This window comes from Cyrtonyx montezumae, unplaced genomic scaffold (genome assembly GCF_038088225.1).
Source record: "Cyrtonyx montezumae isolate F1298 unplaced genomic scaffold, pur_monq_1.0 scaffold_14, whole genome shotgun sequence".
In the NCBI taxonomy this organism is placed as follows: Eukaryota; Metazoa; Chordata; class Aves; order Galliformes; family Odontophoridae; genus Cyrtonyx; species Cyrtonyx montezumae.
Genome location: NW_027071870.1, coordinates 10,622,777 through 10,694,865, shown reverse-complemented (window position 1 = coordinate 10,694,865; position 72,089 = coordinate 10,622,777). Strand labels below are relative to the sequence as shown.

The 72,089-nt window shown below is 38.9% G+C and overlaps 1 protein-coding gene across 2 annotated transcripts; it reads left to right on the top strand.

The window, feature by feature from the left end:
• The first annotated feature begins 25,569 nt into the window (after positions 1 to 25,569).
• On the top strand, positions 25,570 to 66,128 carry ZNF438 (zinc finger protein 438). Of its 2 annotated transcripts, XM_065731452.1 has the most exons (7): positions 25,570 to 25,599; positions 27,194 to 27,275; positions 27,572 to 27,630; positions 49,397 to 49,453; positions 56,930 to 57,034; positions 61,533 to 63,387; positions 64,955 to 66,128. In XM_065731452.1, the coding sequence occupies exons 4-7, from the start codon at positions 49,426 to 49,428 to the stop codon at positions 65,547 to 65,549; spliced, it is 2,583 nt and encodes an 860-aa protein (XP_065587524.1). In that variant the 5' UTR covers positions 25,570 to 25,599; positions 27,194 to 27,275; positions 27,572 to 27,630; positions 49,397 to 49,425; the 3' UTR covers positions 65,550 to 66,128. The 2 variants fall into 2 exon arrangements, with proteins under 2 accessions (XP_065587524.1, XP_065587523.1); XM_065731451.1 differs by lacking the exons at positions 25,570 to 25,599; positions 27,194 to 27,275; positions 27,572 to 27,630 and adding an exon at positions 36,511 to 36,588.
• The last annotated feature ends 5,961 nt before the right edge of the window (positions 66,129 to 72,089 follow it).

The window sequence follows — 72,089 nt, the reverse complement described above, 5'->3', positions numbered from 1 at the left end:
GGTGAGTACCGTGCTCTCCTCATGTGCTGTCTGGAGGGAATTGCAGTGCTGCAGTACCAACAAGGAAAGCCTGGCACTGGCTGCTCAGGTCTGCAGGAGATGTGCTGCAGAGCTAATTTGGGTGGGCAGGCAGGCTTCCTTCACTCAGCTGAGTACCTGCGAGTGGTACCTACCTGAGATATGCCACATTTCACACATGGGCTCTGAAATTATGTCGAAAAGTGAAAAGTGGTCAAAGCATTTCTCAGGGTTTTACTTCTGAATCCCATCTAATACTGGAAAGGGGCTCCAACCCAGGGCTCTCTCTCCTCTGCTCGATACTCAAGCTGCTGAGCCAGAAATTTCAGGGATTCCTTTTGAAACTCTTCCCCTCTGTACAAAGCGATTAAATATTCATGGCAGCAGAAACTAGAAGCAGGCCGCCTGGATGAGCACCCCCACCCCGAGCCACAGATCCCTTTTCACTCCAATCCTCTGAATATTTAATCAGTTTGGACAAAGCAGAGTGCTTTCAGCAGGGAGGCCTGAGAGAGACCCGGGCTCTGAGACCCACGGACTAAGGAGCGCAGCACAGGGGCCCAATCCCAGGCCCCTGCTCCAAAGCATGCAGAGGAAGGATTTAAGCATTCATCACAGCGTGGCTGCTAGCGTGTTAGCTATTCACAACAGAGGATGTGACACTTCCTTTCTCTTCTCTTCCCCACCCGGTCTTCCATGCCAGCTAGATGTGGTTTAACCACCTTCGAGTCCGGTAGGAAGACAGGATGAGGAATGTTTCGTTTGTGTCCTGAAAACTGTACAAAATGAATGGATGAAAATTTGATGAGTAGCTTTTCAGCTGTTCAAGCACCTCTCTTAATAATTCAGATGTTTGATTTTCTTCTTCAGTACGCAGGAAGGATTAATGCACTTTTGAGATGATACATAAACTTTAGTTTTCAGGAATGAAAAAAACCTCAGATTTTAAAACAAAAATACCACAGAGGAGTACTACTCTGTGAGATGCTATTATCCTGACTCCCTTTACTGCTGACTGTCACTGTTTGCACTTAAATTTCAGCATATAGGGATCTTCTTCAGCCAACCTCTAATAAACAAAGTGCACAGTGGAATTGCTGACAGGCTGTGATCAAAGCAGCACCCTCAGGTGTTGCTGTGATACACTACTTGCTTACTGAAACAGAGCAGTTCAAACAGTCTGCTTGTATTTAATTGGGATATGCAGTATTTCCAGCTTATACAGCTCAGCCCCAAAGAAGGTTTCTGTTAGATCTCTCACTCTGCTATTGTTCCACTATTTGCTCAGAAAAAGGAAAAAGAAAAAAAAAAAGACATTTAGGGCATCAAATTCTGCTGTTTCACCTGGAACAAGGAATTTCAGACAATCCAAAACACAGACTTGAGCTGTACAGGGGGCTGCCCTGTGGGCACTCATCCTCTGTACTCAGAAGATCATCCTTTCCTCTTCACCAGTGTGGTGTGGCTCTTCTCCAGTGATGGCTGAACATTTTCAGTCACATCAGCTGCCTACATAAAAATAGATACAGTGGTAGAAGGACATTACTGGAAGCACTGCTTTCAGAGCAGGCACTCATTCCCAACTTTTACCTGGAGCAGCCACTGCTGGAGCAATGCACGTTCTTTGTCTCTGGACAGAATATGTTCAGTCTGTGGTGAAGATGAATGCATCAGCTTGATCTGAGGCGGGAGCTGTGAGGGGACCGAGCACTTGGCCTAAATGAGACACTCTTCTACAAGGACAGCACTGGCATATCACAACTGAAGAGATCTTTTTGGCTCCCCTCCTGCTTTTTGAGTCACAGCTACACAACCTCAGGAAATCAGACCTTTCTGAAAAGCAGATTGTTACCTTTGTTCTTTTCTTTTTTATGTCGTATGAACAAAACAACACGTTTTCTCAACCTGTGTTCTCAGAATCCAATAAAGACTTTGGCATAAGATTTTTTTCTTTCCAAAAACCAACCATAGGCATAGATCTGGATTACAAAATACCAGCTCTGAAGGTTAAAGTTTGGCGCTGTCTGAAAACGTGCTTTTATAATAGGAAATTTGGGGCAAACTTCATATTATGTGTTATTAACTCCACCTATTAAAAATATTTTCAGTGAGCAAAGAGCTTTGTAGAAACTAGTATTTGCAGGTATAGCCATCACTTCCTAGTGTGCAACAGCTCAGTCATTTTGGCTTTTCAGAATGACCAAGTGCAACAAGACAACATAAATGGAATTGTCCCTTGATGAATTTAATTCTTAAATAAAAGCTTGCCTTGATTTCTTTTGAAGAACAATGTATCTCTAAATCAACTAATTTCCATTTAATTACATGGATATTAGTTAAAAACTGATCTGACTTTCTTATTTTTAATTGTGAAAATTCTCTCCCAGGCTGAGCAGTTCCAATGCCAAGTTTCAGTGCTGAGCACGTTTTTACGGTCTAGTTATAAACCCTAGAAAAACAAAGTTTATAGGAAATGTTGACACAACCTTAACTGAAGTGGTGCTAGCTGACACCTCTATATTTTCAATTTGGGGATTTCTACTGGGAAAATATAAACGCTAATGCAGTAAGGGAAGCCAACTATAATAAAACCCTCATAGTCTTCCTGTTCACCCCACGAAGACCTACTTCAAAAAGCACCAAATCAGACTGGAGATGAGTTGAAGTTACCAGCATTCCTCTGAGGGCACTAAAAATTACCTGCAGGTAGTTCGGCCTTACAGTTGTTTGCAAGACTGCAGTTTGGTCAAAGCCACGTGAATACCCATTTAAAAATGCGGAAAAGAAAATGAGAAAGTGCATAAGCTTTAAAAAAAGGGTGCTAGTCCATTTATATCCCCCCTAGCACAACATAAAAAGAGGAAAATAGACTTTATAGATTCTAGTGAAACAAATTTAAGAACACACGAGGGAAAAATACAAGGAAAGAAACTGAAAAGCAAAGTTAGCTTTCTTACCTGGATCTTTAAAGTCTGGCTCACCTCAAATGATGAATAAAGGAAGGGCTGTGGCCTCTGCTTACTTTCTTCTTAAAGGTGTTTGTGTGGATTCATAAGCCAAGTAAAATCAGGACAGTTTGTCAGGAAATCTGAGATATGAAAGCCTTAGGCAGCTGAACCTGCCTCAGGAATTAAGACCAGCCTTCCTTAGGTACCTGGACAATAAGCCAGAAGGCACGATCAGCATATTCACAGACAACATCAAATGGGGATGACTGGGCAACAGAGGGGAGGGTAGAGCTACCATTCAGGTGGGTCTTGATGAGCCAGAGAAATAGGCTGTAAGGAAACTTACACGCTTCACCAAAGGGAAATGCAAGTTTTGCACCTGAGCTGAAATCGCCCCATGCAGCAAGACAGGCTGCATTCAGCTGGCATGGCCATGGCTGGTCAGGAAAGAACAGGCAGCCCAGCTGCAGGTTTGAGCGCAGCAGGCACGCTCTTGTTCATTGCTGGCAATACTTCATAGCTCATGCTTGCAATTGTGTTGAAAAATAGTGTTTTTTAGCTGAGAATTTGCTTTACCAAGCAGAGTTAATGTGCTCATTGTATCTGTTGTAGTTTCCATGGAAATAAATAGGAGGCATTACTTTCAGAGTGATTTATGTATATGCAGCCCCAGACAGTTCCTCTTTACTCAGTGAGGCCCAGGTGACCCAAAAGGTTGAGAACCCATGCATTATGAAGAGTAAAGTCAGCAGGTTGAAGGAATTGACTATTCCTCTGCACTTGGACCTCAGGGGCCTTGTTGGGAGTAAAGTACCCAGTTTAGCTTGGTGGTACTCTGGTCTGCTGGGCTGCAGATACTATTCAGATTCCTCCTTCAGAAAAAAAACAACTGGTGGTGGAGCTTGAATGCTTCTGAGTCCAACCTTCTCTGTTTTTAAAGAAAGGCAAAAGGAAGGCATGCTGAACCCTAGTAATGTCGTAAAGCATTGGCCTGATTTTTTATTTAGTTGATACCATGCACAATGTTCACTTCTTCAGTGGCAAACACTAACAAGCTGTATGCAAAGACAAAATGAGTCATCCCAGTAAACAAATGCAAAGCAAATGCAAAGCAGATTGACCTCCTCTTAGACCTATCCTTGTCTATCTGTAACCATCTCTGTTTCACACAGTTAACAAACTGGAGTGCTTTGGTTCAGTGATGCACTTGCTGCTTTTACCATTACTTTTGCATTAGGTCTAATTGTCTATTAAGAAGGTGATTGGGTTACACCCCAATTAAAGTCAGACATACCTAACCTTCTGCAGCTCCCAAGAGGCCACTAGCCAAGGTATCTCTATGAGTTTTGGATGATTCTTTTTTAACCTTGCTAATATTTCAGTCTTACGTGCAGCAATTTGGATAGTTTCTGCCCTCTGCCTCTTTCTTCTTTTTTTCCCCTAAAAGTTTAACGAGATACCACAGTAACCTTGGCAAAAATGTGCGGCCTACTTTAAGGTTAATGCTAAACTTCTGTAGTACATTACTTTAAGGTTTAAAAGAAAGATAGTAAGTTTCAGTATGTACCTGTCAGTACTAAATGATTGTTCATTTCCTGTGAATTGGGAATAAAGTAATAACATACATCTGTTGAGCTAAGACACGTTGCTTATTTCTTTTTCTTCTCTGAGCCGTATCCTTTACCAGCTGTGAGACATCACCATGCTGAATTTCCAAATACCTTTGAGGAAAATTCAAACAAAGGAACAGAGGGCTGGAAGGGACCCCCTGTGTCTCTGAGCCCAGGCCCCCACTAGCTCCAGGCCACATCACACAATGCCTTTCATCAGTTGTTCCCAGTCCATCTTGCAGCCGCTTCTGTGCCCCCATACCTGAATTGGAAGTCCTGCCTTGATTGCTCAACTGGCGAGAAAACCATCTTTCAGTTTCCAGTTAAAAAGCATTAATGAGCAGTTTATACCCATTTGTTCTTGTGCCAACAATGTGCTTTATCTTCAAAAGATCTCCTTCCTTGATGCTTAACCTCTTGATGTATTTATAGGGAGCAATGGCATTCCATATCAGCTTTTGTTTTGCTGCACTGAAGAAGCCAAGATCTCCTGGCCTCCTTTCGATGGCGAGATTTCCATTCCCCATTGTACAGTGCCCATTTGCTGCTCTTGTTCCCAGGAAGTCTTTGAAGCAGACAGCTATTGCTGGACATGGTGTTTCAGATGAGGTCTCACCAACTTGTTTTATCAGTTGCCGATCATTTTCTCATGTGAATTACAGCAGAAGACGACATGCAAAAAGGATATACATCAACAAATGTACTAAGTACACTGAGAAAAATCCAGTTATAAACCTCCTTCCCTACTTTAATGTAATGTGAGATGCCTATAGTCTTTGCAAGACAGTGGAGTTCTGGGGATGGACCCTGAAGCACACATTAGAACTTAGAAAAGAAAGCTGAGGCAGCCACGGGAATACAATGACCAAAATGAAATCCAAAGAAGAGGTGAAGTAGGATTTATTACCACACTGTGAGGTATGATGAAGAAGCTGATTAGAAATTAACTGTCAAATTCAATTACTTTTATTCTCTAGGTACAAAAACCACTTGAAACACAACAATATATATTTATATGAATGAAAATCTCAACCTGTGGTATTTTCATAATATTTTCCATTTGAAAGCATAAAAGATGTTAAGTGAAATTTACTTTATATTATAAATTCAGTTTTCTTCCTGTGTGTCTCGAAGTCAGAACAATAGAAAAATGTAACCAGAATGATTAAGTGGAGAAAATAATCTTGAGTGTTTTTCTCCACATGCACTCAGTCTACTCAGCTCTTGTGTAACTTAATGTAAAAGTTTAAATTTTATGTCCTCATTGTTCATTTCTGAGTATGACTTAAATAAAATGCCTGGGAAGAAATAAAACAAAAAGCCAACAAGACCTTATTTAATGAATGCTAATATATGGCCTTTTGCAGAAGAAAATTTAAATGCGTACATTGTTTATTATGATAGTAAAATAACAATTCTCTTCAGTCTTTCACAGCAGTTCCAGAAATTGTCTCTTTCATGCTTCCTGCCAGCACTGAGCTCTACTCCAGCAGAGTAATTCTCTTTAGTATCACACACCACATAAAAATCATGTTGGTTATTTTTTTTTTCAGATGGTAATGAATCTCAGAGGGAAATAGATCTTTTCCATCCCTTTAATATTATATCCATAAAGGTATGAGGGCAGCTTGAATCATTAAACTGAGGATAGCATTCAGGAGAGACCTGAATGGGACCTTCCTCTTGGATTAATATGTCTTGTTGCAGAAAATGGCTAAGTGGGATGCGGGCAGGAGGTTGGCTCAGTGCTCTACCAGTTCTTGGGCCGAAGAAATTGTGGTTTGTGCAGTTTTTCTTTATGTAAGAAGTACAGTCATTGTTCAGATGCAGTGGCATTAGGCAATTTTCCTCCCTTTCTGGCTCTCTAGACACGAGTACTGTCTTACTGCATGTATTCCTCTGTGTGTTCTGAAGGTATTTTTCCTTAGTGACCTGCTTACTGAACTGGCTAAAGCTCAGATTATGGTGGTTTCCAATGGACATAAAGCAAATGTGGTTCTTTTTCAGGCAGGAGTGACCTTTTGAATTCGGAGCTGTAAAGTGCAGCTACTGTGTTTACTCAGTTGAGGGACAAATCATACTCCGCAGGTCTCACACTCTCAGGTTGGTTGTAAACCTTTTCGTTATGTTTACACTACGTTCTGGGACTCAAATTTCTCACTCTCATGTGGTCCCTGCCTGTACGAGGCTCTCTTGACAAATGTGTCTGATTTAGTTCTTGTGCTGTCCTACTTCTGCACCAGCCACACGTCCAATTTGGCGTGAGCTTGACTGTAATGCCTGATAACAGAGATAAGTCAGCTGCACTGAAACGAAGTTGCTACATGGGATCATATTTTTTGTTCTAATGTCTTCAAATGAGGCTATTTCAGGAATTGAGAGTAATTCTCTTGGAGAAACAAAGTTTATATAGCCAACATAAACAATCCCATGCCTGCTTCATGCCAGGGAAGGAAGAAAGGGGTGATATTTCTTTTGCTACCAACATAGGCTCTTTAGCTCGAATAGTATCTCTGGCAGATGCTACCATATTTAACTTCCCACAATGGCACTGTTTACTTAAGGCCAATATAAAACATCCCTGGCCCTTCTCTTAGATTTTTCAGTCCCTCAGTAGACTTTCCCGTATCCTTTTAAGCACATTTTTTGTGGTGCCTTTGGAATCACTACTTGGTGCCGGTAAATGAAGTGCTTCCAAGCAATAAGAACTCCATCTCAGCAGGGCAAGGAAATGTGCTGTACCAGCTGCACTATTGTTCATATATTTCATGACCTTCTGCACACCCCGTTCTCACGAGTAGTTCTGAGGAGCAAAATAACCTCCAGAGGTTACCTAGCCAAGTACCTTGTCACCAACAGAGCTCAGATGTGATTACTTAGAGAAGAGAGCAAAAAAAAGGATGGTGGTGCTCTAATATATACGGGAACCTCTGGCAATCACTTTGGCCAAAGCTATGCTGTTTTGTTTTATCAGGCTGACCTATGAGAAATTTGCTTCTGGATTTTTCTCTCTGCACTATTTTTTGCTATAGAAAATGTATTTGCCTCTACTAATCTTTCCTAGCTTTGCATTTAAAATCAGATATGTGTAGCTGTAAAAATAACTTCCAAATTCTTATAGGAAGTTTACTATGTCCTTCCTGATGATGGCTTATGGTCAGCCAATGCAGCCTCTGCTTTCAACAGAACAGACATTTTTCACCCATGATTTCAGGCTGAAGCTTCCTTCTTTAGGTGAGCACAGTGGTACTGTTTCTGTTCGTTCCCATTGCTGGTCTGGTTTTGCATATGCAGGAGTAGAACTGCACTCCAACCAAAGCCCCTTCCGTACCCACTCAAGCCTCTCTGCAAGTTGCCTCTGCTGCTGCTGAGCCACAAAGGGCTGTTCCAGTGAGCCACTGAGGCCAAAGCCATAGGACCCTATAGGTTTGGGGATGCACAGCTTGGACAGCCAGCACGTTCCCTGTCTTCCACGGACAGCCAAGCAATTCATTTGTTACCCTTCTTGTTTACTGTGCTTGCCTAAACATGCTGGGGATGGCCTACCTCTGTTGTGCCTAATGTTTCTCCCACATGTGCTATTATCTGTTGAACAGAATTAATTGCTGGCATGTAGGTAAAGACTAGCAGCTCTGGCTCTTGACACTCACAGCTTCTGGTCATGTTTTTCTACTGTAACTCTCAGGTAAAAATACCGCCTATTACCTTAGAACCCTCACCACCATCATAACCTTTTTCTGCATTTAACTTTGAAGTACAGTGGGTGCCAAACACAACCCAAACAGACGTCTGCAGAAACAGTGTCTCCTGAAGGCGGTGCAAAATGTGCGCAAACATGTGCTCTATTTTCCCAAGGACACCTGCCAGAATCCTGCTGATGCATCAAGTGTAGGAAAATATTTGGCACCAGTCATGTCTCCAAAGATTTCTCTCCTTGTAGGTAGTGGAAAATGCTGCTTTCAAAGTGTATTCATTTCATTTTTTTGTTCTCTCTATATAAGTGAACCACTCTGACTTTCCCTGCTACAGTGTCCAATAAGCACAGCCACACTGGAAGGACTCCTTACTCAGTCCCGCTCAGCTCCTGCCTCGAGGTGTGAACTTGCATTGCTGCTGTGCTGTACACTCTCTGCTCTCTCAAGCTTCTGAGAATTTCCTTCTTCCCCAGAGATAACCCCTACTTTTTTTTTCAGTTTTTTTAAGTCCTTGGGCTTTCCAACAAATGCATCTTTTTAATGGCACTGGGATGTTTTGAACCTAGTAATGGCTGTTGTTTTCACTGGTGTACTCATGGATTGTGCTGAGCTGGTAGCAAGATGCAATACCAACAAGGAAAGCTTTCACTTGCTCAGGCAAGATTAGAGGGAATGAGACACACTGCCCTGCATTCATGGGTACATGTGTGTGCTGTGAGATACAGAATGTGGACAAGTCACAGTCTGTGAAGATAAAAAAAGTGCTTGAGGGATTTGATTTCAAGAACTGCTAAGCATGAAACAAGGAACATCTGAGGCTTTTTTTGTGCAAAATGCAGAATCAGCCAAAGGACAGGATTTTGTATTAATGAGGGATGTTAACAATCCAGGTATTCATTGGTGAAAGAATGTTGACCATCCAGTGAGTTCCTGGCATCACTGGCGGTGTCTTTATACAAGTGGGGAAGGAATCAGAAAGCAGGCATTTCTGAGTTGATGCTAAGCAGTAAAGAATTACGAGTGTGAAGGTGAAAGACAGCATGTATTGGAGTAACCCTGGAGTCAAAGGTATATGATGTCTGGGAAGCAAATGAAGGGAACAGAAAATGGTAATGGCCTAGAAATGTGAGGACTTCAATGAACTCCAGGATAGCTGGTCGCTAAGTGAACATATGCATTAAAGACAGCTGTAAATTCCTCAAATAAATATTTCTAAGTACAGCAGTGTACATCATTCCATGTCAGAGGAACTACAGAAAATGTGAGATCAAACCGAATAAGCCGTGATCATTCATAATATAAACCCAAAGGAAGTAAAATGAAACCACATCAGATTGCTGAGGACACTGAAGAAAAGTAGCTTGGTCACACTGGGCCAGAATTTATGTTTTATCTTTTCTTACTCTGCTTTTCTCAGATCCAAAATTAGATGCAAAGAACAACAGCAATGAAGCTAACAGCAGCAGTGAGGGTGAATGCAAGGAACGTGACAGTTTCTGCTTAAAAATTGAGGAAAGCTACAAAGTCAAGAAGGCTCAAATGGATCATTTTGCATCAGTTCTCACTCAGATGATGATTACTCCAGCCAGCCCTCTAGCACAGTTTTGGCTAAGGATCATGGGCTGTGACTTCAGCTTAGCACAGAAAATAGCCTAAGGAATTCTTATACAGGTTAGGTGCTTTCAGACCAGTTGCACATGCTTGATAAGTTTCTTGTGTGGTTTCAACTGTAACAGAATGGCACAAAACTTGGTTAGAGAACTGTACCCAAAAGACTGTCACTTGTTCTCTGTTGCAGCGTAGGTATATTTCCAGAGGATTCCACAGGGATCCATTATGGATCACTTTCTGCTCGATCTCTGTCCTGAGGACCTGCATATTTAACGTTTGAGGAGGACATGGAACTGGGGGAACTACAGATGGGCTACGCAACAAGCTCGCAATTCACAGTGTTCTTAAAGGAAAAGATGTAATCTTGGAAGAAATGGTCTGAGAAAAGGCAAAATGAAAAAAAATATAAAACAGGGACAAGGGCAAAGCCCTGTGCTTAGGCAGGTGTGATCACCTGGACAAATACCGGTTGTGGCTGCTGTCATCTCCTCAAAAAGGAGTTTGCAGCAGTAGTGGATCACAAGGTGAACAAGACTCAATACAAGGCAGACAGTACTGAGCTATGTAAACAGGAGTATAGTTTAGTATTGGATGATCTTGTTGTACTCTCCTGAGCACTGGTGGGACATCAGCTGGAGCATCATACCCAGTTTTACCAGTGGCCTTCGAAAAGCACATAAAATAGCTCAGAGCAATCCAGAAGAGACCGACAGAAATGAGATTGGTGGTGTGAAACACAACCTGGGAGGAAAACCTGAGAAAAATGTGCTTGCACAGCCTGAATAAACAACAGAGAGAAGATAGAGTGAAAAGGAACATGATAACTTCTCAAATATGTGAAAGAAGACATTAAAATTTAAATAAATTTAAATACTGGGTAAAACATCCTGCTGGTAAAAATAGAGGCAAGCTAGATTCAATTGGCAGAAGGTGGCGAAAGCACAGTATTTCCATCACTGGATGGTGTTAGGAACAGATAAGACAAAAAAAACCTGTCAAAATTCACCAATAACTAGTTCTTGCTAATTGTGGGTAGAGAGGTGGGCTACATGATCTCTTGGTTGTCTTCTCAGCCACATATTTAATTGTATGGAACCATGCCCCATTTATCATTTCATCTTACAAATTATTCACATGCTCCCTTTGGGTGGAGCTCATTCCTAAGAGGCCCAAAGGGTATCACTTCTTTCTGTCTGTTGTGTTAGAATTCATGGTGGTACTGCTTTGGCTGGTATTCCTCCCTCCCCCTTACAATCTGTGTCTGTTCCATGTGCATTTTATAGTCTGTGCATTTTTGATGACAGCGTTTTCCACTGATCCTCCAAAAAAATCACCTTGACTGGTAATGCTGCTATTGCCCTTTTTATTCCTGCTGTGCACACTTCTGTGACACTTGTGGACTCTCACACAATGATGTAATCTTTTGGTCTTGCACCTTACTCCATGGATCAGCATTAATTTCCTTGTGTTGTCTGCACAGCACACAGCTCCATACACCGTCTTGAGAGACACTACTTAATACCAGTCCTGATTGCATAACTCCTTTTATGGTCAAACCTATTCCAACTGTAGTAAATAAAATTAGAAAGGATCAAGTGGATCACTGTTTCTATTCTTACAAGAGAAATGCTATAGCTCCTAGAGGACCGGCTTAAGACTAGATTAATGGTAAGCACATTCAAATTTTTAAGATGACAGGTGCTTACCCTTCAAAATATAAAGAAAAGAGTGATTAGAAGGATGAGGGGCGGTGGCAGGAACACATAGACTGAAGGTAAATTCACGCTGCGGTGGCAGATTTTGCTCCCTGTAACATTGTCACTGGAGTAAATTTCAAGGTAAGAATGAGAATCAGGGGAACTGGTGGCTGAGGCCAGTTCCTCCTGCTTTCCTTAACCCCACTCTTCTTAGCAATTCATTCTGAGAGACTCAGACTTATGCTCAGTTTCCCCAGCAGCAGTGTTCATATGTACTTGATTACTTACACAGGAGACAATTCAACCATAAAAACCTCATACGTGAGGGATTAGCTGAGGGCAAAGTAGGGCTCTTAAACTCTTAATGTAAGTATAGTCATGACAGCGCAGTTTGATTAAATTGAAACATTTAACTTACTAAAGTATAGATTGAATCCTAATAATTTTAAAGGTGTCAGAAAGGAAGGAGTACTCATTTCACTCTGTGCATGTGGTGTGTATATGTGTCTCCCAGAGGGAAACAATGAACAGACCACGCAGGGAAAAAAAATAAACTATCACGTTTCCTGTACATCATTCATCTTCTGGTACTTACTTACAATTGCTATGGACACATCTGCATGATTCCTACAAATCCTGTTGCACCTCATAGACAGAAATGAGATTAGTGAATCAAAGTTTTATTTGAAAGGCAGAAAGCACTGTTCATTAGCCTTGAGATAAAATACGCTTATAAAAGTGTTACAAGTTCTCTCTTATTTTTCTGCAGATCTAAAAAATAACTTATTTATAATGTCGTGCAAAGGTTTTTTCAAGTTATGACTGCCATCCTCTTCACACTGTCGCAGTTTCTGACTTCATGCTTAATGTTTATATTTGCCATCAGTCATGCAATTCCAGTTGATGTATGATTTGAATTTTCTGTGACATAAACCAATTGTACACCAGTTTTCCAGTAACAGGGGCCACTCACACCGTAAGAAGAGCACCAAGCTCTTATTTGTCTTCGGTTTTCTTTCTTAAAGTTCTGGGCCCAGATTCTCATGTGATTCCATGTGTGCAGTTGATGTTCTGTCATTGCCAAACTCACCCTTTGCCTTTACAAGCCAACGTTTAAATGAGTCATTTGGTATTTCTGTTTTACAGAAATCTTTCCTCTGGATTGAACATTTTGAGGTCTCTTCCTGTTCTCATGGGCACCCACGTGATCTGCTAAGATAATTCATGTGATATTATGAACCTGACTTTGCAGATTGGTGCCTAAAAATAACCACCTCAAAATCAATATCCAGTTTTAAGAAACCTGGTTTGTACATTTTATGTTCTGTGATAAATGACTGTTGTGCTGTATAAAGTTTATACCGAGAGTGACTCAGGTGGACGGTATGAAGTACTTCATTCACCGCTACAAATTTGTTCTCTTCTGCCTTGTAGAGAGGAAAAAAGCAAACATGATTTCTGAGCGGTGCACAACGAACAGCCTCACAGGTGTGTGTGGAGATGGATAAAGTGTGCAACTGTCACCATTGTGCAATTGCTCACAATTTAAAAGTCAGCCGGCAGCAGAAACAGGAAGAGAAAAGGTCATGGGAGGACAGTGTCTGTAGCCAGTGTCAGGTTTCAGAGTAGGGTCCATAAGGGAGAAAATGAAAAACATTTGGACTTAATTAAGGCACTAATCTGGAAAAATGAGGAACAGTTGAAACCTGTAGAGCTGGGACATTGTACAAACTTCTCTCCTTGGTTGCAGAGCAGCCTTGCAGTAGCTTCTGCTACCAAGAATAGGGAAAAAGGAAGGAACAATGGTTCCCAGCTCAAATCTAAGGCTCTGCAATTTGTGGCGCAGTAACATCAATGAAGGCAGAGGAAGGAATGCAACAGGAAAGGAGTCTGGGAGAAAATGGCATGCATTGCTTAGAGGTTTGCTCCTCAGTGGATAGCACTTTCACAACTCTGAAAATGTGTGTTTCTTCTAGAAGCGGCTTTCCAGTTGTCATCTTCAATTTTCTGCTGGAAAGTTTGCTTTGTGCTTATAAGTCGCTTGTAAATAGAAGGTAGGGTTTGAGTTATACAAAATAACACTGGAGAATATGTATATACATTTGCTGATCTTTATCTGCTGCTTCATCTCCTTCCTCCCACCAGAAATAAATAAATAAAAAACAATGGAGGGTGAGGACAGATGAGGCAAAGGGATGAGGACGGACTCTTCTCAGCAGTGTGTGGCGATTGGACAAGGGGAAATGGCCACAAACTGAAACATAGGAAGTTCTGCACAAATATGCATGGGAACTTCTTCACAGTGCAGTGACGGAGCACTGGCACAGCTGCACAGGAAGGTGGTGGAGTCTCCTTCTCTGGAGACGTTCAAGGACTGCCTGGACACCTACCTGTGCAACCTGGGCTAGGGAGCTGCTCTGGCAGGGGGTTGGACTTGATCTTTAGAGGTCCCTTCCAACCCCTACAATTCTGTGATTCTGTGATAACATCTGCACAAAATGAGGCAAAGGAAGACAAGATGCTGGAGTCCCTTCTACCCTTCACCACACCTATTTACAGTACAGCTCCAAGCAGCTAAGGGCATGGGTATCTAGTTTAGTTTCAGTGTTCCATGTTTTGTTAGCAGGATGTATAACAACAGAGTTGAAGAACAAAATTAGGGCACTTTGTTACACTCAGTGGCCTGCCCATGCTTTGGAAAGTGCACTAGAAAAGCCATAGTTCTGGTCATCCCAGACAGGCAGGCGCTGAAGATGGTTGACTTCAAAGGCTATCTTCAACCACTGCAAATTGGCAGAGCAATACCTCTTGAGTAAAGCAGTGCTGCTCTGCATGACAGTGTCATAAATCTTCCTATTACAAGCTGTATGCAGAGGTATGAGGTTATTGAACAAACTGGGATTATAGTTAGATGAGGGTCAAAATGGATGTTGTATATCCTGTTATCTACTAAGAAAAAGAATTAGGTAAAAACTCGATATTATTAAATGATAAAAATGAAATAGAGATTAATATTTGATAGAAATATGTACTATTCATTAAGTAGATGTAAATGTTCATGGGTATCACATGAAAGTTATGTTAAAATTTCATTCTGTGGTAATTCTGTCTAAAAATGGCAGTGGCATGAAGCAAGGACTACAGTTGTTGCTTTGAAGATGTCTGTGTCTGCAGTGGTATGAAAATAAAATCCCACATCAAAGAGTACGGTACGAGTTAGCCCTGACCCACAGACAAGGATATTTATGCAAGGATGTGTGTGTGGCTTTTTCTAAGTTATACTTTACCATTTTGTTTTTCTGACTTACAAATATATTTTTCTGTTCCCGTTTTCCCCTTGCTGTTGATACGGCCATAGCAGAAAACTACACAGGTGCACAAAAAGCCCCAAACTTGCAGTTTAAGGGATCGTCTCATGGTTCACCAGGAGCTGGTAGTGCTTATTCTGGTGTCGTTTGAACCAGATTTATGCTGATGGAACACCTCTGGGTGAAATCCAGGTCTTTTAGAACTCAGTGGCAAAGCTGGACTCCAAGGACTGCCAAATGAAATCAGCTTACAGAGAAAGCCTTGGAAATACCTTTGTTATTTATGCATTTGACTCAAGCCAAGTGATCTAACTGTTGATGAATTCCAGTAACGTAAGTCCCAACTGATGCCATTAAAGTAAACTGAGTTAATCTTGTTTTACATACGTGGGATGGAGATCAGAATTTGTCCTAAATAATTTTTTCATTCGTTTAAGTGGAAGAAGTGGAACTAAAGGTTCTTATTTACAGCTGGATAAGGATGTAAAGGCAAGAGGAGATGCAGGGAGAAAGGAGGAATAACAATAATTTCCCTGAAGTGCTCAGCCTGCCTGGGAGCAGCTGCTGCTGCCACTGATGCCACTAGCCCACACAGTTACAAGGCATCCACATATTTCTTCATAACAGAAACATTACCTTGCTCACCTAGAATATCACAGCAGGTTCTATACTCATTTTTTGGCTCTCGAATGGACTGGTGACATTTTGGTGCTTATAGGTTGTACCAGCATGAGAAGACTATGTGGGAACTCCTTATTTTATCCTCTTCTACTGCCCGAGGCAGGCTGAGCCACAGGCACCGGGCAGCAGCCATCAGTGCTCTGCCACGCACGGGCATGGGCTGCAGCGGAGGTGCTGGGAGGTGCTGGCCTCAGTCCTGTCCTGGGGAAGTGGTGTGTTAGTTCCATCTAACTGTCACAGAACACAGATGTCTAGAAGGCACTGTCAGAGCAAATGAAGCAGAAAAGGTGCTCCCTAAAATCAGTGGAGACAAATATCTCCTCTCTGCTTTCTGAAGAGATGCCAGTTCCTCCTGTGTATGCACCTGGATGAGCAGCAACATTCAAAAGAACATCTCAATCTCCCATGGCACCGAGCCCAGGCGCTGATCTGCCAGCCCCAGCCTGGTTAACTGCTAGCAGGCAGCGGGGCCTCCTGAAGGGCAAGAGCAAATTATTTCAGCCACACTGTGGACAAATCTCACATGGTTGCTTTGAAGCTGCATCCCTCTGACCTCTGAGACAGATTTCTGGGTAAGTGTCCTCTGTCTGACAGCCTGCTGTGAACACCAGGCACCTGCGTTCTGCTTCATGCCTGTCCCAGCAGCCCTGCTAGTGGCCTGATTCCACGGGCAGCTTTCCTATCACGTGCAGCGATTCCAGAAATACAGCCCTGCGGACTTCTTCCTGCCCCTTCCATATTAAACATATTTCCATCTACTCAAAAGCCCTATGAACCTACGCTACCAAATCCACCTGCCTGCAAGCCTGCCTGTACAGGCATTGGCAGGTACACTGATGGATGTGATTGTGGCCCCCAGCAGCATCCCCTGCACTGCCTGTCAGCAGGTCCGCCACAGCACTGGCAGAATTTCTGTGTGCCAGAAGAAACATGGGAGTTGCTGGTTTTAAGTCTGGTCTCTGAAGGACTGCAGTTTCTGGTAGACATCCTAGAATTAACTGTTAGAAAGAAGCACTGCAGAAAAGCTTCATGGAATAGTGAGGGGTTTATTCAAATAGAGAAGCAGATGCTCCACTGTGTGTGCTTAAAAATAAAAGCACCTTGAATCCAGGGGAAAAAAAAAGGTGGTATGGGTGCACTTCCACTTGACAAAGTGAAGTTCTCACACTTTTAATGAATGTATAAACTAGCCCCATGTAGCAACTCCAAGCGGACATTTCCAGGAATTCCCTGTCGATGTTCCCACACTCTTTGCATCTTTCCTGTCTTCCAGTTCTGATTTCCAGTTTTATATACTTTGCTTTCCAGCCCAGTCCAGTGAGGAGCATCCCTACAATAACTTCCTTTTTTTCTCTCTTCCATGGAGAAAAAAGCTTTTATGGTAAAAAGCAAAACAGCCCTTCTGCCTTATTCTGGTTTTGTGCTGTATATGATCCACCATCTCAAATTTTACTGCTGCAAACTCAGAGATGTGATCCCTCTGGATAGAGGAATGGTGCAGTTATCGATACGCACACAGAACTTGCTTTGTTGTTCGTTCCTATGTAAATATATAAAACCAGACAACTACCAACCCAACAGCATCTCCTGAAAATTAATATTCCCATTTCAGTGATGTTCTTTCCTGATGATGCTCATGGAAATCAATATATTTTACAAATAAATACCACTGTGACCAGTTACAGCTAAAAAAAACAACAAACACATTTCAAAGGCTTGAAAATCTTGCACTGAATGTCAGTATCAATTAATTAGTTTAAATTAACATTTAAACAACCTTTCTCCATGACAGTTGGGAAAATAACTGAGGGAGCAAAGCTCCTCCTTGTTCCAAATGTGAGTCCAGCCCTGCCTCTCTTGCACTCAGCCCGTTCCCACTGTGTAACTTCTCCACCCATTACATTTCATCCCTAGATGAAACCAGGTGAACTGCTGAGTGTGCCTGAAAGTGTCACCAGTGTAAGAGCCAAACAAACTGGCAGCCCATGTAATGCCACCGGGGAGACTGCTTTCCATGTCAATTGCAGTGCTCACCTGAATGTACTTCCCTAAGCTTTCTTTTCATGCTAGCCCAAAGGAGGCCCTTCTGTAAAGCTCTCTGTTGAAATGTAGACTGCTAACACCGAAATGCATCAACTTTAAGATCTGCTCATGATTTCACTTCTGTTCATTTTTCTTACTCCTTATTATTCTACTGGGAAATTTATCTATAGTTAACAGCTTTTTTGAAATACATGTTATTTGCCATTGGGTTTAGACTGACATCTGTCTTTAGCCTTACTCCATGAGCTGAACTTCTGGCTAGATGATCTGTAGCAAACAAAAGCCCTGCTCAGCCAGTTCCCTGCCTTGCTATGTGCCCACCACACTGCTGCCCTGAGCCCATGAGGTGGGGCATGGGAAGTTTCCAGGTCTCATTAAGGCCTCAGTGCTCAAGTGATGCCAGTGGCCTGCAAACAGAATGGGTCCTGCCAGCAGCTCTGGTGCACCTCTTGTCCAGGGTTTGCTGTACTCCTCTGATGCTCTTTGTACCAGAGATACCACAAAGTTCTCAGGACCAGGCATCTCCTTCCTTCTCTCCTACATCTGGTAAGTAATTCAGTCAGAATATTAAATCTCCCTTCATTTGTGCTCTTGTTATCACACAAGTTGTAACTGGTAGGAATTCCCTAGGATATCCTGCATCCTTCTGGTGACATATTTTGCCCTTAACCCAGGAGACAAATTACCACAGTGGTTTCATTTCTTTTCTTTCAGGACACAGATGTCTTGGCACAGGATTCTCACTGAAGAATCCCAGTTCAGAATTGCTGTCTTTTCCTTCCTCTCATTGCTGCACTACTCATGGTCAAGAGCTGGGCAGTCACAGGCCTTATTGGCTTCCTTCCTTAACCTGGTTGCACAAGGAAATGAGACATTTGCAACAACACTTTTATTTTTTTTATATTTTGAGTGAGTTTTTTAACAATTATTTATTATTTTGATTATTATTATTTTTTTCTCTTGTCTGTCAGTGCCCTGATAGTAACACAGAAATCCACCAAGAAACTCCATCTACATCTGAGAAAGGCAGAACCTCAAAGAAAATCACATTTGTACTGTGGAAATAAACAGATAGGGGAAGAAAGAAGAGTTAATATCGAGTTAAATGCCATCGTGGAGCATTATTGGACATAAATGCTAACACATTTTAGGTGGCAGCAAGTTCATGCAGGCTAGCCCAGCACCTTACCATCCTAGCCCTGGCACTGGCGTTCCTTGAAAAAGTGGTAGTGCCAGAATGGTCTTGAGTATATGGAGCTGGGAAAACGTACAGGAAATCAAGATCCGTGGATTTTACTCCTGCTGGAACCTCTTTTCCTGCCTTACGGTATCTTTTTAGGAGCATACTATTGCTGGTTTTAAGACTAGAATCAGGTTTTGTCTTTGCATAGTTTCTGTATTTGGGATCAATCTACTAAATGAGTACTAGAGTATTTTTACATGTCCCTTCTGAAATGTGGCAATTGCCTAATTAGTAACTAAACCATGTAAACTGGCTTCGCTCAATAAGTACAGCTCAATTTTTTTTCTTGATTGACCCTATTGTTGTAGTTTGAGATCTTTTGATCCCTATTTGAGATCTTTTTAATATATGTATATTAATATAAAATACTTACAAAAATAAAATAATAGTAAATGTGCTAACTACATAAAATGTCCAGATAATGAACTATGAAAATAATTAGGCTCCTTCATCATTTTTTTTTAAATTAAAGCAGTTGGTTTCACATGCATGTACAACATTAACCTTGAAAAGAGCTACTATAAAGAATAAAATAAATTTTGAATGCTTTCAAACTACAGACTTCAGGAGGATTCAGAAGACAGACTTCTGTTTAATTGTATTTCTGGGCTGCTGCCAGGCTGTCACTATTCCCTAGAGCTGAATCTGAGGACATCAGAGGTTCTCCCTTAGAGCTGCATCTTTAGACATTAAAGATTTGAAGTCCTTACATACCTTAAGCTAGGAGAGACAGGGGACTAGCTTCTAATTACAGCTTGTACCCATTTAAGGTTATTTAAGCTTAATGCACAAGCCTTGATGTAGATGAAAATCAGTTTCTCAGTCAGTTCAAATGTACTCACAAAAAGGGTCACAATTCAGTTTAACTTCCTCTTCTTACTAAAATCTTGGAAAAAAAGTCTTTTCATAGCTACCAAGGTTCTGTGTGTTTTATCTGAAGCCTGCTGTATAACAAAGGTGATGGATTTTTTCACATTAAGGCCAAAATAGCAGGAGGTCTGTGACTCACTGTTAAACGCATACCTGCCCACAACAGAGATGTTCACTATTCAAATGAGATTTCTGCGTTTTAACTGTAGGACTTGCAGAGCTCAATTAGTTTGGATTTGTATTAAATTAAAAGTCTGAAATTATTTTCCCATTAATCTTAAAGTTAGATTTTTTTTCAAGGCCGTGGGTCACTTGACTGCACCCAGAAGTTTACTCCAAACTTTGCTGGTGATGCCCGACATGATGATGTTTCAGTGCACAACACTTCATTATGACCAAAACTGGTTCCCGTGATATCTTTCCCAGACTTTACTCCATGTTATTGTTTTCCAGAAACACAACATTTTATGATGACCTTTGATTTCTGACTTCTATTTGTAGGCCGTAGATGTACTCATGGAAACCAAGAAAAAGACTGCCATGTAACTGATGAGAAAAATGGTTACTAATTAAATGTGGAGTGACGTATGTGACTATAATAAAAGCTCTTGGTAATATATCTGGCTACTGTGAGACAACAGGTCATGCTCCACGTGCCAGGAACAACAGTGTGATGCCATATGCACTTGAGAATCAATGGTGAGTCAGTTCTCTAGTTCAGAGACCTCACTTCAGTGGGAACTGTACAAATGCAGGAAGCAACCGAGTAAACTGAGAGGTATTTCTAACTCTCTTGTGTAGTAAGGTACGCCGAACCAAGGGATGTAGAAATTAAAAATTGCCAGTAATAGTAAAAAAAAAAAAAGAAATAATAGAAAAATAGTAAAAGAAAAAAGAAAAAGTAGTAGTAAAAGAAAACAATAAACAACTATACATATAAGTAGATGATGTTAAAAGTAATGCCTCCTGCTTACTTCTGTGGAAACCACAACAGATATGAAGAGCACAGTAACACTATTTGATAGAGCAAATTCTCAGCTTTAAAGTATTATTTTCCAGTGCAGTCACCACCATTGCAATGCATTTCTGCCAGCAGTGGACAAAAGCCTGCATATTATCCTGGTAAATGTCTGCACCAGTGGAGGTGACCACTGTTTCACAACTGCTATGACAGTGTTGTTGCTAGGAAAATGTTGCCCATGTAGTCCAGCCTTCATTGACCCAAACAGACCGAAGTCAGAAGGTGCCAAATCTGGACTATATGTTGGCTGTGGTAGAACAGTCCAGTCAAGACTGGCGATGTGTTCCCTGGTCTTTGGGGCCTGGCGTGATTGTATTGCAAGAGAAAAGTTGTCTTCTCCAGCCTGACTCTACATGTTCACGCCTTCAGCTTAGTCAGAGTTGCAACGTAGTGGTCAGAACTGATGGTTTGTCTGGGATCCAGGAAATCCAGAAGGATCTCTCCTTTCTTGTCTCAAAAAACAGTGTACATCCCTTTACCTGATGAGGGCTGTGTCTTGAACCTCTTCTTTGATGGGGAATTCACATGCGCCCGCTCAATGGACCAGTTTTGACTCTGGCTCCGAGCCAACCCAGAAAAGGAAAATAGCTTTCTTGCTCTGTGGGTTTGATATAGAGAAAGCATTTGAATGATTTCTTTAAAATGAAGTAAATTATATGTAAGAACTGCTTTAAGAGGTATTAAAGAAGTATTTTAAATTTCTTGATGTTAAACTGAAAAAAATCCTGAGTGCAAGAACCCTGCTCTAGCCACTGCATCTATCCCTGAGCTGTGTTCCTCATCCCAAGTACTTAATTTGTATATCTTGATGAGGTTTCTCTTCATCATCAATGTGATGGTTTTATGAACTAACCCAGAATTATAAGCAAAAATAATTCAATGCTTCCCTAATGACAGTATTATCTATTGGTATACTGCATTTCTAGAAAAAGATATATGACGTATTATTTCTTGGATTGCAGTTACAAGGGACAATCCAAATTTTCTTTGGAAAAAGAGGCCACAGTTGAGGGTTTTCAGTCTTCCAGTTTTTGCCTCTCCTTTCAGGCTTCATAAACAAGTGCTGCAGGAAATTGTTTACAATATACTGCTTGTCCCCTAAGATGCATGGCAGCTGGGCTGGCTAACTGGGTTACACATTTTGCAAATGTTTTTTTAACTGCTTTTTAGGAACAACAAGTTTTATAAGCCTTTTGTTCATTGTAATTTGTTCAATCCTTATGGAAGTTGTTCTCCAAATGAACACAAAACATCGCTACTGCTGAATCATTCATTTCTATCCTTTCCATTTATCTCGTGTCTATTTGCAGTTTCCATTTTTCTCCTCTTCATTCTGCTTGCAAGAGCCTATTTTCCCCACCTGTGTATTATTTCATTTTTTCTATCCTACCATTTTTTATGTTTTTATTTGCTCTACATACTTATATGTGACTCGTAGTTTTCTATTTCCAAAAGTTCTGCTTTTTTTCCCCTTCCCATTGCTATAGTTCCTTTCAGAGCCTTTTTATTCTGCAGCTTTTCATTCTGTAGCAAAAAACAACAATGAAAAACCCAAACCTAAAACAAACCAACAACGTGATGCTGAGAGAAGTGAGTTTAGTTCTTTCTGCTTGCAAGCTTGCAGGTTTCCTCTCAGTCGTGCAGGTTTCCTTGGCTTCTCATTAAGAAAAACAGGAAAAAAGAGACAAGAACTGTGTGTTCTTGGCTTGTCACAGTATTTTATTACCTTGAATGATAGAGATGAACTTGTTGGGCATAAAACAAATGCCTCAGAGCAAGCAGTTTGTGGTGATTTAAAAAAAAAACATTTTATTTGGCATCATCAGTCAAACCTTTCATGTTGCTGAAATGTATTGCTGCCTTTGAAAAATCAGTCATTCTAAGCTGGTACAAAATCAGTTTAAAGACAGATTTGTCTTATTTTATGATTTCTTAGAAGCTCTTGAAAGTGCCACCTCAAAAGAATAATAATAAATACTTAAAATACGTTCTTACTCTCTTCTATGAAGCAATAACAATGGATATAAATTCTGGCCTTCCTCGTATTACAACATAAAAACTATGCTGAAAGAATATTAGAGGTTGAGAAATCACATCCTGAGAAGTTAGGAAATGTCAACATGACATTTCAAGTACTGACACATGCATTATGATACAGTTCTCAGTTATGTTCTGAACATATTTTTTTTAAATAAGTAACTAAGAAAAGGTTCACTAAGTCGGTAATAGCCATGCACTTGCTTTCTTTTTATTGCTGGAACTGTGTGCAAGACTGTTATGCTTACTGTCCCTACATTTGACACGTTCTACTTTTACTTGCTCCTGCAAATCCATCTGATTCCACTTAAGCAGGCTGAAGTCCATCCTCTGCTTAATGCCTGGATCTTTGTTCAGTTCACTCTCACTGTGCCATCAGTTGTAAAGTTAGATCAAAATGACCATTTGAATACCTCCATTCAACCATCCCATTACATTGGAGGTATCTGACTGCTGAAGAGGTGGAATTTGTCAATTTGAGCTGGTAGCCTTAGGCTCCTCATATAGGCAGAGAGAAACAGAAACTTACAGGGCACCATTGATCCACTTGAGGCTTCAGGAGAAGAAATTGCAGTCCATTGTATTGGTGTTTCTAATTGTGTTGATATATGGCCAAAGTATTACAATGCAAAGATGGATCTCGATTTAATTCTGAAAACACACTACATTGTTAAAAACGAGAAAAGAATGTGAGACTTTGCGCACCAATTTTTAATCAATTTGATTATTCTAAACTACTAATGCTCTTCTAAGTAGTGCAAGTTTATACTGCACATTAGTTTCTCATGTGATCACAATTCTTAATTACGTACGTAGACTTTCCATTTTATTCTACATGATAGTCCATTGCCATTCTTATGATTTAAACAAAGGATGGAGGAAGAAATACTAGACATAATATTTACTCTAAACAATTGCCAGTGTAATCTTTAAAACAGTTATTATCTCTGTCTGTTGTAGTTTGTAAGAAGAGAAAGTAGTATCCTCATCAGGTACCACTACTTTAATTTTCCTCTGCTATTACTGATAGCAGATTCTTAAGCTCTACTTACTTTCAATACTAAGAGCAAAATTCTACTACTTTCCTTCTAAGAAAAACTAATTCCCAAAAAAAACCCCACAAGATGGGATTGAGATCACTGACACAGCTTTCCCTAAAATATTCAAAGAGCAGTACGTCAGAATATCATAACCTATGATGTCAAGGGGCCATTCCACACAAAATATCATCTTCAGCAAGACTTGCAAGGAAGTCTTTTTCCCAGTATTCTGTTTCCAAACTTGACATTCCAGATAAAAATTAATTACCACTGCTACAAAGTTTCTATAGCTTATTGTGAAGTGTGGTTTTAGGAAAATTAATATACTCTATTAGAAGGAACTGATCTTTTCTGTGAATAGTGAATGATCTACAGTGGAAGTTCATATTGTCTCACTATTCTCATCAGTTATCAAACTGATAAACAAACACATTTGGACACCAGAACAAATATTTGGTGTCTCTCCAGATGGCAGGTAATATATCAACAACCATTGTATGGTAATTATGTCTCATTTGTAGTTCAAAAAGTCATAGCATAGTATAGCAACTTTTTCCTCACATTAAGTTAGACTTAACGGCTTCGAAAGGAATTACAATTATTTAAGACCACTTACTATTTTATAAGCTCAGTAATTGCCAAACACTTTGGATTTAGTAAGCACAAGAAGGTGAAGAATAGATTTTTTTTTTAAATAAAATTTTAAATTTCAGTTCCTGCTACAACTGTAAATGATTTTATGTGATGTATTCTGATGCACAGGAACAGTTCAGATACATAGATTCCAAGTAGAACACCTGACCAAAGGAAGTATCATATTATAAATGGATCTTGATTCTCAAATGATTTTGAGTTGATTTGTCTGTCTTGTCACCTGATATTTCATATTTCACTTCCCAGGAGCTGTGCCAATGCAGCTTTACAAATCCACTGCTCCAGGAGTGCCTGAGGTGACCCTTCAGTGATGGTGACAAGAGCACTGGAACAGGATGCCCAGAGTGCTGTGGGGTCTCCTTCTCTGGAGATGTTCAAAGCCTGTCTGGGCTCGCCCCTGGGTGAACTAATCTAAGGTGCTGATTGCTGTGCCTGGCAGCGGGGTTGGGCTGGAGTCCCTTCCAACCCCTGACATTATGTGATTCTGTGACTCTGTCAGCCCCTTTTTCAGCAGATGGCTGTGACACAGTGGAATAGCTGCAGTAAATGTGGGCTCAGGGTGTCGTGGCACAAGAGAAGGGATCGTGTTGATGTGTTGATGGAGACAGCAGAAGACACCAAGCTGAGTGGTGCAACTGGTATGACAGAAGCAGACAGATGCCCCATCCCTGTGTGCTCAAGGCCAAGTTGGATGGGGTCCTGGGCAGCCTGAGCAGCAGCACCACGCATGGCGGGCAGCACCACGCATGGCAGTGGGTTAGGACTGGTGGTCTTTAAGGTCCCTTCCATCCCAAGCTGTTCTGTGAGCCAACAAAGATGAAGGAAATGAAGGATCAGGAGGACCAGGCGAGGCGGGTGGCTCAGGGCGAGCACAGCCACCCGCTACAAAGCACAGACAACAGCCAGGCGGCGCACGGGCAGCCGAGCACATCCCCTCGCGGCGGGGCCAACCACCGCAGTCCGCAGCCACCCCTCAGCGGCCGCCGCTTTCCCGCCAACCCCGTCACCCGGCAGCGCCAGCACTACGCCTGCGCCGGGGCAGCGCCGTGCCCGCGGGCAGTGACGCCACACCGCGGCCGTGACGTCGCGGCGGCGTGACGCGGGCACGCAGAGGGGCGCGCGTGTAAGTTCCCTTCCCCTGCGGTGGTGGGAGCCGAGGAACGGGGTGGGGGCGGGCACGGCGGCGGCTCCCGGTCTGTGCTCCCTCCCGCGGCCTCAGGAAGCCGGCGCCGGTGCCGGTGCCGGTGCCGAGCAGGCTGCTGGTGGCTGCAGGGTTCGGCAGTAGGAGGAGCAGGGGATGTGCGGAGGGCTGCTGTGGGGCCGGGCCGGGCGCTGCGCTGGGTGAATCCTGTGGGCGCCGTGCTCGGCTCCAGGCCCGGGTGTTGTCAGCAAACTTTGGTGCCTCCTCAGGGCAGAGCTGCCATCCCGTAACGCTGCCGGGCTCTGGCTTTTGGTTCTGTGGAAATAGGTGAGAGCGGGGCTGAGGCCTGCCGCCTCCCCAGCTCCTCAGGGCTTCGTGTTAACGAGGTATGACCGTATCCCGAGCACTGAATGATCCTACGTGGCTGGCGGTGGGAAAGCAAAGAAGGAAGCGGCTGAAGGCTTCCCAGGAGCCTCGTGGGAGGGCCGCAGTCGTGTCCTCGGTGAGGCAGATGGGAAAGAAAGACGGGAGAGGCTTGTTGCAGTTTGTCTTATCCCAGAGTCACGCTTTGCTGGAAGGCTGCCCAGTTCTGTGCCTGAGCTGGAACCTTACCTTTAATTGGCAGCATTCTCCCCTTCCAGTCAGGAGCCAAGCAGAAAGTAGCAGCTCTTTTTGTGCTGTGTCGCCTCGGAGCTGCATAAGGAGTCAGTCAGCAGTCCCATAACTGTGGTACAGTCCACCTGGCTCGGTAGAAGTTACAGTCATAGATTTGCTTACACCGATACACCAATTCGTAATATGATATGAGCAAAAGTATAATTACTATGTAATAAAATCACAGAGAGATGGCTCAAATAAGGAAAACGTACAACTCCCCTGGATCATGGGATTTGCAAGTGCAGCTTGGCTTTTTTTTTTTTTTTTTTCAGTGCCACTCAGCAGCCAAGATACTTAATTGCTTTTTTTTTTCCCACCTAATCTTATCATAGCCACTTATTTTTAGTAGCACTTCTGGTGAAGTTAATTCCTGTTGTTTATTTTCTTTTTTTTTTTGGAAGTTATTTTTGTGCAAAGCAAAATGTATGTTTCAGCATGAGGACGTGTCTTTTTCTGCTTCAGCTGTTAAAAGAATTGGACTTTGTCCAAGTTCCATTAAGATCAGAAAAGAAAGAAAGAAAGGAAAAATCTCATGGCAGTTATGACGCCAGTTTAAAACTTTTTTTTTTTTTAATGATCTGGTGTAACGTGCTTAGTGTTGGTTCAGTGAAAAAAAAAATTGCATAATAATAGCTAGAGGGTCAGGATAAAAACAATGCAGAGTCAAAGGTTTTTAACATTTGCACAAGCTGCTCAAATAATAGATTTTTTTTAAAGTGGCCAGAAACTCTGTAGCTAGTGTTTGTCCAAACATTCATGAAGGAAATACTAATTTCTTAAATTTATCTTCTGAGTCTTAATTTTTGAGAACACTGGATCCTAGCAGCAGAAGTGACAAGGTGCGATGAAATGTTTGACATTCATGTATATAACTTCAGGTATCATTAGCTGTTATATATATGTGTCTTTTAATGTGCAGGTTCTGTGATTGTGCTGCATTAGACCATCAGAACTTTCTTCATCAGTAACTTCATGTGTTTTGAGGAGTTTTATGTGAAGAGGTAATATTTATTGATGTGACTTAGTGTTTAAGTGTTTGTATTAAAATGATGATGGTTTTGTGTATGTATTTCCACCTTATGAGATGGATTTTGTCAGGTCACAGGGAAATGGTCAAATAGTGAAAGTATAAGTTGGGTAGGAGATTTGCTGGCAACATTATTACACTTACAGAAACTTTGTTTATTTACTGCTTATTAAAACATGCCTTTCTTTAGAATTTAATATGATGTCCTGACCTTTGCTAAATACATTTTGTAAGATACTTGGTCTTTTTTTTTTCTTTTTCCTTCTTTAGAACAGGAATTAAGATGAATGAAATACTTTATTGGCCATAGCAGGATCAGGATGTGCAAGGTGGGTACTTCTGAAAGAATACAATAAACATTCCTGTAGACTATTCAAATGTTTGATTCAACAGTTAAGTAAAAACACATTCTGTATTATGAGGTAGAATTTGAATTTTATTCAGGTCTTTCGTAAGTAGTACCTTTTTCCAATGATAGATTTATTTGGCTTACCTCTTTTCAACTCTAGTAAGCTGCTGTATAGTTACCTTAGGTTAAATGAGTATGGGGGCTTTTTTGCTTGTTTGTTTTTGAATGTATCCTTTTCCTGTGTTTTGTTTTCTCTTTTCTTTTTTTTATTAGAACTGGATTGAGGAGAATAACATAACACAGCATGTTTCAGAACACTGTTTTCTTTGTTCTGCTCAACTGGGATCAAAGAAGAAAAAGATTTACTCTATAATATGTCTCATTTCCTTCTTACATATACAGTTTTTGTTTTCATATTTGACTTGATTGTTTGTTTAGGTTTTTAGAAGTCATTTCTCTTAATCTCATCAAGGTGTACTCATTTTTTTGTGAAGTGTATTTGTGTGTCATTAACAAAGTTGAATGAAGTGCAAACTTCTGCACAATGTAAATATTAAATCAATGCCTATATTGTGTATCTTTAATGATTGCAGAAAATTTTGAACATAAAAACTTACAATCATTTCTTGCTTCCCTGATTTCTCTTGCTGACTTGCTGAAGCAGTTCTTACTGCTTAAAGCAGCATTTGGAGAATTATGTCATCCCTTATTTGGTCTGTATTACCATTGGTCTTTGTGAAAGCACATGAATAACAGGGTAGAATCCATATTGCTTCATATCCGGTGTTTGCTAATTTGAGTGCATCTTTGACTTATCGTAGTACAGTACTTGCAGGTATTGGTTTGTCTTTAAGAAGCTGATTGACTGAGTGGGAGAAGTGTTCAAAAATCTGTTTCAAGGGACTGTTTTCCTGGTAATTTATAGCATAATTAAACATTGTAGGAAATGTCATCGCAGTTTGTGGAGCTGGACAGCAATCTCAGTGTTTGATTCAACTAGATGCAAGAGGTGTGGGAGGGAAGAAGACCATGCCTGACAGGCTTACCTGCCTGTATCAATGGACTTGGTTTGGGTTACTTGGTAGCTTTGGAGTTCATGGAGAATTTTACCTGTTTGGTTGAATTTGGCAGGTTAGTCAGAGAAACACTGCTGTGCTGTCTCCTGGGTAAAGTCAGACATTTCTACAGGTATTTCAATCTTCAGTTACCAATAATTATTTTACTTGCCCTCGTAAAGAAACAAAACAACAACAACAAAACACTCAGAGACCAAAGTGAGCTTTGCATTCTCTGGATGATTTTTATTTGTCAATCTGAGAATAACCAAACATCCAGAATTCAAGTAAAGGAGTTCAGTTTGTCTCTAGCTTGGTTACAGGAGAAAAGGTGGTTGCATCTCACTGATCTGTGTCTCTATCTCTACACTAACATCTCATTGAGATCCCCCTCAGGTGCTATGGCTTGCTGTCTGGGGAGATTCCGCTTATTGCTTTGATTTTTCGCATCAGTGGGGACATCAAGGGAGAACTTCTAGGCTGTAATGTTGGGTCTTTGTCAATTTGAACCACATCAAGAGAAGTCCAAGAAGCTGTGTTTGCTTTCATTTTCTATCAAACTCAAATACAAACCCCTATGTACAGAAGTATCAAAAGCAGCATTCAGCATGGGAAGATGACAGAATCAGCTCCTCCTCATTCTCACTGAACTGTTCATTTCATTCCATTTAATGGGGCTGTAGTTTTTACTTTTTGGTGTAGTTTGCAACGGGCTGACTGAAATTTATTTCATTTGGCTCTAGAACAGCAAAGGACAAATGTCAAGGAGGTGCTGTGACAGGAATAAAAAGGTTCAGAAAGCATGCAGGAATTTGGTGGGAAGGTGATGGGAAAATTTTCCTCCTAATTTTTTCCCTACTAGAATCTGAATTGTAACATTTAGAGTTGGTATTCAGTTCAAAACTTAATGTGTTGCAAGGGTTGGTGTGTTGACATGAACATTCTTTCCCACAGCTCACATAGTGGGGAGTTTATTTATAAAGCAAAATATGCCTCTCAAATTATAATTGATACTGTAATTATGGAGAACTTGCCTTAAAGTGGAGGCTTAGTGGCCTGTAGGATGTTTTCCTGGCTTAGAGTAGTCAAGATATATACTGCAGCATTTTCTCTGTATGAGTCTTAAATGGGAAATTCCCCCATCAAGACAGAAAAACATCAGTAATTAAGAGGTATTCTTGTTGAGAATGGTTAACCTAAAATAATGGTAAACTTTAAATATTATGTGTGATTGGGACATCTAAATGCTAAGCTTTGCTTCTCTTCTCAGAGATCATCACTTTTTCTGAAATATGCCTTCAGAAGCCACCACTGCATGGTGCCAATCTTTCCTTAAACCAGTGTGTGCCAGATGTGTGTGGGATCCCAGGGAAGGTGGTTGCATTGCTTTCTCTATTTCAGTTTGGTAACGAGCAGAATGCTTCAAAAGTTGCTGCCTTTTTTTTCTTCTTTGAAAGACTGGGAGTATTGTACCTCAGTCTTGGTAAGGAGGCTAGTTCTGAATGTGCTTTCTGTTAATTTGTTAGCTAGTGGGAAGATTGCTTGTTTATCTCACTTTTTTTTTCCCCCCCCACTCATTGTCTGTCTGCACTTCAGGAACACCTATTGCTGCTGTGCAGTTTATGGTTTATAAGAACACAAATACAGGCTAATTTTCAGTTATTTTGATCACAGGTTGCTATGTTTGAGAGCTGTGCCAACTCACTCTTGACATGCATGCATAATGATGTACTTAATGCTTAGTGGAGCCTGAGGGATTTGTTCTCCTGTAGTGAAAAAACTGTTATTTATTTGTACAGTAATCTGGAGAGGAGGATAGCAATAAATCTTCTGATTTTTCTTGAGATGGTGCTCCTTTATCTTGTGCTTTATAAAACCATGCTGCCTCCTGCTTTGGGTGTTTGTGGTCTAATGGTGATTGTAGCAGCCCTTATCATTTTCCGGAGAGATGGGATTTGAAGTAGAGGAATGTATCCTACTTATTGCATGCTTAATCAGAATGTACTGGAAAAGTCTGCCTTTTTTTTTTTTTAAGCAATTAGTGTAGCAGAATGAGTTGCTGGAAGCATTGTATTTGTAAGGTATGTAGTATACGTAGTATACTTGCTCTGTTTTCCTCAGGGCTTATAGGATCATGGTTAGAGTATGCTATTCAGATTAGGAACAAGTCTTGCTATAGTTTGTGCTGACAAGCAATGTAGATGTACTGTGGTAAGAAAACAGGGTGAGCCAGCTTGCTTTTTAGCTGCTGCACTTTGAATGGAGACTAGGTACAGTTGAAGAAGTAAGTTTGACTTCAGCAGTGACTTTTTGGCCTTAATTTAGTCCTTTGCTGCACCACACCTGCCACATTCACATGCTCATTCTTAGACATTCTCATGTGTTTCTTTTGTATTTTGCATATTTTATGTTCCATAAGCTTTATTTCCTTAGAGGCTCTACTGAGTAACTCCAAATGAGTATTGTTCTTGCAGGATTTCATTCTGCATGCAGAGCTAGTGATGACAGAGGATTATCTGAGATGTGAAAGCAAGGAAACAAAATGAGAATAATGTAGAATAGTTGAGGGTAAAAAAGATTTTGGTAATGAGTGAGTCATATGCAAGGTGTGATGACTGTGGTAGTGCTGTTCTGATTTGTGACTGTAATGGTAACTAAGGAAGCATGGTGTTTAAGTGATTTATTGTTTTTTTTTCTTAAATCAGGAAGCTACTTTTAAATTCTGTTTTTGGGGAGATCACTTGTACACATACTATAGTGGAACTTATTTTTGTATAACGTGATGAGGAAACAACCACTATAGTTTCTAATAAGCATATTTGTAAAAGCATTGATACTTGGTTGCTTTATCGCGTCTCTTGTCAGGGATATTTTCTAATACTTTAAATTATCATCTAACAATATATCTATTAGTTATAGATATATTGATAATAACAAGGTATTGCAATTTTCCTTAGTGCGAGCTTAAAAAAAAGCCTCTCAATGTGGAATTTTTTGAATCTCATTTGAAGGGTATGTATGTATGATTATATTCACTTGGTAACACGGCACTTGGAGGCCTTGTAACTGGATTGAGCTATAGCCTGACTACTCAAATTCTCCGTGCATCTCTAGAGAATAAAAATCTCTTTATCATCAAACACATAGGGTAGCTTGGAGCCATCCCATTGAGCTATGGCGTTTATTTTGGATTCTGGGGGACTCGTTTTTGTAAAGTAGATAATTGAGCAGGTTAGTATTCTTGCTTGGATAATGTGCTGTTTGTTTTGGAAGGAAGTTTCCTATGACTAAATAAGAACAAGATGTGTGACCACCTTCCAGGGAGGAGACTGTTTGGTCAGCGTCAAATTAAAAGGAAAAATTTAGAAGAGGCAATTGCCCATTTTTACATAGTGTTTGAAATGTTTTCATTTTTCTTCTGAGCTTTAATTATATGGTATGCGAATGGCAACAAGAAAGGCCAGAGGTTTTCTTCTTTTCTTGGAAGTATAGCTTTATCACATCGTTGGGAATTTATAGCCTAGTAATATGGCGTGTTTTTTCCATTCCTGTGTTTTACAGTTGGTTTGTAGAGCCTCATAGTTTGGCAGCAGAGTGTTCAGTTTTTCATGATTTTTTTTTTTTTTGGCATGAAAGGGTTACTATTCACATTTCCTGTGCAATTCCTTCTGATCTTGCTGGGCTGTAATTACTTACTTGATGTTAAACATTCCCAGGCTCCTATAACCTTCTAGCCTGCTTGCACTGGCCAAGTTTGTCCCAGGTGATCGTGTGGGCGAACCTCCTGTTTTTAAGGATAAAATCTCTGCTTCCTGTGTAAGATAGGCCACATACTCATTCCTTTGCTGTGCAAACCCAGGAGAAATCTTTTTTTTAATAATAAAGTAACACATCAGCCTTTCAGAGTCAGATTTAGCAGCTAAATTCATGACAAATGAAGTGTGTGGGTTTAGAACTTGCTGAATCTTGGTTAAATGATTTCTAGTTCACATTAAAGATTCTTTTAATTCATTTGGAAAATAGGTCATCACTTCTGGACATATAATTGCCAAATGGTTTTGAGGATGTTTAAATATAGAAGTACTTAGTTGAGCTTCCAGGGTTTTTTTGTTTTTGTTTTTTCCCTTTGAATTGAAATGGGAGGGTGCTACTGGATTTTCTCCTTGATGGATAGTTCAATTATCACATATTTCTTTTAATTTTCAATTTGTAGTATGTGAGCAGCAAACAAAGTATTATTTTCCTTTTTAATATGAGTATCTGCATACAGCTGAAAAACGTTGGCTTTGGAGGTGTGGGAACTGCGGTGCTCTGTTCTGCTGAGGCATTGAAAGCTTCTGTGTGCTTCGTTTAAGCTGTTCCTCAGCTCTCCTTTGAGGGAGCCACCTGTAAGAATGCCAGTTGAGTTTGCTTTGTGACCTTTATGCTGCTTTCTCACAGCACCCAGAAAGATGTGGGGTGGTGATAGTAACCGAGTGACTGTCTCATGAGTGCGTAACTGTCTGCTCAGTGGGGCACAAATAAATAAAGGTAATAAATAGCAACTGTTCTTAGCTTGATTCTTGTACATTCCAGGTGCTGTTCCTTTTAACTGGTGATTTGCTAACGAAGAATGGGATTAATGTGTTTTAATGAAAACATCATTTTATCAGGAGGTGTTGAAGTTGATGGTTTAGCTGTAGCTGGGATGCAGTAGGTCTTCTGCCTAGTTCTTAACTGAGTTCTTTGTCGTGTAGCTGGTAACATGACTGTCAGATGTGTGTATTTGTTGTTAAACTTACTGGTGTGTTACTCAAACACACAGGAAGCAGAGCCTGGAATAAAATAGGAGCGCTAGATAAGGAAACCCACAAGAGCAAAAATAATAACCAATTCAGATGAATACAGTGAGGAATTGCATGTTGTATTGTAATTAAAAGTAGTTTGTCTTGAATTTACTTTGTGAAGTGCTTAGGATATAACAAACATAACTTTCTGTTATAAACTTTACCTTTGCACTAAATTCCCTCTAGTTTTGTTCTTTAAATTACGTGGCTTCAGAGTTCTATGCAAAGTATGTTTTGTCTTTTGTGCAGAAGACTCATTAAAGGATATAAGCTAGTGTTGTTATCTTGTGCCATCTTTCTCTGCATGCTCACAGAGTACAGAGAAAAATTGAGTGGTTTTAGCAAGCTAACATAAAATTAGGGAATAATTGGCATTAGATGGGTTTCTTAAGCTTTCAGACAATGTACTCAACTGTGTTTTTATATTCAGAGTTCTACAAGTTCTCTCCTTGAGGAGACATGTAAATTACTGTTGTGACAAAGTGTATAAATATGCCTAGGATTTGATAGTAATTAATTCATTTAACTTATCTAATGCACAATTAAGTGCCTCAGTTTGAATCAGGCTATAAAAAGTAACATAAACAAATGTAACACACATCAGGTGTAATGGCATGCATTTTTGTAGAACTGTTTTTTGTAGGCAGTGTTTCCCCACTTTCCAGGTTCACAAACTGGAGTCCAGTTGTGGAGTGCTGCTTGACTAGATCTTTGAGGGTGGTTTTTATATTGCTTATTGGAGTGACTTAATACTTCATCATGTATACTTCAAGTATTGCTAAAATATTAATTAGCATTCTGATAGTTATTTACCACTGGTGCATAAAACAATTAATAGAATTTTCCAGTTTATTTGGATTTGCCCTAGTTCAGAAGTGGCTATGTATCCACCAATGGGAAAATCTCAGAATGCATGCTTCTTGTGATGAAAAAATGAAAATCAGAACAAAACTATCTTTCAGGATCTCTTTTATAGATACTGTTTTTCCTTGGCTACTTACATGAGATGTACATCTATTACACATTTTCTGCATTCTAGGTTTCATCTTTGGTTCTCTGTATTTGTGCACATACGTTTATGTATTAACACTGGTTATTGTTATGTGAGTTGGCTATAGTCTAAGTTCTTAAATATAAGCATGCATGAGGTCTTTTTGCAAAGCTCTGCCATAACGTGTTATTTACATACCACATTTTAATTCCACCTGTCTGCTCGCTGTGCGTGTTTAGTAATGCTTCCTGACATGCTGCAGGTATTTTTTTTTTGTTCTTTATTTTAATGTACCCCTACTGAAATAATCACTGTATTTTCTTTCAAAGCACTCAAGCCTTATTATGTAATACTTACCATAAAATATTGGCAATGTAATATAGGTTGGAATGTTACAAAATTGGGCAGTGCAATTAAAGCTCATTCAAGCTCGTTGTGATATGTCTTGCCCTATATCTCTTCCTAGTAGAAGAGTTTTATGAGCCAAGATTTAGAAGAATTAAATACTCTGATTCTGTTACCTGAAAGTGAAAATGTTTGACCTAAAAAGCTTGAAACAAATTTAAGTTTGTCAGAGTGTATGCGAGGAAGAAGAGAGGAACAGACCAGCTTGTCAGACTGCAGTTATTTGTAGAGCTTTTTGTCTCAAGAATTATATTACCCATTTGGTAGCACTGATTTTAAGGAGAGGAAAAACAACAAAACAAAAAAAAAACCCAAGACCTACCAGCTGCCATCTTTCATTTAATATAAATTGCATGGGCATGATTTTTGTGTAAAATCTTTAAAATGAGATAATACACTGACAAAACAAAGTGTGCTTTAAAGAGCTGGCACTGAAAATGGTAAATTTTCAAGCAGATGAGAATCTTTGTTACTGTCATGAGTTGCTTAGAGGAGTATTGTCAGACTCAGCCACGAAGTCCTGTGTGTTGTTTTCTTTTGAAGTAGTTGAAAATATGCATGGCTACTGGTGATATGCTTCACACTTCTAATATTTAACAGTTCTTATTTCTGGACAGTTATTTTTGGAAGTCTCTCTTTTCAAAGTTTGCAAGGCATGCACTCAACTTGTATTGTCATGTCAACTGCTAAGCGAAAAATGTGGAGGGAGTGATTTTTGGAGGCAGTATAAACCTGTTTGCAATAGTGTGACAAACAAGATCCCAGGTGTTTCTGTTATTTCTGACCACGTAAAGGAACATCAGAAATTCATTGTTAGCTTATTTGCAGTTGTTGTTGACTGGTGAAAATACTTTGTTCCTGGTAGATATTTATAGAAATAAAAATGGCTGATAGGCTTAGGTAATGCTGTTTTACTGCAAAGCTGACCACAGCCAAAAAGGAAAAGTACTTTAAGCATACCTGTAGGTATTTTTTTCTGTTCCAAGAGAAAACAAACAATCATAACATTTTAACGTTTAAGATGAAATAACCACAGAAGTGCTGTCCCTATTTTATGACTTTCTAATTGTATGCTTTTAGATGAGCAGTTTTAAAGATAAAACTATTTTACAATTTGAAAGGGATTTTGAAACAGAAATATATTATTCTGTGTAGAAAGGCTTCTGTTTTTGTCGTCTGGTCTGATGCTTTAAGTAGTTTTATGCTTTCTGTGTTATCTATCAAAAGTATACATATTCTCTAGATTTCTTACTTAATGATGGCTTCTTTCAAAAAAATCCTGTCCAAAGCTTTGTGTTTCAGAAACTAAGTTCATTCTTCCATCTGTATAAAATGAATTTCTTTTTTATTCTGTGGTTTTCATTATTTTTTACATCCAGCAGGTGTTACAGCTACTGCAGTGAACAGTTGTACAAATACTTATAAATTTCATGTTAATGAAGCCTGAAATACTGGGGAAATGAGTTACCTATCCATCTGTAGTCAATGGTAATGTGTATTTTTTGATTAATCAAAGGAATGTGGTTTTTAGTGGGACACTTTATCAGTGCTATTGCACATCTTTCTTTATTTTTTTTCTTAAGTTTAAGTCCAGGCTTATGGCATGATCACTGACATTCACATGCTATGGATCATGAGGCCTGCATACAATAAAGCATGCAGTGAGTAAATTGCCATATCCAAAATACTTGTAGAAGAGAAGTAGAAAAGGTCTTTCGTAATTCAACCATTAACTTTCACAGTTAGTGCCATTAATATTTTTTCTATCTCCTATTCCTTCTAGAACTCTTCAAAAAAAAAAAAAGCCATTTTGTAGAATCATTGAGTGGCTTTGGTTGGAAGGGACCTTTAAAGGCTGTCAGTTTTGCTCCCTGCTGTGGGCAAGGTTGCCACCCAACAGATCAGGCTGTCAAGGGTCTATCCAACCTGGCCTTGAACATGTCCAGGGTTGGAATGTCACAAGTGCTTTAGGCAACCTACCTCACCACCCTCTGAGTAAAAAATTTATTCCTGACACCTAATTTAAATTTCTCCTCTCTTAGCTTAAAGCCATTCCCCCTTGTCCTGTTGCTTCCAGACCATCTAAAAAGTCAGTCTTCATATTGTTTGTAAGCTCCTTTTAAGTACTGAGAGGTTGCCATGGAGCCTCCTCCAAGCTGAGCAAGTCCAACTCCCTAAGCCTTTCTTTGTAGGAGAGTGCTCCAGCCCTCTGAGCATCTTACTAGCCCTCCTCTGGGTTCTACAACTCTGCATATTTGAAATGGATGAATGAATTATGGAAAAAAAAAGTTGTCTTGTTTAAAAAAGAAATACCAAGTGTTGAGCACAGATTAAGTTATTTCACTGTCAGTGAGAGGTTAATGAACTTGGTAGAAAGTGAAATTGATATGTAGGATTTTCTGCATTGCCTCAAGGGAGACTGTTTATTTAGTCTTTTTTAGAGAAATATATTCTGTAATGTTCTTTCCATATTAAAAATCCCTTCTAAATGTTTGAGATACTATATTCTTTGTCCAGACTTATGTACTTCTGGTACTTAGTGGAAGTTAAACAAAATGATAAATTACACCAAATTGTAGTTTTCTAATGAAAATGGTGTGGACCCAAGTAATTTGTATTTTAAAACATTTTAGAGGAGCGTATACTTGAACTTCTGTGGAGCCAGAGATGTCACTACAAAACCTTCTGCATTTTCCCATGGTTTTGTGTATTAAATGTTTTTTGGCCTATCTAAACACTTGTGATAATTCAGAAGACATATGAACTGGTGCTGTGCTAGTGTTTTAGTTGACAATGTACAATAGAAGCTCTTAACAAATTTAGCTGAGGTGCTAGAAACATAAGTAGTTCCTTAAAACTCATGTTAAACAAAGGATAACTAGGGAAATTCAACCAACTGTATGTACAGGGAGTTTGTGCTGGTAAATCAAGTTGCTACTGGTCAATTTCTGAATCTTCTGAAGTACTTGTTTGTGCATGTATGTATACACGTGCATATATACAGGTGCATATATCTGTATGTAGCAAATAACAGCCATGTTCTGATTATTCCATATAGATTTTTCTTTTTGATTTGTGTTGGATCAAATAGAATACATGTATTAGGAACTGATACAGTTTTGCACGTTATCTATATAGTAGTTATTCTTGGCTCTCATCTCCTACTTTAACCTTTCAAACAAGTGCAGAGTTTGAGGAATATGTGAACTTATGAATCTGAACAACTGGAGAGTTGCTTGTTAACTTATATACTGCAAGACCAATTCTTGTATGAAATGTGATTTGTTTGTGTAAAGTAAGGTAAGAACGGGGGTTAATTGGAAGCTGATGATGGAAAGTGCTATGTGGCTGGGAGACAGGTTGACTGAATGATAAAGATATAAAATCTGTGGGTAGTAGAGTACGATGTAGATCTTTAATTGCGTAGAGTTTTCTTTCTAAGATATAAAAGCTTAATAATGATAAAAATCTAATAACAGGCATAGATGGTAAATTTCTAATGTACAGAGACACAAATATTCAATAAATTCTGTTCTCTATTCAGAAAGACTAGATAGTGCATTTCATATCTCACCTCCTCTGCCATTAGCAATGGGAAAAAGTATTATTGTACTAGCAGTTGTTAACATAAAATGCTTTTATGTCTATTTCATTGACACCTACAGTTACTAAAAAAGAAGCTTTGAAACAAGGTGAATTGTTAATATTAAGTTATAACAAATCACAAAACAGTGGAGAGATTCTAGAAGACTGGATGGGAGAACTAATGTGGGGTTAGTCAGCCCCCAGCTTGTGTTGCTTTATGGGGTTATTCATATGAAGGCACTTGGATTTGTATTTAACTTCATGGAGTTTCATAGATTATGACCACCCTTTGTTCCAGCCTGTCTAGGTCTTTCTGTATAGAAGCCTTGCATCAGCTCATGTTGGTTCCAGAAATTTCAGTGTTAACTTGTTTCCACTTTATCATCTTCCTAATACATTTCTTACTGATTTGGCTGTGAGGATACCATGGAGAACCATATCAAAGGCATTCCTAAATGTATTCACCCTAAAAGGGTGAAAAATGCCCACTGTTCTCAGTTATTTCTATGACGGGGTGATTTACCCTTGATAAATCTCTCTTGACTGTTCCCAGCCTCCTTGTCCCTCACATGGCTGAAAATGGCTCTGAGGAGTGTTTGCTTTGTAAGCTTGCTGAGGGGCAAGGTTAGTCTGACTGGCCTGTAGTTCCCCAGCTCTTTCTTGACTGTCTTGAAGATAAATGTGCTGTGTGCCATTTTTCAGTCTTTGAGAATCTCTCTTAGTGCTATGCTGTTGTCTTTAAAAGATGTTAGAGAGCATCCTTACATTGATATTTGCCTGCTTCCCCAGTGCTTGTGGATACATCCCTAGTGTTCCAATGGATCTGTACAAGTCCAGTTGTCTGTAGGATTCTCATAGTGAATCTGTTGTTGGTAAAGTTATGTTAGTATCAGTTTTCTCCTATATCTTCTGTCACTAGGTCCCCTTTTCACTTACACATTAGCTGTGTTATGTGTCAGAGTCTTTCTTCTGTTGCTGGAGTTGTTGTACAAGCTGTTTTTTCATCCCTTCATGATACCATGGCAGGTGAGCGTTGCCTTTCCTAACTCTATTTGAGCATCTTAAGCAGTGTCTGAAATGATTTAAACTCTACTGAAATGTAGAGATGCTGACTATGACTACTGAAGTTTGGTTTTGGCAATGAAACAGGAGCTAGTCCCACTTGCCTAACTAGTCCCACTATCCCTAACTTAGGGATTTGATTTAGTAGTTGGGTAGGGATAGTGATAGGAGGATGGTTGGACTAGATGATCTTGTAGGTCCTTTCCAACCTTATGAACCTATGAACCAAAATACATATATTCTTTCTGCTAAGCAGATTGAACTTCAGTTTCAGAATTTGAAGGATTGAAATAATAAGCACTATAGGTATCCCAAAAATAGTATTGTTTTTCTGGGAATGGTTGAAAATGTACTATTTGTCAGACCACAGAAGCCTGGTTGCTATAAAGACAGCATGCTTAATTGTTTTTTTCTCTTGAAGTACTAATTCAGTTTTGTCTTGCTTAGATTGAGATTAAACTAGTAAATTAGGAATACAAATATGTTTAGGAACAGAAGGCAAAGCTGGCGACCCAGAGAGAAAGAAGAATGTTCCCAGGGTTAGCGTAGTCTGAGCACCACAGCTGGTTGCTGGACATTAGCCAGGAATAATTATGACTTGTTTATTTCACATATTTTTCTCCATGAACATGTTTGGGGGACACTTCATTAAGTATATCTAATAGCCTTTGAAGCTCTGTACCTTTAACCTTTTCTTTTTTCAAACAACTAACAGGGTGGTGGATACAAAAATGAAAAAATAACATTAGCAAGGATTAACTGCACAGTAAGGAGAATGCAGTATAAGTGAAGGAAGGCAGTGTAGTACGATAGGTTAGAATTCAATTTATTCTTTGCCTGTTTATCTGCATGCAGGTTTTCTGTAATAAGGTATGTTTTATTGGTAACATTGTGCAGACATGCAGTAATAAATCCTACAAAATATATCATTTAAGTAGATCATAGAATTTGGATATACATGTTATCTGCAGATCTTGTCCTGTATGCTACGTGGCAAATGGTTTTCCAGTATGAACAACAGGCACTATTTTGTGTTGCTTCTGGTCGCTGGTCGATCAAGCAGGATCTCCAGATGATGTAGTTAAGCCTGTGGAATACTTTGTCTAAATTTTCTGATTTGTATTAGGAAGTGTACTTATACCAAGTTGACTAAAACCCACAAAACAAACAGTTCCATGATCTGCTTGTTCATAAAAGAAATAATGTCTTGGTCCCTTTGGCCCACCAGTTGATGTGAGTTGCATCAGACTGCTGGGAGCTTGCAACCAGGGAATCAGGGCATTCCGAGTAGGAGAGCTCAAAGCAACGTGTCCTTTCCTGAAAGAGGAGATGAGTATGACTGTAAAAGCAAAGAATGCAGACTGAACAGCTGAACGTCTCTGCTAGGACTGAATATAACAGTTCGGGTATGCAGCAGCAGGAAGGGAGGATGGTGCTGCCTCTGTGTTCGTAGCACACAGCTGGGCAGTTGCTTCTCTTGGTGCAGTCTTCACAGGGGTTCTGTGGCTGAAGTCTGATGATTCAGCTGTGGAAGCTGAACTGACTTCAATTGTGCAAGAAAATGTTGAATGCATTGGTTGTATGTTTAGAGTTTTTATCTAAATGGAAAAACAAAACAAACCCAAAACAAAACCTGCAGTGTTTATTAGCACTTAAGGTGCTGTACTAGGGGTGGTTTTGAGGGAGCTAAGTTTCTTCTTACAGCCTTTATGGTACTGTTTTAAATTTGTGACCAAAACTGCTGATAACAGAGCCATGTTTTTTTTTATATTGTAATTCCTAATTAAATAGTGTTTTAAACATAATAGTTACACTTTCTTAATTATGCTGAATATTTACATATCTTGTTTTGAAAGTATGTGTTCCTGAAGTGAAGTAGGCTCTTAGCTATGCAGGAAAAACAGGTCCCTAGCAGTGAAACACTGACAGACTAGGCAGCAGTGCTGTAGTTGCAGTTTGGGGGCAGGATCAGCATAGCACAAAAGCTGTCAGAGCAATCCTTAATATAACATGTGGCAGGGTTTAGTTTTTGCTGAGGGTAAGGTAGGCCTTAGAATTTGTTGTACTTTGATAGGTCACAGTCATAAAAGTTTGTGTTAGAGGTCTGTCCTTTTTGGAATCTTGCACAGACAAACACCTTAAAAGTGATTAGTCAGGAGGCAATTTGGATTTTAACATACTGGGAGTATATATTACCTTGGCCTAGCTAATCTGTTGCTTGATCAGCTAGTTCCAAGTTTGCCATCTCTTTTTCATTTTTGCTGTGTACTGGTATGTTCCTTTTATTTATTTTTTTCCAGCTCTTGAATGCTTATTTTGTTTAAGCCTGCAAATAAGACTCTTTGAAGTTACTTAAAAAAAAAAAAGTACCGAAATTACTTTTAAAAATATATATGTATGATGGGTATAGCTGCACTAACACAGGTGTTTTTATCAGGTAGAGACTGTGTCTTTCTGTAGCTATCTAGTTTCCTTTCTAAGGAACTCCATAGCAGGAATTCTTACATAAACAACTGTACATGATGCTCACTTTACATGACGTAGGAATAGTTAGTACTATTCAACTTTTAAGCTGTAAAGTCAAAACCAGTACCATTATTTGGGTCAGAATTGCAAAGAAAATTCACCTTGCAAAATTTGGACTGTTTTTTTGATTGCTGAATTTTTGTCAGCTGTTGGTTATCTGTTTTCTAATGTGTTAATGATATCTCCAGACTTTATTAAAATAGGAAAGATTCTGTACAGAATCTTTCCTGAGTGGCACTTGAGACTGTTTGTTTTTTCACTCTCCCCTGAGGGAATCGGTGTCCAGGTAACCTAAAATACTATAATCCAAATAGAAGTAGTTATTAGGGATTGATTGTTTCTCATTTAGTTTTCATGTAATTTCAAGCAGGCTGTGATTCTGTAAGACTTCAGTGCCATGTTTCAGGTTTCAGTTGGTGAGCTTGTGCAGGTGAATTTATGTTCTTGCCATAATCATTAAACTTTAAAATTGAATTTTATGGTGGTGTTATCTTAGATACACTCAGTGCTTCAGAACTTATTTGAATACATTTTGACTATGTGTATCTAAAATATGTTAGGACTTCTAAAACTTCTAAATTAAGAAAATAGAGCACTTGCTCTTCTATCAGCATTGCAATCCTGGTTGGTTATTTCTGTGGTCTAAACTGATAAGATCCTGAAATTGATTTTTTTTGCTGGAAAAATGTCACTAAACTACCAGTAATAGCTTATTCCTCAGCTGTTCGTGCTGAAGAAGATGGAGAAAAGGAAGTAATATGCAAGTAGTGTTTTCTTGATCTTTCCTTTAGTAATCTTTAATTGTTAGTCACTTTATCAAATGTGTAAGCCTCCATCTGCTATTTGAAATTGCTTGTTTATTTTTAATGAAAGAATAAATTGGGGGAGGAAGAAAGTTATGTGGTACTCTGTTAAGAAGTGTCTTTTCTCACTGCCAGTCATAAAGTCAAATTCTTTTTAATGCTTTTGTGGAGCATGAAATATGGGGATACCTTTACAGGTAATTCTGAAAGCGTGGTGAAAGTCCTGGAAGAATTTGTCATCTGTACACAGGCTCAACGTTACTGTAACTTTCAGATTATCTATTTGGCCAAGTAGTAAATGTAATCTGATTTTAAAGGGTATTTGTTGAGTTGGAGGTTTTCAAAACTCACCTGGACGAAGCCTTAAACTCAAGGCAGGATGACCCTGTCTTGAGCAGGGAAGTTGGGCTGGAAGCCCTGCCAGGATCCCTGCCAGCCATAGTGTCTGTGTGAGTACTGTGTATGTAATTATGGTTGTTGCTCTAATGTTAAGTTGTGCTATAAGTGCAGTGCAGCTGCTGTCTAGTATTTGTGATATTTTTTACCTGAAAGGAGAGCTAGTATACTGCAATGAATACATAGTGCAAGACTAAATTATATATTCTGTGCTTATTTGGCCAAAGCAATTATTAATTATGAATGTCAATAAAGTTAAAAAAAAAGTCTCAATTTAGTCATTACAAACTCAATTTTAGCTTAAAAACTTAAGGATGTACTGCAGTTCCACCAAGAGTGATATTTCATATTGCTAACAGTAAGATCTACAGGTTCTGTCTCACGGACCTGCAGCACTGAGAACTGCAGCAGATCATGTTAGTGACTTGGACCAAAACAATAAATTAGTGTGTATTTTGGGGCTAGGATAGCACAGGAGAGAGCAGAACAAGAAGGAATTGTGTAGTTTGAATTTAAAAATCAGTTCAGAAGTACTCATTGCCAAGTAAGAGTACTAGGTGTTTGTCTCATGATTTCAAAAATATCAGAGGTCTTTGGGGACAGGACAAGGGGAAACGATTATAAAATGAAGCATAGGAAGTTCCACACGTGTGTGGAAACTTCTTCACAGTGCAGTGACGGAGCACTGGCACAGCTGCACAGAGAGGTGGTGGAGTCTCCTTCTCTGGAGACATTCAAGACCCACCTGGACACCTACCTGTGCAACCTGGGCTAGGGAGCTGCTCTGGCAGGAGGTTGGACTCCGTGATCTGTAGAGGTGCCTTCCAACCCCTACAACTCTGTGATTCTGTGAATTTACAGAAACGTGGAAAAATGTGTTTAAATGGTCTAATGATAGTCATAATAACAGCTTTTCTGTTCTTTACTCCTTTTAGTTTCTCAGAATGGTGTTCTTACATCAGAAAATAGATTTTACAGTCATAAATATTCAGCTGCAATTTACTGTGTACACTTAAATTTTATAAAATGTTGAATCAATATTTCTCCATTCAGTTCATATTGCTGTCGTGCACACTTCTATGTAATTCTTCTCAGATCCTTGAGCTTACTCTCTTGGAGATATTTACAATTGTGAAATAAAAATTACTGTGACTTCTTAAGCTGTCTTCATCAGTAGAAAGGTTTTGAGATGTCCTCATTTGTGGTTGTGTTATTCTTTATTAGTGCAATTGAAGAAGTTGGTTTCAAGAGATGAGTCTCCTGAAGAAAAGCAGTTACCTTCACTGTTCTTTTTTTTTCTTTTAAACCAAAATATGCAGTCAAAAGCTGAACTTACACTATGTTGTTTCCTAAGTAAGCTTTTATCAACATGCTATTACTGGAAGTAGCATAGAACCCTGTTATGTAGGCACTGTTCCACTCTTGACAGATGGGTGTAATGCAACCATGCCAGAGAGCCATTATATAGATCACATCGAAGGGTGTGAGGTGAAGAATTTTTGTCCAGGACTGCCACTGAATTGTGGCATTCAATCAGCTTGAAGTTCAGGAAATGTGCTTTGGCTGGCCCATCACATAGGATGACCAAACATGTAAAAATAGCCTGAATTTTAAGTTCTGATTGTTTTTACTGGGCAGGGGTGGGGGGGGGGGGGGTGGGAGGGGAGACCAATTGCAGTGAGGTTTCTGTTTTTTTGGCTTCTGCTGAAGTCACCTAGTGGGCTCAGCCAAAAGAATTCTGCTACAGACACACATTTCTCCCTGATTAATTACCTAGCTATGGGAACATTAGCAGTATGTAATCTGCCTTGTTAGAATGCTGTTGTTTTACTGTACTTATATCTCTTTGGATACATAGTTGTAGGATAAGAAGCTACCGATGTAGGGTGAAATTTTGGGATGAAAATAGGATTAAAGTTTGAATTTGTGAGAAACAAAAATAAAGCTTCTAACTGAAAATTTGCGTTGTGAAAGCACTTCAGGCTTTTGGCCAGTACAGTTACTTGAACAAATGCTTTCATGTGTTGCAGTAGTCAGTCTTCATGTATGTCATTGTCATTTCCTCAGGATTTTTGTTATACTGTGTAGCTTCAGTGTTCTAATCTTTTATTTCAAGTCTAACTCAGCCTTTAAATACTTAGATTGTGCTGGCTTTCCCGGAAGTTATTGTTAGTGTACTTTTTGGGGAGCTTGGTTTCTAAAAAGTTTCTATGTTGGGAAACAGTGATTGCATAGAATCATTTAAAAGATGACACAGTATGTGAAAGAACAGGTGTGAAAAAGGAGGTGAATGAAATAGCTTTTTAAATATTAATCAACATTTAATGGACTTCCGTTAGGAGGATGTATTTTCTAAACTGTGCCTAATACTTCTTTTATGGCTAAATATTATTTCTTTTTAAATTAACTTATGTAATACTGTTTAAGTAATGCTTCATTACATGCCTTGTTTTAATTAGAATTGTAATTAAGCTTAAAATGAAATTATAAAATTTGATGTAATGCTTTTTTTCCAGTACCTGAACTAATATTCACAACATTAGATTGTACTGTCATCAATAAGCAATGTTCTTCTAACAAATGTACCAAAAATAAATTCAGTTAGGGTTATAGTGGTTTAGTTTAATACTGTTAAGACAGTAAGTACTGTAATTACTTCCAGATAGATTTCCCTTTCCAGAGGATAAGATTTTTAGTTTCGATGCCTGCTTAAAGCATGAGAATAACAGTAAAATTAATGTCATAACCTTTACAGCCTGTTTATCATTTTCTGTGTAGTATCCTGAAGGATTTTGTGTAACATCTAAAATAAACATCCTGGTATGGACAAGCATCAAATTAGGCTAATTGAGTTCACCTAATATTCAGAGCCACTGTGTCTGTCAGGACACCAATTTCCTATAAAGACCTATGAGTGTTTTTCTGTGAAGACTACTTTTGAATTATTACAAGTATATGCTTTGGTTGTTGAATACCAATTTACAGTGTAGTTTTAAAGACTACTTTTCTCTTTTTTTTTTCCTTCTGGTATTTGTCCTTTCATTCTGTGGTAACATATGGACTAGTATAAACATAAGAGCTTTTTGTGGCATTAAGATGAATTAGACTTCTTAATTCTATCCATCTTGAACTCCACTTATTTGAAATTCTCTGATCCACAACAGGAGATTTCAAGGGACTGTTCTGTGGTCTGGAGTACTGCTTTTTGAATGCCTATTTGTAACTGTCCTATCTTAGTGTTACAGGCTGAACAGAATAGATTAGTTTAAGATTCTATAGGAATGTACAAGTTTTGTCATTTGGTTGAATGATGTAAAATGATTATATTGGTCCATACTCAGTGCTGTCTTTTGTATTTGGAAAGGAGTGGTACTGGGAGCGTAGGAGTGCTACAAAGTCCATTAGTAAGAAGAAAGTCTGCAAGAATGATTTCCACTTCAGTATTCATTAAAAATTAAGACCAGTGGGACATCCTAAAGTCATGGCCAACGTAACATCTGTTCTGGACATAGGAGTGTGAAATATGTACAAACTGCAGTTAATAATTTTATTTCTGAGATTTTTTTTTTTTTTTTGGAATATGATGTTTTTAGGAGGGAGTAAACGTGACAAGTTAGACTTCCCAGCAAATAAAAGGAAAAAGAATGTGGGAAGGTACAGGTAGTCATATAGATGTTCTATCCTCGAATCCTGTGCATTCAGTCAGAATTTCAGAACTTTCTGAGCAGACAGCAGTGTACGTTTTAGGGCACCCATCAAATGTGAGTAGCTATTGAGTAGCTGTTAACCATGTTACAGCCTGGCTGAAAAATGTCTCAAATTTTCAGTGAGCAAGGACCATTAATCATCGTGTTTATAGAAAAATGTCAGCGAGGCCAGTTTCCAGAGTAGCACCAGGCAGTAGTCAAGAGGCAGCATTGATGTTGATGGGGAAAATGTGAATACAGTAAGCGTGTAAAATCCCCACGTCCCTGGAAGTTTCCTGTTCCCAGGCTGAGCCCGGCGGCCCATTCCACCCATCGTGGTGGGCCCCGGGGCGGAGCGATGCCCCACGAGCCCGCAGAAGTGTGAGCGCGCTGGGCCGTTGCTTAAGCACCACGGACAGAGCCCTGGCGCCCGCCCTCTGCTGCTGCTTGTCCGTTGGAGCTCCGTGTCAGTCAGTTGCTGGTACCTTTCCAAAGCCTCCAAAATGAGAATCAGAAGGACAGGAATTATATACAGCGTGACTAGTGTCTCATTCTATAACGTGCTGGTTTTGTTCAGCCAAACCGAACTATGATGCAGCCATTCCAAAAGCTGTACCATTTTGTGGCAAAGAAAATCTAAGCAGATACCAGCATAATTTTATGTTGTAATTATATTATGTTTTTCATACTTGACTGTTAAATCACTCTGGAAAGAAATTGCCAGCTCTTAACAAGTAGCTGCTTAGTGATTTATGTCAAACACTGTGTGTCAAATAGAGTTGTAAGAACCAGTGTCAAGATTGGTAGAGGTGACAGTGTAATGATTGCTTCACTAATGTATGCTAGTGTTCCTCATTGTAACATCCTTGGAAGATTCTGCTCATCAGTCAGTTATAGAGGATCCATGCAGTCAGATATTTGAAAGAAAACAGATGCTTAAGCCTACATTGTCTGTGTATCTTCAGAATACATTGTCCTGTTGGAAATCATGACATATTCTCTTTCTTGCAGTTTAACTGGGACTTTGAATTACAAGAAACCCATGTTGTGACAAAACTGAAATACAAATGTGTGTAAGCAGTTCACTCAAACATATGGTTTAAAACTCAGTTATGGTTTGCATGAGGTACAAGCATACTGGGAACTATATTGAAATAATAATATAACTGTTGCCATTTTTGTATTTTTAATAGATCCAGTCTTTTTCAACAGGTGAAAATGATATTTACTTTATCAGGGCTTTTTTGGTTATGCTTTTAGAGCACTGTTTGAACAAAACAGAAGGTTAAAATTTGAAAATGTATTATTACTGTTAGTGCGTAGCAGTAGTGAGCAATTTAGTTTTTCAGAGTGAAGAACTGTTGGGAGAAAAAGAGTATTAATGGGCTCACAAATGTAATCTCAGTTCATGAATTGACTGAAGCGTGCTTTGAAAATAAAAATGAAGGCTGAATAGATACAGAACTGCTGAATACACTGGTTCTAAGTTTACTTTTGTTTGCTTAGATAAATTAAAAGATTAGTGTGAAGAAGGTGGTCATTGTTTGCGACCTCTGTACTTCAGCAAAAGCTGCTCATACCCAGAAATAACCACCATTTGAATAAAGTTTCAGTGTTGACTCTGCAAGGTGAACATGTCACACAATAGTGCTTGAAAAAACGTGAAAAAATTGTGTTTTACAGAATGTGAACAGAAACTAAACGTTTGTCAAGGGATCTTCATGGAAAAAAGGACAGTAGCAAGAAAACATCTGCGGAGTTAACATCATTGAATTACTTTTCAGAGTTGTGCAATTTATTTGTTTTTCTTCGCTGTTTTCTTTCATTGTGCTATGTAAGTCTTGAATGTAGTGCAACACTGGTATGATGTCGAGCATTTCAATGGATGAGTCAGTGATTAAGTCACTTAAATTATCACTGCAAAGATTAGCATTTGAGGCCAAGTTCAAAATATATTTGCTAGTGCATTTAAGGAGATTTCTGGTTTTGTATTGAGCCCAGATTGTACATTGTGTCTCAGAATTAGAGTTACTGACTCAATCTGTGAGGACTAAATTGGGTTATCAGTATGTTAAGAAAAAGTATGATGGCATAAAAAGATAGTTGTGTTATTCTTCATAAAAAGTTTTGCTTAGTAGCAACTTTTTTTCTTTAAATGGTGCTTAAAAATGATTTGAAACCTCAGTGTGTACACGTTTTCTTCAATTTGTACATTTATAACTATATAGTAAAGCACATTAAATAACATTTTGAGAAACAAATGTATAAGACAGCTCCTTACATGACCTGCAAAATGTGGGAGTCTTATTGCGAGTCGGTTCACACAGCTATAGACTACTAGTAACTTCCTTTTTTTTTTTTTTTTATAAAAAGCATCACAACTTCTAAGCATGTGTATTTCTTCTTTCCAGGAACATTGTCTTATCTATTAGTGGGCATAATGCAGAGTCCTTTAACTCTTTCTGCAGGTACAGTATACTTTCTATACCTTTTCTTTGAACGATTAGCTATTTGTGATTCAAAATATGGGAGAAATAGTATCCTCCTTAATAAAAGCTTAAATAGTAGGCATAATTCATGCTCTAATTAAAAATTCATTTATAAAAACTATTTATTCTTAAATAATACTTAGGTTAAACAATTATAGAAGATAAGGTTGTTTTCTTTTTAGGACATGGCTAATTAATGTTACTAGAACATTAGCATGTATATAACTCTGCCTGTTTGAATTAGTGGAGTTAAATATTCAGTACAGTTTTTATCCTTATATGTTTGAAAATCATTGTTATATTTGATTCCTATGTAATTGGAGCTCAGATCTATGTGCAAGTTACTCTATAAGACTAATGCAAACAATAAAACACATATCTTCTAAATATAAACTTATTTTTGATTCTTCTTTTCTCCAGCATTTCTGTTCTTACTAATACTTGTCTTCCAACTACATTTCTGCTGTTTTGTCTCTTCAAAAGTCATCTTTTCATGTAGTTTTTCAGTGGAGTGTCTTGAATTTTTTTCTTTGCTATTAGTGAGATTATTTGCACTGCTGCTGTATATCTCCAAGTCTCTAAATGTTCAGCCATAACTTTTATTTCCTTTCCTTGTTATGTGTTGTAATACTGGTGTTTAAGTATGATTTTTAACTTATGCTGTTTTTAGTGGTAGTTCATAAGCGTAAGTGAATGTTTGACGAGTATGACATAAAGCCTAATGGACCCTGCTGAATCATTTTAGACTGTCAGTTAAGTTCCCATTGTTAGTACTTATGTAATTAAGAAAAGCACTGTATATTACTTGTCTGGAAACGCTGAGATTTTGCTGTCATTTAAGTTTATACTTTTATCTGTTCTGTCAAGTCTCTGATAGTTCTGAGGAAGCTATTCCAAGAGGACATCATGTGAATTGATCTTTGTTGATGTAGTTATGTCTAATGGGAGTGTTCTTTCAAGGCAGGTAGTATGTACCACTGAGTAAAGATATCCACCATGCACTGTGCTTTGCATCAATATACTTGTGAGTGAAATACCTGCAATTCCTGCAGTTTAAAGGAGAAAATGAATTAAGGGTATTTGACCATCATGTAGTCAAACTGCTACCTTTAACAGAATATATAGTGCAAAGCTGAAAAAAGAAAATAGAAGTTGATCGTTTTCTTTTTTTGTTTGAGAAAAGTCCATTGCAGTCTGTGTCTGTGAAAAGTCCACCGCCAGCTGTCATGCCGAGTGAGCTCTAAGAGCCGTGTTCTAAATTTTGGAGGTGTTGCTCCTATGGAGCTCATAACCAGATCCTGACCGAGAGCTGTATCATCATGAAATCACAATGCTCTACAAATGTACTGGGCTCACTGTATTTTTGGTGTTCCGTGGCTATTGCTTTTTTTTGTCCTTGTATCATGCATGACCTTTGATTCTTTAAATGTTATGGCCCTTTGAAAATATCAAAGTTATTAACAATTTATTATGATTTATGTGCAGCTCCGCAATTGTACGTCTTACAAATAAAAGGTTTGAAAATGAAAGGCATTGGAAATGGAACCTATCCATCAGCTATACTCGGTATAGCATTTTTGTCAGCCTTTCTGTACTGTCAACAGGCTTGTTATTTTTCAGCTGAGTATGGAAGTAATGGTGATTGCAAGTTCTTTGAGTGACAGTGTAAACTCTTCACTGCTACCATTTGTAATGTAGTAGCAGAAGTCCTCTAGTTTGAAACATGCTCCTTCTGCATATTATTTTCTTAATATTAAAATACAATATAAGAAAGGTGATTTTTACATATACAGTGACCAATGATGTACATTTAAAATAGGTGTGTTTTTTCTGAGTAATGAGAAACAGTTCTGAGATTTCATAATCCAAGGAAAATGATAAAATAAATGAAATATCATATTCTGTCATTCAGATCCATGTAGATATTTACATTTCAACAAGTGCTGGGCTTTTTTATAGTGCTCTGTAGTGACACAGGAACTTTGAACCTTAGAGAGTTAAAATCCCCTTGGATGAGTGGCACTATCAGATTTATAAAATTTTTGCTAAATGTCTCTTGTGAAATAACTGTATATTGTACAACTGTTATGTAAAATATAAGACTATCGTGCTTTTGCTAGGAACTTCTTTAATACTTCCTTGCTTTTTTGAAGTATGAACTAGGGAAGTATACTCACAGGCTGATATAGTTTCACTCCTTGGTTTATTTATTTTAATAAGAAATCATAATGTAACTTTTAAAAAAGTAACTGTATGATTTAGTAGAATTGCTTGATTTTGATGTTAGTATAGTCATTTGATGCTAGGAGATCTCAAACTTCAGTTAACCATGTCAGTGTGTTCCTTAGCATCAGCCCTCGCTTTGCTGGAACCCCTGCTGCCTTTATATCATTAACATAAATGCAGGTGCAAATAGCATTTATGCACTTTGATAGGAAGCAGTTGGAGACATTTCACTGTGGGACATGACACTTTCAGATTGTGTACATCTGTTCAAATAATGTATCCAAGCCAGCGACATGAATGCAAGGATAAAAACATCTGCCCCTGAGACCATTTGCCATACGGCAGATGCTTACATCTTTATTTATGCAGATGGTTTGTGTGATGAGCTGAGAAATGATGAAAGCAGGAAAGTTTGACAAAGATTTCAGGGTATTGCTTGGGATGGGGAAGTATGTTGGTAACAGAACTTAATGTAACTGATTTTTTTTATTGACATCTGAAAAATTACTGATGTTTTTAGTAACATGGGCATATTTGAGATATTAACAACATCTAAAAAATAGTTTAGTGATTTTCTTAAGTTCTGTGCAAAAACTGTACAGCCATTATAGAAGATAGTAGCTTAATGGGAAGGCTGTACAGCTAATAACTTGTTTAATTGCTTTCAGTGGGAAGGCTCAACAGCTTTGCTTCAAGATTTTAACGTTTTCAAGTTTATTCAAAATACTGAGTTGAGTGAAAGGTTTGCACTAAGTAGAATGCTTTGCAGTACTAATGTAACCTTGGGAAGTGTGTAAAGGTTGTATGTTAGGACTTATAAGATTTTTCAGCAGAAGCTATATTTACTGTTACAAAAACTAGATTTTTAGGCTAACTTTTTTCCTGTTTGAAAATTACTGTAGATTAATTGGCTTGAGTCACATATCTAAGCTGAGTTGGCACTGACTAAATGAAAAACAAAACAACAATGGCTTAGACCTCAATGCTTTGGCTGGAGGAGCCCAACGCGGGTGTGGATGGATGAGGCTTTGTGCTACACCCGACTCCCTCTGCTGGACTTGTGTGACCAGGACTTGCTTTGTCTACAGAAGCCGTTGCTACTCAACACAGCAAGCGCTCCAGCTAAACATAATTTGAAGGTGAAATGTAATTATATTTTTACATGTAGCAAGTGAAGGATGTCATCTCTGGCCTACATTCTAGCTGTATTCCTGTTTTGTACGTTGATGCTCTATACAAGTGTTGTCTAATACGTTATCACTTATCAGCAGTGTATTCAATCAGTTCCTTTGCAGTACATCCAGTACAGTCTTTTGAAAATCGGTGCTGCTTTAGGTAACACATGCTAGCATGTAGCTAGCATGGGCAAGTATAGTGATGTCAGAAAGCATTGAAGATGATGGGAATTAAGCATGAAGTGGGGGAAAGCATTCAGATGCTATAATTTTAATTTTCTGCTACATCCTGCACTGGAAGGGCTAGCTATGTTCAGCTGTACCAGAAAGTGATAACTTTCTGTTCTGAAACCAAGCATTTTTAGCCGGGCTCTTCCTGTACAGCAAATGAAAGTGGACATCTACAGGGCTGTGTTTCCTTTGAAAAATATCTGAACTATTTGGAGTATTGTGGAGATCCTTTAATCTTCGTTTTTGTTTTAAACCTTACTGGAATTGAATATAGGTAGCAATGTTTTGGATATCTCAGGCAAAGCCATATAATTGTCTTCTGAAGTATACTTTCTTATGATAAAAGAAGATGGGAGGGAATAGCTTAAAAAGCATTCCCAAACAGTAGCTATAGAGATTCCTCATTCAAAAGATAATTGGGTTGGATCATAGTGAAAATAAATGAATTATTTACAAAATCTGCCTGAAAATACTCTCCAGAAATCATCTAAGTTTAACACTGTGTTCTGTGTTCTGGTCTTTTCTTTGAAGAAGAGAACAATAAAAGCTGTTCATATGAGAAGACTCAGAACAAGTCAGACCATGTCTAACCATCTTCTGATCCTTTGCTCATCTTTAGTGAGGGAACACTTTTTGAGGTTTGTAGAGCAGAAATCATCAGACAGATGCTTATAATTTCTGATGTTATACAGATTTGCTCTGTGGGGAGCCTGTAAGACAAAGGAGTGAATTAATCATTTGTTTTCTCTTACACTGGGCTCTGTTCTTACAGAAATACTCTGACTTTAATCATTTTATAGAGTATCAATTTTACATTAACAGTCTGACTCTTTTTGGTGCTTTGTTTGCACATTGGCATTTGCAAAAAAAAGTTTGGGATGTTATCTTAATTTCCTTACTGCAACAATAGTAAACAAAAACAGTAGTAAATGTTTTCCATCCTGAGAGGGGTGGAAGGAAAGTTAAATTCCCAGTGAGATGAAGATTGATTCTGTTCACAGCTTATTTGAAAGGTGAGCAAGAGTCTAGTTGGAAAATATTTCATGACTTATTCATAAAATAGTTCTATTTGACCTTTTGTGCTGCTCAGTTTCTGAGGAATTCTGCCTTCATTTTTGTAGCAGACTATCATTATTGTCTCCTGCACTTAACAAAAGAAAAAAATCTATTACCCCTTACATTAGGTGTATCAGGATTTTTGTCCAGTTTGTGATCTTGATTGTCCTGTTAAAAACTTTTTAACACTGACATCACTTTTACAATGAATGAATTATTGTTTAGTCTTTATGTTTCTTGAAGCTCAATTAAAGAAATTTCAGCTGGCAAGTCTCCCAGGAAATAACTTGAAAAAATCCTCTTGGTCCTTTCTTTTGAAACTGTTTGTTCCCACCTCCTAGAGAACCTAATTCATATTCACAATGCCATTGAAGGTTTATGAATTTATAACCAGTGCTTGCATTACCTCCCTTTATCTTTTATGAACAGTTAGTTCCTCCAGGTCGTTGCAGGGCTAAAGCCTTGCTTTTCAAATCTCTGGGGTGATATCCTCTGTTGAGTGGAATGACTGGGCAGAAAGAACCAAGATAAAATGCTGGAATGGTGTCGCTATTGAAATCATTATTTTTTTTAATCAATGGAGCTGTGTCAGAGCAGCATGGTTTCTAGAAATAGCACACTTTAGTTTTGACGTGGTTGATGATTGAATCTTGAAAAGTATTGAGATGTATAGCAGCTGGAATGCACTCTTTTATCATATATGTATGTAACAGCATCTCTCAGACAGAAGTTCTCTTCTTAAACAGGGAAGAACTAGTTATCTCATCTCTGTAAAGATAAAAAGTGGTTGCAGAGGCCAGGCTACCTTTGAATTTATTTGTATAAACATTGTTCCTAAATTCTCTCTGTGTTAGAGAGGAAAATGTGATTTTTTTCAGTTGTGAATAAAATTATTAATAAATTATAGATGCTTTATGTTTAGCTCTTCTTGTGACAGTTCTTGTTTCTTGATATGAAAACATTTTAGTCTGTTTAAAGTCTATTATATAGGCTTCAAATGAAATATAAATGAATCTTAAACTATAAACTACTCACTTAATATTAAGAGTGCTTTCAAGGGAAAAAAAAAACCAAAAAACCCACCTGTTTTAAAGTTCTCAAACACCACTGTAAGAAGCTAAGAAGAGTCTTTTGGAAAGTATTTAAGGAATACAGGAAGTGTCCTGCTGCTCAATGAATTTCTTGAAATGTGCTTTAATCTTGATCCCATAAAATAGTACGTTTGCACAGAGTTTATTGAGAAGAAGGTCTCTAAATGGTAAAATGCTTTGTGCACAACTGTCAAATTATATTGATGCTAAAATCACTATTAATTAAATATAGCTTTAAAGAGATCTAATTTCCCTTCTTATAAGTTTAACAAGCTGTTTTGATCTTCTTCCTCCAATGCTGTGTCAGAACACATTTCTAGATGTGTTTGTACGTTCTGTATCTTAGTCTTTCTGCAAATGTTGTACTGTGGCTTTCTAATCTTGCAGTAGAGTACTTTGTTATAATGTTTGATTTCCCAATCTATTTTAAATTGCACAAAAGGATTCCTATGTAAACATAATTATGTTATCAGACTTTGAAAGGTAAGAAGTGCAAGATAGGAGATTATCCTTGCAGTTTAAATGTCTATATTTCAAATTATATGTAACAGTTTTGTTCCTTTCCCATCTTAAGAGTACTCATAGTTCCTTTATCCGTGTCTGACTCTGTCCTTGGCACTTTCCATGTCTCATTTGTAACTTTCGTGTCCTTTTTCAACTTGCCCTCTGTATATCCTAGTTTCTCTTTCATGCTCTATGAGCCCAGCAGTTAATAACTAAGAGGAGAGAGTCTGTTTCCTTGTTTTAGACGTTGGTGCTTGGAACTAAAACTGTACTTTCTGGAAAAACCCATCTCAGCTGGAAGCATGAGCACGTTCAGTAGAACGTAGGGAGAAGTTAGTTTCTTAAAATATGTGTTGAATGTATGCCAAGAGCTTACAACTTTGGCCAAATTGGGGCAGCTTTTCTGGAAAACAAAAAATGGCTGTATCAAATGTCAAGGTCTTCCTCAAGCAATTTACTAAATTTTTATTGAAAATAGAAAATAAAAATGTGCACACACCTGAGGACCGCTGACATTTTCTATTTTAAAAATTATAAAATTTTTAAAGTTTAAAAAAAATTGAATTAAAAAAAAGTTTTAAAAATGATCTGAGGCAAGTAGCTAGAATGGAACGTTCTACCCAAACCATTTGTATCTGGCAAAGAGAAGGGACTGAACATTGTTTCCAACAGCGTGTCGTGTTGGACACTCCTGACTTGTGCACTTTATTACCAACTTCACATCTTACAGGTGTGCAACAAAAGTGCTTTTGAACTACATTTCCTTTTAGGGTAAATTCTGTTTTCTAGAATGGCTGCCATTCTGTTAATTTGTATAAGATTATGGGAAGTGTCGTAGAACTTAACCTGCTGTAATAAAAAAAATCTCCATAAAGTTATGCAAACTTCATTTTTCTGAGCTTTTGGTTTTGGTACTGATGTCTCTCTACCATGATCCTCAAGCTAAAGTACCACATCTCTTTACCATGTTAACCTTTATTAAATTGTTGCCTTGTTTTTGCATGTAATATATTAAATTTTAAAACATTTGTGAAGATTAAAAAAAAAAAAAACAGGCAAAGGCCAAGAAATAGTAGCTTTCTTAATGCACTAACAGGAAGATAATGTTTTATGTACTTTATTTTTATTTTTGTGCTGGGATCTATTTGTAACTGACTGTAGCGCTTTTGCAGGTGGTGTTTTTTTGCATGCTAATCCTGCAGAGAAACAAAGTGTTCAACACAGTATGCTGGGTCAGCAAAAACAAGAAACTTGTGCTGGAAAGACAGTATCCTCAGGTATTTAGTGTGTATGGGGATTTGGCTAAATTAGTGATATTCCATATAGCGTTGACTGAAATAAGTCTAGAATTGTGTGTTAGAAAGTTGTTACACGTTTTCTTTCCCAAAGAAATCAGTAGTCATCTTTATGAAATTTGCAAAAGACTGCAGCATAATTGCACATGAATATATCATTAATCTTTTTTTGGTCAATACTTTGCCTTTTCTCTCAAAACTGACTGTTCCTTCTTCTGTGTTATATTCTTCTGATTGTCCAGTCATACACAAATTAAGCATATGACTGCACAAGTAAGAAAGGCTTACAAGAGTTATTTAAAAAAGAACGACATTAATTAGCACAGTGACTACTGGAATTCTGAGTTGTTTTTTGTTGATATTTTGCTCAAAGTTTGAAGCAGATTAGGTGGGAAATAGAATTTCTTCTGGTGCTTTCAGTGATGCCTGAGTTCACCAGTGTTGTATGCTATATATTTATAGTGAGAACAAACAGAAAGGCATACAGAAAGAAGGCAGAAAATACTGAGATAAAATAAACTTGAATGGCTTGTGAAGGAATGAGTGTCAGCCCAGTGGAAACTATTCAATCTTCCAGAGGACTCTTCTCAGCATGACTCTTATCAGAGGCTTTAATGCATCATTGATTTTTATTGATGTATCATTGGCCAGTCCTATACAATTTTAAGGTAATTTAGAAGTAAGGAAAGCTCATGACATCCTGCAAGTATCAGAGTGATTTGATACTCGTATGTATGAGTGTGGTAACCATTAATCTTTCAACAGAGACTTTTAAAGCAAATGGATTGAATTGCATTTGACTTAACCTTGTACTTAATTATTTACCAGTGTCTTAACTATTGCTCCAACTGCGCGCCTCTTTGAAAGCCTGAAAACACGTTAGTTAAAAACGAGCTGCACATCAGTCAGATATTGCATCCAGTGTGTTCATTTGTTTCCTTCATTTCTAAGGAAATTGTTTTGGAGAAAGTGTAAAAATGACTATGACTTAGGAAAGGCATGCATTCTAAAAACAAGGACTGTCCTTAAGAATACCATCATGAGGCCTCCTGTAACTGCCAGTTCCCCTTCTCATATGCCAGACTGGCTGTGCTCAGCTCACAACTGGCAAGTCCTTGTCAAATAGTCCTGGCAAAGATATGAATGACTGCACCAGTGTGTACGTCCACGGGATATTGTTGAAAATTCTAGCGAAGTATGAATGAAAAAAAATAGTTTTGATCATTGATAATACTTGGATGTTCTAGTGAACCTCCAGATTGTGGGTCGACAGTTTGCCGATCCAAGACACTAGGTCATCTTCCACCAGGTCTTCCAATTAGCGTTCCCAGTCCACAACACAATTTTAGCTGAGCCTGAAAGATCATCAGAGAGACTCTACATCTAGGCCGTCTCTATATTTAGTCACTGGCTAAGCTGCTTAACTGCAGCTGAGCTGTGTGGGATGAGAAGGAAATACAGAGCTGAGTATCTTTTGCATTCTAGAGCCATGACAATGAATGTTTCTGCACTAAAAGGTCTAATGTAAACTTGGCAAAGCCAAATAAAAACAGCTTGCACTCAAGGTTGCTACCAAACATGATTTGCCTGGAAAAAGTGTTCCTGATAAAATTAGATTAGTTGGAAAAGGAGCAATTGTATAAAGATCTCTTCTGACGCAGTTATTTCAATACTTAGCATTATATTAACTGGAGAAGAAGAGCGTTGATCTAAATGGACCTTGTTTCAAACAGCATTTTGTGGTTAATTTTTATGAAAGTCTTGGCCTCTTGAATCGTGCTTTCTTGTGGAATGCTGTGAAAACAACGGATGTGGTATTTCTTTAAGTGAAAGTGATTTTACATCTTGGGTTGCAATAGGCAAACCAGTGGGTTTGAGAGGCATGTACTCATTTTTAAACTCAGTGTAATGTCTTATTACTGCAAGTATTTGCTTCTAACCGTGAATTAAACATGCTTGATGCTTCAGCTGCCATCCCTGCATCCTTGTAGGAACACATTCCTGGCAAAATCTATTTCCTGAGTGCATGGCATTTACTGCCATTACTTGTGGCATAAAGCAGCTCAGATAACAGTCCTGTGAAACTGTGATGTTCCTCAAAAGTTTATGCAGATCAGCGAATGAAATTCTGAAAGAAAAAGGGAGAGACACAAAGTGGACAGGAAGAGCAAATGGGAAGCTATTCATCTTGATTTCTGTGGCAAGCTGAATAGTTGCTGGTTTAGAAAGAGCACTTAATGTGTGTAAGTGGCAGAAGTAAGCTCGCACTCTTGCCCCCCAGAAGAAAAATGCACTTGCTCTATAATCTGATGCATTCAGATTGCACGGTTTGACCTGTAACTGGCTTTGACGTTCAGTCTAGTTTGGTTCGTATTTATAATACTTCTCAGAAGCTATTAAAAAAATTGCCTTAACATCAACAAGAAGATACCATGGAGGGCACAAACAAACAAGGTTTCTCAGTGCTATTAGCAATCCTAGTGGTTGAAAAGTTCAGGATTTAGCTATGTATAGTGATTGGAGGAGGGGCAAAAAAAAAGTGCTTAGTGAAAAACAGTGCATGCTTCTAGCTTTCGGAGCATAAGAAGATAATTGTAAAATTTCTGCTTTTTTTGTGCACAAACTTCCTAGGCCTGGCTTTATCGCTCTGTGTAGGAATCTCTTGGTATTTGTGCAGGATTTGCATGTATGCAGTAGTCCAGTCTACACTGAATATCTAGGAATTGTGAACATCTCTACAGGTATCAAGCAAAAAAAAAGTAGTACAGTTGGTGCCCAGTAGATTGACTGAACTGGGGGAGGGGTATACAAGGAGATGTATGACAGGCTTGGGTTATGATGCTTTAGATAGCAGTAAAGGATCAAAGGACTATGCTCTGTATAGTGGCTCTATAAACATGCTGTAGGTCGAAGGCTTTGAAGAAGCATCAGCACTACTGTGTGTGATCTGTACGGTTTCTGTGGGATTGAGTGGTGAATCTAGCGTGTCCTGAAGGCAGTGGATTTATTGCACACGTGCCTACCATGTGTGTGTACATGCATCTGTCCAGGAGTCTTGGTCATGAAATGGGATAGCTCTGTAACTTACAGTGCATGTTGCAAAGTGTGTGAAGTCTGGAAAGAACATCCAGTATTAAAATAAACTTACTGGAGTTTCCAGTGTTGGTAGTCACTCACAGTTACCTCTTCGGGTCTGTAACAATGTATACACACATCCGTAATAGGCGGTTTAAAAAGGAATAGATACTTCTCTATGGAATTACCTCATTGTCATTGCAATATTTTGCTATTCCAGCACTTATTTTAACATATTTTATTCACATGTTATTCTTTTCTTAAATTTATTTTTTCTTACATACATTGTTGCCATTCTGAAATAGTTTTTATGTCTGGAATCTTTGCAATTGAATTTTCAATGATTGAGATTGATGTATTATTGTTAGCTTTGCTGTTAGAGGAAACCTATTACTGTTCCTGTGAACTGGAAGCATCATTAATTGAATTTACTTGAGAGTGGTTAATGAGACTTTAATATAAAATGGTAGCAGTGCAATTTAGCTTTATATCAAGTCTTATTTTTTATGGAGCAGGTGAAGGATCAGTGCATATCTCTGCAGCTGATTTTGGTTTGTGTTATACATTGTACATTGTACCTTTTTTCTTTTTTTCCCTTTTTTTTCATTTTCCTTAATTATCCTCCAGTTCTCCCCTAAAAATGTTTATGACATTTGCCGGCAGAAGTAGAAAATGGGAAGAACTAAAATACAACTCAAGCAAATTGTATATTTAAGAAAATAATCAAGTAACTTCAACAATACAGTTCTATTGTGCAGTAATAATGAACGATGAGTGTGATTGGGTTTTTAGCAATGGTTCATCTTAAGTCCTCTTTAATTTTTTTTTACACATTTGCTTGTTTTATTGCAGTTGGTTTTTTGACAACTTCATCAGGTAAGCTTTAGTCTGTATCTAATAAAGCCCACCAATTCTAAATGTTATAAGAATTTTGTAAGATAGCATGATACCTAATAAAAGGTATGATCAAGCAAGTGCTCAGTAAGCTTCTACAGTGTGAAACATTTAAATATAATCCGTGTTCTGTCAGTTCTTCCAGATAATACTGAAACCATGCTCGTGTAGGTTTTTAGGGCAGAAGAGGCTTATGCGCATATATATGTCCTGAAATATCACATAGCCTGTAATCTAGAATGAAACATATGTTTAAAAAGAAAAAAATGTTCTTATTCTCATGTTCTTTGTTTTTGTTTTCCATATGTATGTTTGTATTGTTTCAGAGGGTAATTTTGTTTTGTCTGTGAGACTTCTGCTGTTCTAAACTTAACTTAGTGCTCATTTAAATAACTAATATTTTTAATAAGCTTCTGTTTAACAGTATCCTTTGTAAGCAGTTTTATTTCTGCTACAGTAAAAAAGGAATATTATACATTTTATTATTGTCTGTGTAATTTTATTATTGCAGATAAACACAAATCCCCTATGGACATAATACAAAACTTTCAGAAGAAAAGTCAGTTTAGGACCATTGCTCCAAAAATGGTGCCAAAAGTTTTAACATCTGGAATGGTTTCTTGTCTTCAGTCTTTGCCTGAACAATGTGCACCGATTTCAGTGTCAGGTTCTAAACCCCTGGTGGTACCAACTCAAAACTACGCCGTCATGCAGGTTGCTGGTCACGAGGGCACTTTTTCTCTTTTGGCATTGCCATGTGTTACCCCTGCTGTGATACAGCCAAGCCAGCGATCGAACATGGTGGCCCGTTCTGAAAACCTGAAGCTGCCTATCCCTCGGTACCAATCTGTTAGAAGTAAATTGCTTTGTGGCAAAAAAGCAAGCCAAGCCCCTGCTTTGAATACACAGAGCAATGTTCCTACCAAAGGACAGATCTCTTTGCAGACTTCCCCCGTGACTGCCTTAGCTGAAGACTGTCCAAAACCTCATTCTAGCTCAGATTCATCTGAGCCAGTGATGCTAACAGACCATGATTCATCTAAAGTGGTTGCTACATTACAAAGTACAAACAGTTGTGTGGAATGTGGGTCTCCTTCAGTGAACAAAACAAAAACTGCTATCAGTAATGTCTCTGGACCATCTATAGTTAAAGAGTCTTCACGCAAGCCAGAAAATTCAAGTAATCCTATGAAATTTAGCTTGGACTCTGTGAAGACAGCGTCAGCAACCACAAAAGAGTCAATCATTATGTCAGAGAAACTAAAGGAAAAACCCACAAATTCTGCAAATTCTGTTACCGTTTTGTCACCAGCAGTTTTTGGCAGTACAGTACAAATGGCTCCATCAGCACCAACAGGAAAACTTCCTATTCTGCCTTACTCAAGAATGAAAAATCCAGTGCTTTGTAAATCACAAACTGCCAATGTAAAGGATATATCTGGTACTTCACTAAGATCTGAATGTGAAAAGACACCAGCTTTGGTGAAAACCTTTTGTGTTCCTTCTAAAACATGTGATGAACAGTTAGCTGTATCTTTGGCACAAGCCCCCGAACAAACCATTCGGGAAAATACTTTCTCACCTTCCAAAAGAGTGGATGTTGACAGCCTTAAAAAGTCGAATGGTGCTCCCCCTAAAAGGAGAGGCAGGAAGAGAAGAGTCCAAGATGATTTATTGGCTTTTCAAGCCAAGCGAAGGAAATGCATCATTAATAAATTTAGAGAAGTAAGAGAGAGGGTGAAAGCTGATCTTCAGCCACATGAAGACAAAAAGGGAGAGGCAGTGAAAAAATACCGTAACATTAGACCCAAACCAGTGGTAGTTGTGCAGGCAGTTGCACCACTGAATTCTACATCACTAGTAGATGCAAAGTCTCCTGACCATTTAGACAGAGGTGTTTTTTTAAGTAGTTCGTTTGCCAATAAATGTCTGAGCTACAAGTATGATACCACATCAGCTACATCAATTGATTTAGGTAGAACTGTGTACTCAGCTGTACCCAAGCCATGGCATAGATGTCATGTATGTAACCATAACTTCCAGTTCAAACACCACCTTCAGGACCACATGAATGCACACACCAACAGACGCCCCTACACGTGTGGAATTTGCCGGAAGGCCTACATTCATTCTGGAAGCTTGAGCACGCATATGAAACTTCATCACAACGAAGGCAAACCAAAAAAGTTTGTGTGTTGTGAATTCTGTGCAAAGATTTTTGGCCATGCAAAAGTGTACTTTGGTCACCTAAGGGAAGTGCACAGGGTCGTTATTAGCACAGAGCCCTCTGGTAGTGAGCAACAGCTGCAAGATGCTTTGAGGAACAGGGATACAAATATAAAAGAAACAGAACAAACAAGAGAAAGGTGAGTGTTTTCAGTGATTAAATGCTAATAAAATGGAATTTCATATCATCCATGGAAATTCATTAACATCACTGTTATGAAAACTTTATTTTTCCTGGTATGTATTTTCTCTCAGGTAAGATTGATGGTGATTTAAATATTTTTCTACAGAATCTAGTATATACATTAGTATATTTTAGTTGATTTATGTACTGTAAATTATTAATGATGCTAGAACGTCCAAGGTAATTTTGCATGTATTCTAGGAATACCCAAACTGACAGTGAAGCAATTTTGATCAGCTGATAGCTTCTGAGTATCAATTTTTGTTAATCTTTTGAATCTCTGTATTGCATCCGCTCTGTATTTTTTTCCCAGAAGATAAGTGAACCAACTGCAATAAGTGAAAAGCAATTCATATTTCATTATTAGCTTGTAGTTTGTTTACACTATTAAATATCATTATCCCATTTCCTTCTCTGGAATGCTGTGAGCTAATCTGTTTTGTGTGCTGATTACCTCTGCTTTTGCTATTGCTTTACCAAGCTAAAAAGTTAGTATACACCATATTAAGATGGATAGAACATAATTTTATTTCTACTTTATGAGTTTGAAGTGAATTTTCTTGGCACAGTAAAATGGGTAGCGTTTTTGTTAACTCCACTGTACATTTACTTTTGTTTAAGAATGCTTTATGAAACCCATTGTTTTAACCTGATGCCTCAGCACCACGCAGTGTGTGTGTTGCTTTGTGTTCTACTTCCTGGGAAGATCACTTAAAGAATTTTTAAGGTACTGCGACTAAGAAGTACCAGTATTTTTCAGCCTTTTCTGGTTGTCATACAGTGAAACATTTAGTATATCTGTTTTATTAGGTAATCTGTCAAAAGTATATGGATAAATGCATATTAATAAATGGCAATGTGGTCCTTTTCCCAGACGTTGCAAAAGGAGTTCTGTTGAGTTTCTTTTGATTGGCTTAACTTAAGCCAGGGACATGTTAACTCGTACATGAATGTTTCCTTTCTACTGCAGAGCTGTCCTAAATTAGTGAGAGGGGCTGTCCAGTGGTAACTTACCTTTTTAATGCTCTTACAAACTTTTAGAAAAAAGAAGCTTTGAAGTTTCACTGCTTCCAGCTCAAAGTGAGAGGTGGGACCTGTGGTTTTGGCCTTCAAATCAGATAGGTACAAACAGGATGGTTGCTGTTGGTAGTCAGCTACTGGAAATGCTCATCTGCACTTTTCTAGTACAGAGCTAGAACTGTTTGAATTGACTTCACCAAATCAAGAACTTAAAAAGAAAAAGTAAATAAATGTTATTCACCTCTTATTTAAAGGTTAGTGGCATTAGAAGATTATTTTTACTGAGATTATTTTGCTATTATGAAGACACTCAGCCTTTTCGGTATTTTATTGAGTTATTTAGCTGCTCCTAATATGTTGGATACTGTAGTAACAATGCCTGGTTTTAATTGAAAGATTGTTTCATAGATGTCATCTCTTCTTGGATCTTGCATGGACAGAAAGTATCATCTCTTCAGTGCACTGCTGGCTCTGAAATAGTTTCTATTTCCTTTTCTTAACAGGGAAAATAGATGCGATTTTGAAGACCTATTCCATAATCCAGGAGAAGTTAAATTACAGGTCAGATGTGGTCAGTGTCAGTTCATTGCACAGTCATTTGGTGAAATGAAGTTTCACTTATTATGCTCTCATGGAGAAGAGATCCAGGGAAGAGTAAAGGAAGGGGCTCTGCAAGGAAATAGAGGAGCTAGGGGAGAACTGATCAAACATTCAACTCACTTCTGGAAACAGCGTAATGAAAGAAGACGTTTAGCAAAATGCAGTGCCAGTGAGGAGGAGTTTTATACTTTTCCAAAACTGAAAAGACAAATACACTTTCACCATCAAAGTAATGTTGATACATTAACTAAAAGTGAAATGACTCAGTCAGGAAGCAATGAAGCAGCCAAGGAGATACAAAATGTAGGTTGTGGTACACCGAGCAAAAAAATTGAATTTTGGTCTAAAGCTGGATACAACTGCATTTTATGCAAGCAGTTATTTGGAAGAAAAGAGGATCTTCGTAATCATTGGCAAAGTCATCATAACTGTGAAGACTCTTCTATTTTATGGACAATTTTTAGTTTATTCTCCAAACAGGGAATTTTTGAGTTTTGAGCTTTCTGGTCTTGGTGAATATTGAGGCTCAGTTTTGCAGTACTGTGTTGGTGAACTGACTCAAAGGTGCCTTGCTTCAGAGGTTTGCTTAGTACGGTGGGTTTTCTAGTTACCAGCTACAATCTTAGTTCACCTTTGTTTTGTTAAATAAAACATGTATTAATCCATTATCTTTCAGGATGGGTACATGCAGGCTGGTTATGAAATACTGTCTCTAGTATTCATACATGAGGAATTCACAGCAGCAAATCCTTGATGCTAACAGTTAAAATGAGAAAGATGCTCAAGTTTATTACACTTTACACAGAGTAATAAATCAGTTTACAAGAAGTAATCCCAATCTTGAATGAAATGGCAAACCAGATTGAAAGTGTGATTTCAATCCCAACTGTGCTTGTAGATTTTATGCTAAAACTGCATTTCTGTGCAGTTCTGTAGATCATTTGAAGGTGCATGCATACAACCTGCACTCTGGAGCATAGTTATCTTCAAAAAACCTTTTACATCTTGTTTTCTGGATTTCAGTCTTTTTGGTTACTAAGTCTCTTAGGTGTTACATTCAGTCCTTGTAATAGCAGGGACTTTGGACTTCAAATTGAAAAAATCTACGTTTACTTTTGCCTGTAAACCCTTGGATTGAAAACAGGTGCTAGTCACTACCTGTGAAGATGGAACCCTCAAAGTTTGACTGCTTAACGAAAACAAAACAAAAAGTTGTTTTAAATATAGTAATTTGAGTTTGTTACTGCAGGGAAATTTGACATTCTGCTATAGATCATGTGCTTCACTGTGAACTGTAAGCACTTTCCATGCTCCTCAGTGACAGCAGCACTACTGCTGAGAACACCTTTAGCACTCTTGCCTTGCACATTCTTGGTATATCTCTTTTGTACCTGTGTAGTTGGCCCAGACATAGCTGCAAAGGGGAATTGTTCCTCTTCTGAGTCTGTGATACAGGAAATGAGGGTTTTTTTCACTTGTATTTCCACCTCTGCTGTACAGATGGAACCAGAGGCACTTTCCAGCCATTCTCTGTGATGCTGTGAAGTCACGATATCGCTGTTCAACACACATCAGTGTATCAGAAGACAAACTGCAAAATACACCAGTACTTTTTCTGAACTACTACTCCATTCATTTCTTCTTGTGGTCTAACTGTAATTGAGGGATTACAGTGATGGCGGAATCATTCCTGAAATACCTTGTATGGCCTCTCACTGTTTTGCAGAAATTGTAGTGAAGAGATCTAAAGAATGTTGGGGATTTCAAGGGGAAGAATTCCAGAAGCTGTTGGAATATTTTGTGTATGTGTTTTGTTTTTAAACAGTAAAGGCAGCTTTATGAGCCAGTGGTTTTGAATGTCGTTTCTTGTATGGTGCTGTGCCTTGTGTTCAGCTACGAGACTGAAGCTGAGAAAAAAAGGAAAGGTCTTGTAGAAGTGCAGGGTTGTTGCTTGGTAAGGTGGAAGACTCTCTGGGGATTTTTACAGCTTCTTTCTTGCTATCTCTTCTGAATACACACAGCTGGTTGTTTCATTGCTTTGGGATAATACTTTGTGTGCTGAATTACTGTTAAAGCACAGTTCTTACACTTGTGTGGAAAACATGTCTTATTGTATACAACGTACTGAGTGTAGTTTGAAGTGCACTGAAATGAGCACAGTGCTGACACTGACTTTCCCCTATGCAGGAACAGCACAGGTGTTGGCTGGGTAGTCCTTCCAAAATACGTTCCAAAAATATATATTTTTAAATGATGCATCAGAGCCAGTGATGCAGATGAGTGGTTTGGTGCTATTTTTTACAAAGAGTCCCTCTCATGTCACGTTCAGGAGGGGCTACTGTGCTGCTGGCGCAGGTTTGGGACGCAGGAGCCGCTTGATTATTATTATTATTTTTTGACTGGAGATTCTCATGTACAATCCTTCACGTTCATTATGTTCTTGAACTTCTTTTCCTTCCTGTAGTCCAGGGCAAACAGGTCGGTGGGGCTCAGCTTTCAGCAATTTAAAGCCTGCAAACATGTTTTAAAGCATAGTTCTGAGCTGCTTCTTGGGTTCTCATAAATGTCAAAAATTAGAAGCCTTTTTTTTCTGAGCCTGAAAGCATTCTTACATTTCAGGCTGTAAGGATTATGGTAGATCATGAAGGGTTGGGATTTTTTAAAATACATCTGTATTTAATGCAGATCTATTCTTTGTTTTAAAAAAGCTCTTGTTTTGAATCTGTGTTCATTTTGACAGCGTGTGGAAGTACAAAATGAGCCGAACCTACAGGAACATCAGATAGCGCATGTTTGCTGTTCCACAGGTTGGTTGTCATGAGGGCAGTTTGTTGTTTACCTTCAAGTTGGACAAGCTAACATCTGGTTTTGCACATCAATTAGAGTTTTAAATTGTTAAAACGAATGTTACTGTTTTTGTAGCTGTAGTTTTTTTCCCCTCTGAGTTTTCGTTAAATCTCTGTTTCAGCTTCACTCTTCAACTTTAAAGCGGTTCCTCGTATGGAAAATTGTTCCTTCATCATCACACCATAAATAATCAAAGCTGGATGAGTTCCTCTGCTTCTCTGGCTTGCTGAGTATTGCCCTTCTCCAGCTGCAGAGCTACAGTTTCCTTTGGCTAACTTGACATAGTTGATGGCAGAATATTTTTACTTCATTTATTTATTAGAATTTAGATGTCTGCTCTTTCGTTCCGTCGGAGTTCCTGTCATACCTCATTAGATACCTATTTTATCTGCTATTCACTGAGCTCCTTAGCATCAGTGTCATAAGAAGGATGAACAGGTATTTAGGAGAGCAGTTTTCAACCCCAACTTTGTGCAGATGATGCTGACGTTTGAGAATCGCCAGCTTATCTAGGCTCAGCCATGTAGTATATTATATTTGTACAACGCTTCCACCTGCATACGCATCTGTCTTTGAAAGAAATGTATACTTCAAATTCGGCTCATGTCAGTTATTATTACCAAACCTGTACAATGTAGGTTTGCAGTTATTATGCATGAAGATTAACACGCTATTCACTGTAGTAGGTTGACTTGTCAAGTTCCTGATGGCTCTAAAAAATGAAAATCCCTTGATGCTGAGTCTGACGCAGAAAAAAAATCTGGTCTCATGAAGAAAATTCTGATTGCTTAAAAAGAATGGCAAAGTTTGTCCTCATTTCAGTGTGAGGTTTGCTAGCTGATCTGTCACACTTTGCGATTTCCTCCACTTTTTCTTAAAGTGTCCTGACTTTTTTTGTTGTTGTTATTAAGACAGAAGAGGACCCAAGCAGGCAGATGAGTTTCATGAAGGCGTGTGCTGACTTCCTCTCGCCTTGCAGGCAGACACATCCGTGGATCACGTTGTGTGGGTGACCTTGCTGTGCAGGCGTGGGGCAGGGCAGCACGAAGAGCTGGCTGCAGCGTGTCACTTTGTGGATGACCCTTCCGCAGTTCCAAAGTAAAATCTGAATTTAAGAGGAAAAAAATAGCATACTTTTCAGACAGGTGTGAATTTCTAACTCCTTACTGACAAGCCTTTAAGAAATTCTGAAAATGACAGTGAGATACCTCTATATTTGTGCTTTGTTTGACGATTTTACTTATGTAGCAGTGCCAGCAGTGTTCTAAAACTTGATAGGTCTGGGGCTGTCAAGTACAACAGGAGATTTCTCTGCTTCTTTTTTCACATTTTTTTGACTTATGCATGTAAGCACTAGGAATGATGAGATGAAATATAATTTCTGCTGCTGACAAGTGTGTTTATTGTTCTTAAGTTATTTTGCAGAAATTTACCGTGTATAATAATAAATTAAGTCAGAGAAAAGAAAATTCTTTCAGAAGGAGATACGTAAGCAGACTGTCCATGCATGGGTTTCTCTGCACACTGTTGTGGATGAAATTTGAGGATGACAGAGCTAGTGGTGTAGATACCAACAGTTACTTTTATCCAGAGTTCTTCTCCCATTGATACCCATTATGTGATTGCAGAGTCTGCTGTCTCTTGAGGTGTCTGTGAGCCTGTAGCATCCTTGGCTTCCTGGGCCATAAGCTCATCCAAACAGCAGAGCTGACTGTGAATGGCCCTCCCTTTGGGGCCTCAGTTACAGACTTGGAGCTAGGTGAGCTGCATGCAGGCTGCTGGATGACCACCTGTCAGTTTACTGTGGGGAGAGCATCTTCCAGCTTTATTCCAAGAAAGTGAAATCTAACGCTGCATCCTGCAGTGCAGGAACGTGGCTCACTCAGTTTCCTGCGGATACATCACTGACAAGAAGCAGTAGGGAAAAGAAACTAACAGTAGCTGTAAGAAACAGAAGCAGTTAAGTATCATTTGAGGGTTTTATGTGCCATGGGAAAAAGACAGAATGTCCCGTTGCTAACAAAGAAGTTTGTATTCAGGTGTGATGCTGTAAAGCAGCGACGCTGAGATACTGACTGATCTTTTTGCACCTTTTTCCTTTCCTCTCCCTGTCTCTTCCTTCCTCTCCCTTTTCTCCTTTAAAAGTTGTCTTGCCTTTTCAGCATCCTCTGAACCATTCTGGCTGAACATGGTTTTGAAATGTCTGACTCAACAGAGTCCAGCGGTGCCATATCTGACGTCTGTGGGCGCAGAGCTGTGCGAGGCTCGGCAGGCTGGGCTGTGTGGGGCTGAGGCGGCTGCAGCAAGGCTCGGCAGCCCCACTGCGGCAGCCCTGGGCTGCTTGGCGTCTTAGCAAAGCGTTCTGTCAGCGGCACCGCTGGCCCATCCCCAGTGGCAGGGCTGCCAGCGTTAATGAGGTGTCAGTGTGGGAGCTGGTATTTTAAGCACCGCTACAAGCAATTTTGTGACATTTGTGAAGAAAGAACCGAACTCAGGATAAAAAAAAAAAAAGTCCCTGCAAGACCAAATAAAGTGATGGTTTCAGCTGGTGATGCTTCAGTAGTGAGAACATGTTTTGGCATGAAACCGCATCCTTTCTGTTGTAGAGCCTGGCCAAGGCCTTTGTATACCTGCACAAAGGGCTCCTACTTGGAGAGCTCTGTGCTTTTTGGGGCTTTGGGTTCCCTGCCTTTCATTCACAGTGAATATACTGTTTTTTTCTACAGTTGATTTAGGGTGAAAATGAAGCATTTTATTTCCTGTATGCTAAGTAATTTTGTGCAGCTTCAGGTTTAATCTGACTTCTGAATGTACACCCGATCGAGGAGATCAATATACCTTCCTACTGCTAGAAGCAATAAATGACATGGTGAGGGAGGAAAGCAATAAATATCCCTTTGACCATACCTTTGAAGCAGTGCAATTGCTTTCCAGTGGAAGTTTAGGTTTTTTTCATGTTTTTAGTTAAAAGCTTTTATTAATTTTAACTGAAGTAAATATGTTATGCTTTGCTTTTCAAATCAATCCTTTTACAGCTTGCAGTCCTTGGATCTTGAATCCTCTCCAGCCATTTTCTGCTATCTGCCAATTCCGTGCTAAGTGCAAACCTGACACCGCTGCCAATAAATCCACCTTCGTGCCATTTAAAGTCATCTGCCATATTTCTGTGCAGCTAATCAAAGTTTCTGAGAAGGCAGTTTTTGAAGGGGACAGAATTCTGCCCATTTCAATTAAGTTAATTAAAATTAATAGCAGTGAACTACAAAAGAGGGAAGGGGTACAGATTGTTTGAACACACACTGATTTCTTATTCTCTGTTGCTGGAGGAGTTTCCCAGGGCAGAAGTGCTTTTTGTCCTGCTGCTGTTCGTGTTGCTCTCCCTGCCTACTTTTGGACTCCTGAATGCAGCAAGCCCCAGCACCGAGCTCTCATTGCATCCCCTTAAACACAAAGCTCTGGCTTGTTTTTACCTGGCAAGACATCTGGCCTGATAAATGGATGGGATGCCAGCACTGCAGGAGACAACAGTGATGTCTGCACGGGTTCATAGTCTGAAGTTTTCCAGGAGCAGAATTTCCAGTCCCTTTACACACACACTTGGGCCACCACGCACAAACTTATAAAGAATCAGATCTGTGGAACCTTTATTTATTTTTTTTTTGGACTTTGTAGGGCCATACTGCATGCAGTGTACTCTAGTTATTTTTCTTCTAAGTGTGCTGGCAGCATGATTATTATACTACCTGTATATTTATGGTTGATCTGATCCTGAAATACGCCATGGCCATCTGGGCTCTTCCAGGAAATTGGATTAATTACTGAATTGTTTGAATTTCATATATATAAAAAAAAACCCAAAAACGTGCTGCTCTTGCTGGTTAGCAGTCCATGTAGAGTTTAAACAATATTTCTGAGAGTGATTTATTGGTAGAGCAGAAAAGCCTGGTGCTGAATCCATCCGCTGGGATTTGCTTACATTAGGAAGCAGTGCAGGTGGCAGTCTGTTTCAGCACTGAATGGATTTTCCCCTTTTCTCACTGATAAATGAAGTGCTTATGTAAGGTGAAAGATTGAAAAAGCGAGGGGTGCAGAGCCCAGGGGAGCTGTGTGGGCATGGGGCTGGGGTTGCTGGCCTTGCTGGGCTGTGCTGGGGGCTGCTCGGGCTCAGCCAGGAGCATGGGGATGCAGCCT

Coding starts and splice junctions, on each gene's coding strand:
- ZNF438 (XM_065731451.1), top strand. CDS start 36,531: ATGATCACTGACATTCACATGCTATGGATCATGAGGCCTGCATACAAT. Junction 36,589..49,396: donor TGCATACAATAAAGCATGCA/GTGAGTAAATTG, acceptor TCTTCTTTCCAG/GAACATTGTCTTATCTATTA. Junction 57,035..61,532: donor TGGAAAGACAGTATCCTCAG/GTATTTAGTGTG, acceptor TTATTATTGCAG/ATAAACACAAATCCCCTATG.